The sequence below is a fragment of the Leptodactylus fuscus genome, chromosome 3 (genome assembly GCF_031893055.1).
Source record: "Leptodactylus fuscus isolate aLepFus1 chromosome 3, aLepFus1.hap2, whole genome shotgun sequence".
NCBI lineage: Eukaryota > Metazoa > Chordata > Amphibia > Anura > Leptodactylidae > Leptodactylus > Leptodactylus fuscus.
The window spans coordinates 84855539-84927627 of NC_134267.1; the positions used below are offsets into that span (position 1 = coordinate 84855539).

The 72089-nt window shown below is 42.9% G+C and overlaps 1 protein-coding gene across 2 annotated transcripts; it reads left to right on the plus strand.

Moving 5' to 3' along the window:
* The first annotated feature begins 17252 nt into the window (after positions 1 to 17252).
* Positions 17253 to 29872, plus strand: LTV1 (LTV1 ribosome biogenesis factor). Of its 2 annotated transcripts, none has more exons than XM_075267863.1 (11): positions 17253 to 17394; positions 19198 to 19329; positions 20924 to 21112; positions 21421 to 21505; positions 23277 to 23408; positions 23541 to 23779; positions 24575 to 24702; positions 25869 to 26002; positions 27659 to 27711; positions 27824 to 28024; positions 29407 to 29872. In XM_075267863.1, the coding sequence occupies exons 1-11, from the start codon at positions 17392 to 17394 to the stop codon at positions 29518 to 29520; spliced, it is 1410 nt and encodes a 469-aa protein (XP_075123964.1). In that variant the 5' UTR covers positions 17253 to 17391; the 3' UTR covers positions 29521 to 29872. The 2 variants fall into 2 exon arrangements, with proteins under 2 accessions (XP_075123964.1, XP_075123963.1); XM_075267862.1 differs by having other exon boundaries at positions 17254 to 17394; positions 23277 to 23403; positions 23533 to 23779.
* The last annotated feature ends 42217 nt before the right edge of the window (positions 29873 to 72089 follow it).

Here is a 72089-nt window from a genome sequence, read left to right on the forward strand (position 1 = left end):
CCACACTTTGGAGGATTAGATACATGCCTCTGCACACAGTACCACAAGCCAGAGAATTAGATACGCGTCTCAGCACACAGTATCACACGGGGGAGGATTAGATATGCGCGTCTGCACACAGTACCACACGGGGGAGGATTAGATACGCGCGTCTGCACACAGTACCACACGGGGGAGGATTAGATACGCGCGTCTACACACAGTACCACATGCCATAGGATTAGATACGCGCATCTGCACACAGTACCACATTACGGGGGATTGGATACGCGCATCTACACACAGTTCCACACGCCGTAGGATTAGATATGCGCCTCTTCACACAATACCATACAGGGGAGGATTAGATACACGTGTCTTCACACAGTTGTATACGCCATAGGATTAGATACACGGGTCTGCACACAGTCCCACACACCAGAGGATTAAATATGCACTTCTGCACACAGTACCACATGCCATAGGATTAAATACGTGCGCCTGCACACAGTTCCACACTCCAGAGGATTAGATACACAGATCAGCACACAGTATCACACGCCAGAGGATTAGATACACGGGTCTCCACACAGTCCCACACACCAGAGGATTAAATACGCATTTCTGCACACAGTTCCACACACTGAAGGATTTGATACATGCGTCTGCACACGGTTCCACATGCCGAAGGATTAGATACAGGCGTCTACACACAGTTCCACACTCCAGAGGATTAGATACGTGCATCTGCACACATTTGTACACGCCATAGGATTAGATACACGCGTCTGCACAGAGTACCACATGCCGTAGGATTAGCTACATGCGTCTACACACAGTTCCACATTCCAGAGGATTAGATACGCGCGTCTGCACACAGTTGTACACGCCATAGGATTAGATACACGCGTCTGCACACAGTATCACATGCAGTAGGATTAGATACGCGCGTCTACAAATATTTCCACACGCCAAAGGATTAGATACACGCCTCTTCACACAATACCACACAGGGGAGGATTAGATACGTGTGTGTGCACACAGTACCACACTTTGGAGGATTAGATACATGTCTCTGCACACAGCACCACAAGCCAGAGAATTAGATACGCGTGTCAGCACACAGTATCACATGGGGGAGGATTAGATATGCGTGTTTACACACAGTACCACACGGGGGAGGATTAGATACGCGTGTCTACACACAGTACCACATGCCATAGGATTAGATACGCGCATCTGCACACAGTACCACATGCCGGGGGATTGGATACACGCCTCTACACACAGTTCCACACGCCGTAGGATTAGATACGCGCCTCTTCACACAATACCACACAGGGGAGGATTAGATACACGTGTCTTCACACAGTTGTACACGCCATAGGATTAGATACACGCATCTGCACACAGTACCACATGCCGTAGGATTAGATACACGAGTCTACACACAGTACCACATGCCTTAGGATTAGATACACGCGTCTGCACACAGTACCAAATGCCGTAGGATTAGATACGCACATCTACACACAATACCACATGCCATAGGATTAGATACACGTGTCTGCACACAGTACCACATGCCGTAGGATTAGATACGTGCATCTACACACAGTTTCACATGCCGTAGGATTAGATACGCGCCTCTTCACACAATACCACACAGGGGAGGATTAAATACGTGCGTCTGCACACAGTACCACACGCCAGAGGATAAGATAAGCGCGTCTGCACACAGTACCAAATTTCCGTAGAATTAGATACGCACGTCTGCACACAGTTCCACATGCCGTAGGATTAGATATCCACGTCTACACACAGTTCCACATGCCGTAGGATTAGATACGCGCCTCTTCACACAATACCACACAGGGGAGGATTAGATACGTGTGTGTGCACACAGTACCACACTTTGAAGGATTAGATACATGTCTCTGCACACAGTACCACACGCCAGAGTATTAGATACGCGCATCTGCACACAGTACCGCACGCCAGTGTCATTAGATATGCGCGTCTGCACACAGTTTCACTTACTGGAGGATTAGATATGCGCCTCTTCACACAATACCACACGGGGAGGATTAGATATGTGCATCTGCACACAGTACCACACCAAAAAGGATTGGATACTTGCATCTAAACACAGTACTACATGGGGAAGGATTAGATACAGCTTTACTCCAGGTATCCATAACAACTGATCACAGGTTTTTCACTGACATCCAAAATGAGATACACATAATCACATGACGCTTATGGACATACACACAAACAACATACAAAATACACCAGTGCAAAATTGGACAATTCTTATGGGGCCACTACACAAACATAACATGTAATATACCCGTGCGAAGCCGGGTCCTCCCTCTAGTCTCCCTATATTATAAAAATGAATTTCTGTCTGTCTGTCTGTCTGTGCTCTAATGCGAACCAAACGACTGGACCGATCTTCACCAAATTTGGTACAGAGATACTTCAGATATCCGGGAAGGTTTAAGACGAGACTCCAACTCGCTCGGACGTACCGTTGCTGAGATACAGCATTCCAAACACAGTGCCCCCCCCCTTAGCCAATACAAACCTGCAAGACTTTCACTCATATTCCAACTGCAATACACACGGTCACTCCACATGCACAATACAACACTGATATCCAAACTGAGATACACGCATCAGAGGATTAGATACCCAGATCAGCACACAGTATCACACGCCAGAGGATTAGATACACAGGTCTGCACACAGTATCACACGCCAGAGGATTAGATACACGGGTCTGCACACAGTCCCACAAACCAGAGAATTAAATACGCACTTCTGCACACAGTTCCACACACTGAAGGATTTGATACACGTGTCTGCACACGGTTCCACATACCGAAGGATTAGATACAGGAGTCTACACACAGTTCCACACTCCAGAGGATTAGATACGCGCGTCTGCACACATTTGTACACGCCATAGGATTAGATACACGCGTCTTCACACAGTTCCACACTCCAGAGGATTAGATACGCGCGTCTGCACACATTTGTACACGCCATAGGATTAGATACACATGACTTCACACAGTACCACATGCAGTAGGATTAGATACGTGCGTCTACACACAGTTCCACACGCCGAAGGATTAGATACGCACCTCTTCACACAATACCACACAGGGAAAGATTAGATACGTGTGTGTGCACACAGTACCACACTTTGGAGGATGAGATACATGCCTCTGCACACAGTACCACAAGCCAGAGAATTAGATACGCGTCTCAGCACACAGTACCACATGGGGGAGGATTAGATACGTGCGTCTACACACAGTACCACATGCCATAGGATTATATACGCGCGTCTGCACACAGTACCACATGCTGGGGGATTGGATACGCACCTCTTCACACAATACCACACAGGGGAGGATTAGATACACGTGTCTTCACACAGTTGTACACGCCATAGGATTAGATACACGCGTCTTCACACAGTACCACATGCAGTAGGATTAGATACGCGCGTCTACACACAGTTCCACACGCCAAAGGATTAGATACGCGCCTCTTCACACAATACCACACAGGGGAGGATTAGATGTGTGTGTGCACACAGTACCACACTTTGGAGGATTAGATACATGCCTCTGCACACAGTACCACAAGCCAGAGAATTAGATACGCGTCTCAGCACACAGTATCACACGGGGGAGGATTAGATACGCTCATCTACACACAGTACCACATGCCATAGGATTATATACGCACGTCTGCACACAGTACCACATGCCGGGGGATTGGATACATGCTTCTACACACAGTTCCACACACTGTAGGATTAGATACGCACCTCTTCACATAATACCACACAGGGGAGGATTAGATACACGTGTCTTCACACAGTTGTACACGCCATAGGATTAGATACACGCGTCTTCACACAGTACCACATGCAGTAGGATTAGATACGCGCGTCTACACACAGTTCCACACGCCAAAGGATTAGATACGCGCCTCTTCACACAATACCACACAGGGGAGGATTAGATATGTGTGTGTGCACACAGTACCACACTTTGGAGGATTAGATACATGCCTCTGCACACAGTACCACAAGCCAGAGAATTAGATACGCGTCTCAGCACACAGTATCACACGGGGGAGGATTAGATACGCTCATCTACACACAGTACCACATGCCATAGGATTATATACGCACGTCTGCACACAGTACCACATGCCGGGGGATTGGATACATGCTTCTACACACAGTTCCACACACTGTAGTATTAGATACGTACCTCTTCACATAATACCACACAGGGGAGGATTAGATACACGTGTCTTCACACAGTTGTACACGCCATAGGATTAGATACACGCGTCTGCACACAGTACCACATGCCGTAGGATTAGATACGCGCGTCTACACACAGTACCACATGCCGTAGAATTAGATACGCGCGTCTACACACAGTTCCACACTCCAGAGGATTAGATATGCGCGTCTGCACACAGTTGTACACGCCATAGGATTAGATACACACATCTGCACAGAGTACCACATGCCGTAGGATTAGATACACACGTCTACACACAGTTCCACACTCCAGAGGATTAGATACGCGCGTCTGCACACAGTTGTACACGCCATAGAATTAGATACACGCGTCTGCACACAGTACCACATGCAGTAGGATTAGATACGCGACTCTTCACACAGTACCACACAGGGGAGGATTAGATACGTGTGTGCACATAGTATCACACTTTGGAGGATTAGATACATGCCTCTGCACACAGTACCACAAGCCAGAGAATTAGATACACGTCTCAGCACACAGTATCACACGGGGGAGGATTAGATATGCGCCTCTTCACACAATACCACACAGGGGAGGATTAGATACAGGCCTCTGCATACAGTACCACATGCCAGAGAATTAGATACGCGTCTCAGCACACATTTCCACATGGGGAGGATTAGATACGCGCATCTGCACACAGTACCACATGCCAGAGTCATTAGATATGCGCGTCTTCACACAGTTGTACACGCCATAGGATTAGATACACGCGTCTTCACACAGTACCACATGCAGTAGGATTAGATACGCGCGTCTACACACAGTTCCACACGCCAAAGGATTAGATACGCGCCTCTTCACACAATACCACACAGGGGAGGATTAGATGTGTGTGTGCACACAGTACCACACTTTGGAGGATTAGATACATGCCTCTGCACACAGTACCACAAGCCAGAGAATTAGATACGCGTCTCAGCACACAGTATCACACGGGGGAGGATTAGATACGCTCATCTACACACAGTACCACATGCCATAGGATTATATACGCACGTCTGCACACAGTACCACATGCCGGGGGATTGGATACATGCTTCTACACACAGTTCCACACACTGTAGGATTAGATACGCACCTCTTCACATAATACCACACAGGGGAGGATTAGATACACGTGTCTTCACACAGTTGTACACGCCATAGGATTAGATACACGCGTCTTCACACAGTACCACATGCAGTAGGATTAGATACGCGCGTCTACACACAGTTCCACACGCCAAAGGATTAGATACGCGCCTCTTCACACAATACCACACAGGGGAGGATTAGATATGTGTGTGTGCACACAGTACCACACTTTGGAGGATTAGATACATGCCTCTGCACACAGTACCACAAGCCAGAGAATTAGATACGCGTCTCAGCACACAGTATCACACGGGGGAGGATTAGATACGCTCATCTACACACAGTACCACATGCCATAGGATTATATACGCACGTCTGCACACAGTACCACATGCCGGGGGATTGGATACATGCTTCTACACACAGTTCCACACACTGTAGTATTAGATACGTACCTCTTCACATAATACCACACAGGGGAGGATTAGATACACGTGTCTTCACACAGTTGTACACGCCATAGGATTAGATACACGCGTCTGCACACAGTACCACATGCCGTAGGATTAGATACGCGCGTCTACACACAGTACCACATGCCGTAGAATTAGATACGCGCGTCTACACACAGTTCCACACTCCAGAGGATTAGATATGCGCGTCTGCACACAGTTGTACACGCCATAGGATTAGATACACACATCTGCACAGAGTACCACATGCCGTAGGATTAGATACACACGTCTACACACAGTTCCACACTCCAGAGGATTAGATACGCGCGTCTGCACACAGTTGTACACGCCATAGAATTAGATACACGCGTCTGCACACAGTACCACATGCAGTAGGATTAGATACGCGACTCTTCACACAGTACCACACAGGGGAGGATTAGATACGTGTGTGCACATAGTATCACACTTTGGAGGATTAGATACATGCCTCTGCACACAGTACCACAAGCCAGAGAATTAGATACACGTCTCAGCACACAGTATCACACGGGGGAGGATTAGATATGCGCCTCTTCACACAATACCACACAGGGGAGGATTAGATACAGGCCTCTGCATACAGTACCACATGCCAGAGAATTAGATACGCGTCTCAGCACACATTTCCACATGGGGAGGATTAGATACGCGCATCTGCACACAGTACCACATGCCAGAGTCATTAGATATGCGCGTCTGCACACAGTTTCACTTACTGGAGGATTAGATACGCGCCTCTTCACACAATATCACATGGGGAGGATTAGATACACACATCTGCACAAAGTACCACACCAACAAGAATTAGACACTTGCATCTAAACACAGTACTACACGGGGAAGGATTAGATACAGCTTTACTCCAGGTATCCATAACAACTGATCACAGGTTTTTCACTGACATCCAAAATGAGATACACATAATCACATGATGCTTATGGACATACACACAAACCACATACAAAATACACCAGTGCAAAATTGGACAATTCTTATGGGGCCACTACACAAACATAAAATGTAATATACCCGTGCGAAGCTGGGTCCTCCCTCTAGTATATATATATATCTCCCTATATTATAAAAATGAATTTCTGTCTGTCTGTCTGTCTGTGCTCTAATGCGAACCAAACGACTGGACTGATCTTCACCAAATTTGGTACAGAGATACTTCAGGTATCCGGGAAGGTTTAAGACGAGACTCCAACTCACTCGGACGTACCGTTGCTGAGATACAGCATTCCAAACACAGTGCCCCTCCTTCCCTTAGCCAATACAAACCTGCAAGTCTTTCACTCATATTCCAACTGCAATACACACGGTCACTCCACATGCACAATACAACACTGATATCCAAACTGAGATACACGCATCAGAGGATTAGATACACAGATCAGCACACAGTATCACACGCCACAGGATTAGATACACGGGTCTGCACACAGTCCCACACACCAGAGGATTAAATACGCACTTCTGCACACAGTTCCACACACTGAAGGATTTGATACGTACATCTGCACACGGTTCCACATGCCGTAGGATTAGATACACGCGTCTACACACAGTTACACATGCCGTAGGATTAGATACGCGCCTTTTCACACAATACCACACAAGGGAGCATTAGATACCCACATCTGCACACAGTTCCACACACCAGAGGATTAGATAAGCACGTCTGCACACAGTACCACATGCCGTAGGATTAGATACACGCGTCTGCTTACAGTTCCACATGCCAGACGATGAGATACGCACGTCTTCACACGCTATAGGATTAGATACATGCGTCTGCATACAGTACCACATGCTGTAGGATTAGATATGCGTGTCTACACAGTTCCACACGCCGTAGGATTAGATACGCGCCTCTTCACACAGTACCACACTTTGGAGTATTAGATACATGCCTCTGCACACAGTACCACATGCCAGATAATTAGATACGCGTCTCAGCACACAGTACCACACTGGGGAGGATTAGATACGTGCATCTGCACACAGTACCTCACGCCAGAGGATTAGATACACCTGTCTGCACACGGTACCACAACGCCAGAAGATTAGATACGCACATCTGCACATAGTACCACATGCCGTAAGATTCGATATGCACGTCTGCACACAGTTTCACTTACCGGAGGATTAGATACGCGCCTCTTCACACAATGCCACACAGGGGAGGATTAGATACACACATCTGCACACAGTACCACACGCCGGAGGATTAGATATGTGCATCTGCAAACAGTACCACACCAACAAGGATTAGATACTTGAGTCTAAACACAGTACTACATGGGGAAGGATTAGATACAGCTTTACTCCAAGTATCCATAACAACTATTCACAGGTTTTTCACTGATATCCAAAATGAGATACACGCAATCACATGACGCTTATGGACATACACACAAACAATATACAAAATACATCAGTGTAAAATTGGACATTTCTTATGGGGCCACTACACAAACATAAAATGTAATATACCCGTGCGAAGCCGGGTCCTCCCTCTAGTATATATATATATATCTCCCTATATTATAAAAATGAATTTCTGTCTGTCTGTCTGTCTGTCTGTGCTCTAATGCGAACCAAACGACTGGACCGATCTTCACCAAATTTGGTACAGAGATACTTCAGATATCCGGGAAGGTTTAAGACGGGACTCCAACTCGCTCGGACGTACCGTTGCTGAGATACAGCATTTCAAACACAGTGCCCCCCCCCCACCTTAGCCAATACAAACCTGCGAGACTTTCACTCATATTCCAACTGCAATACACACGGTCACTCCACATGCACAATACAACACTGATATCCAAACTGAGATACACGCATCAGAGGATTAGATACACAGATCAGCACACAGTATCACACACCAGAGGATTAGATACACGGGTCTGCACACAGTCCCACAAACCAGAGAATTAAATACGCACTTCTGCACACAGTTCCACACACTGAAGGATTTGATACACGCGTCTGCACACGGTTCCACATACCGAAGGATTAGATACAGGCGTCTACACACAGTTCCACACTCCAGAGGATTAGATACGCGCGTCTGCACACATTTGTACACGCCATAGGATTAGATACACGCGTCTTCACACAGTTCCACACTCCAGAGGATTAGATACGCGCGTCTGCACACAGTTGTACACGCCATAGAATTAGATACACGCGTCTTCACACAGTACCACATGCAGTAGGATTAGATACGTGCGTCTACACACAGTTCCACACGCCGAAGGATTAGATACGCGTCTCTTCACACAATACCACACAGGGGAGGATTAGATACACGTGTCTTCACACAGTTGTACACGCCATAGGATTAGATACACGCGTCTGCACACAGTACCACATGCAGTAGGATTAGATACGCGCGTCTACACACAGTTCCACACGCCAAAGGATTAGATACGCGCCTCTTCACACAATACCACACAGGGGAGGATTAGATATGTGTGTGTGCACACAGTACCACACTTTGGAGGATTAGATACATGCCTCTGCACACAGTACCACAAGCCAGAGAATTAGATACGCGTCTCAGCACACAGTATCACACGGGGGAGGATTAGATACGCTCATCTACACACAGTACCACATGCCATAGGATTATATACGCACGTCTGCACACAGTACCACATGCCGGGGGATTGGATACATGCTTCTACACACAGTTCCACACACTGTAGTATTAGATACGTACCTCTTCACATAATACCACACAGGGGAGGATTAGATACACGTGTCTTCACACAGTTGTACACGCCATAGGATTAGATACACGCGTCTGCACACAGTACCACATGCCGTAGGATTAGATACGTGCGTCTACACACAGTTCCACACGCCGAAGGATTAGATACGCGCCTCTTCACACAATACCACACAGGGGAGGATTAGATACACGTGTCTTCACACAGTTGTACACGCCATAGGATTAGATACACGCGTCTGCACACAGTACCACATGCAGTAGGATTAGATACGTGCGTCTACACACAGTTCCACACGCCAAAGGATTAGATACGCGCCTCTTCACACAATACCACACAGGGGAGGATTAGATATGTGTGTGTGCACATAGTACCACACTTTGGAGGATTAGATACATGCCTCTGCACACAGTACCACAAGCCAGAGAATTAGATACGCGTCTCAGCACACAGTATCACACGGGGGAGGATTAGATACGCTCATCTACACACAGTACCACATGCCATAGGATTATATACGCACATCTGCACACAGTACCACATGCCGGGGGATTGGATACATGCTTCTACACACAGTTCCACACACTGTAGTATTAGATACGTACCTCTTCACATAATACCACACAGGGAAGGATTAGATACACGTGTCTTCACACAGTTGTACACGCCATAGGATTAGATACACGCGTCTGCACACAGTACCACATGCCGTAGGATTAGATACGCGCGTCTACACACAGTACCACATGCCGTAGAATTAGATATGCGCGTCTACACACAGTTCCACACTCCAGAGGATTAGATATGCGCGTCTGCACACAGTTGTACACGCCATAGGATTAGATACACACGTCTGCACAGAGTACCACATGCCGTAGGATTAGATACACACGTCTACACACAGTTCCGCACTCCAGAGGATTAGATACGCGCGTCTGCACACAGTTGTACACGCCATAGAATTAGATACACGCGTCTGCACACAGTACCACATGCAGTAGGATTAGATACGTGACTCTTCACACAGTACCACACAGGGGAGGATTAGATACGTGTTTGCACACAGTATCACACTTTGGAGGATTAGATACATGCCTCTGCACACAGTACCACAAGCCAGAGAATTAGATACGCGTCTCAGCACACAGTATCACACGGGGGAGGATTAGTTACGCGCCTCTTCACACAATACCACACAGGGGAGGATTAGATACAGGCCTCTGCATACAGTACCACATGCCAGAGAATTAGATACGCGTCTCAGCACACAGTTCCACATGGGGGAGAATTAGATACGCGCATCTGCACACAGTACCACACGCCAGAGTCATTAGATACGCGCGTCTGCACACAGTTTCAATTCGTCTAGGGATACAGCAGACTTTGGTGGTGAAGTTAGGGTCCCAACCCGTATCAATCAATGTAAAGAGAAACTTCACGTCTTTTGCAGTGTCAAACAGGAACATTTTATTGATAAAGCTAGTAAAGCCAGTAAACGTTTTCGGTCTCTTGGACCTTCGTCAGACTCTACATAAAAAATATAAACAATAAACATAAAGTGACATTGGTATGCAGGTAATGATACAATATCAAAATTGAATAAGGAATAGACACATATATACATAAGGGAAACCATGATGTAGCGATATGCAGGGTTAACAGCAATGGTCATGAAGAGCTGCTGGTATTACATGTGCTAGTTAAGGGAAGCAAGTGAAAGTATCAGAACAACAGGGGATACAATAATAACAACAAAGTTTCACCTGATTCTTGGAGGGCAAAAGGTATTCCTTTATGAGCCAATATAATAAACAACGTGGCCACAGTCCAGCCTAGAATGAGCATAGTACAACTGTCAGATATTGATGGTAGGTATAGCCAATTCGTGCCCATAAATAAAACTGGGGGGAGTAGCGTAGAAGACTTACCTCCTGGAGACCAGACCAAGCCCACAGTGAGAAGATACAAACAGATGGAAGCCGTGTATTTGCGCAGGAGAAGTGCCTCCATTTTTGTGGAAAAACTACTAACACCGCATATTAAGAAAACCCGCTCTTTCTTACTGGATACCTCAGCCTTCTTACATGTTATTCGGGACATTGGTCCTTTAGAACCAGATACAATCCTGGCTACTTTTGACGTGGTCAGCCTCTACACTTGCATAGAACATCCAAAGGGATTAGCAGCAACCAGACACATTCTTGAGTCCAACATGGTGAACCCACGTATCATTGAGTTATCTATCGATCTTTTACACATTATTCTTGAGGAAAATTACTTCCTATTTCAGGATTCATTTTTTGTTCAACGCAGGGGTACCGCCATGGGCTCTAATGTTGCGCCCCTGTACGCAAATGCGTACATGTCTTATGTTGAGGAAACCTATATCTACACCAATCGGCTCTTCCAGGTGCACGCTCGCACCTGGAGGAGATACATTGATGACATTTTTTGTATTTGGGATGGACCTGTCTCTACTCTATTGGAATTCACCACCTACATTAATAATATCTGGCCCGAATTAAAATTCACCCTACACCATAGTGTTAACACAATTAGCTTCCTGGACACTCAAATCTCCAAAAAATCTGATGGTATGCTCTTCTCTGACTTGTACAGAAAGGATACTGATAAAAATAGTCTCCTGGATTTTTCCAGTTGTCACCCAAGAGCCACCCTGAAATCCTTACCTAAATCCCAATTTCACAGGATTAAAAATATTGTCCAGGACACCGACACTAGAAGGGTTAGATATGATGAAATGCAAATGCGTTTCAAAGCGAGAGGATATCCTGATAAGATTTTGAGGGAATGCCGTAATCAGATGGACAATCCGTCCGGTTCCACACGCAACACCAATGACAACTCTGGGGGGGGAGGATAGGATTGCATTTGTTCATCAATATCACCCATTTGCCTATAAGGTACACAGTATTATTCGTAAACATTGGCCACTACTATCTCAAGCTTACCCTGACATTTCAGCCTTCAAAAATTCTTTCCGTCCATGTTACAAACGCCCCCGCAATCTCAGAGACAGACTTGTGAAAGCAGACTTGGGCTCAGAATTAAAAATACCTCGACAAACCTTTCTAAATACTCCAAAAGCAGGTACATTTCCCTGTTTGAACTGCCAACAGTGTTCTAACATTTTAAAAGGTGATAAAATTTATCATCCACTAACTGGCCACACATACCCTATCAAAGATTTTTTCACATGCAACTCTAATTTTGTAGTCTACTTAATCAAGTGTCCGTGCGGTCTCGCATACGTTGGGGAGACCACCCAGCGTGTGCGAGACCGCATGAAACAACATAAGTCCAATATCCGCTGTAGAAATTTACTTCTTCCATTACCTGCACACTTCGAAAAATATGGACATAATGTCTCTCAATTGCGGTTCCAAGTTCTTGAACACGTGGCCATGCCCCGACGGGGTGGCAATAGAATCGCTTTGCTCAAAAAGAAAGAGGCGTTTTGGATTCATAGGCTCCAAACCTTGGAGCCTAGGGGTCTCAACCGCGAGTACGAAATCCAGTCATTTACCTGAAGGTATTCCGTTTGCTCTGTAATGTTAGTATATTTGTAATTTGCACTTTATTCATTCTGTTTTTTATTCACAGACACGCTAAAGATCACCTCCGGATGACCTCTCCTGGCCCGCTTCAAATATCCTTTTATTTTGCTCTTTTGACCGGCTTTTTTTCATTTTTTCATTTTATACTTTTATTTATTTTTATTTTTATTATTTTTATTTTTTATTTATTTTTTATTTCTTATTTCCTATTTTCTAATTTTTAATTTTTATTTCTCTTTTCTTATTTCTTTTTATTTCTTTTCTTATTTTCTTATTTCTCTGTTTTCATGCCTTGTTTCATTACTACCATCTGGTGTCTCCCTTTAGTTCAGCCTTACGTTTATAACCTAGTTATTACTCACTGGGGTCTCTTCTGGGCTCTGTTACCACCTAGCATAACATTGCCCATCACCATTATCGATTTCTTCTGCTCTGCTACATATACGGTGTTATTCTGCTACATACTGGTCATATGTGATGTTGGTGCGCATGCGCGCACAGCTCCGTACTCTTCACCACCCTCGACTGCTCTGCTACATATTTGACACATGCGGAGTTAGTGCGCATGCGCGCACATCTCCGTACTCCCTCTGCCTTCGGCTGTCCTTCGGGCTTCACCCGACGAGCGGTAATGTCTATGCGCATGCGCATAAGACATGACACGTCCGCTCAGTACTACGCATGCGAGGGGTGGACAAAACATCTCGATCCACCCTGTATTTATATCCGGTCGGAAGACCGTGTATTTTGCGCCATCCTACTGCCAGAGGCACTTCTCCTGCGCAAATACACGGCTTCCATCTGTTTGTATCTTCTCACTGCGGGCTTGGTCTGGTCTCCAGGAGGTAAGTCTTCTACGCTACTCCCCCCAGTTTTATTTATGGGCACGAATTGGCTATACCTACCATCAATATCTGACAGTTGTACTATGCTCATTCTAGGCTGGACTGTGGCCACGTTGTTTATTATATTGGCTCATAAAGGAATACCTTTTGCCCTCCAAGAATCAGGTGAAACTTTGTTGTTATTATTGTATCCCCTGTTGTTCTGATACTTTCACTTGCTTCCCTTAACTAGCACATGTAATACCAGCAGCTCTTCATGACCATTGCTGTTAACCCTGCATATCGCTACATCATGGTTTCCCTTATGTATATATGTATATATGTGTCTATTCCTTATTCAATTTTGATATTGTATCATTACCTGCATACCAATGTCACTTTATGTTTATTGTTTATATTTTTTATGTAGAGTCTGACGAAGGTCCAAGAGACCGAAAACGTTTACTGGCTTTACTAGCTTTATCAATAAAATTTTCCTGTTTGACACTGCAAAAGACGTGAAGTTTCTCTTTACATTGATGCACACAGTTTCACTTACTGGAGGATTAGATACGCGCCTCTTCACACAATATCACATGGGGAGGATTAGATATGTGCATCTGCACAAAGTACCACACCAACAAGAATTAGACACTTGCATCTAAACACAGTACTACACGGGGAAGGATTAGATACAGCTTTACTCCAGGTATCCATAACAACTGATCACAGGTTTTTCACTGACATCCAAAATGAGATACACATAATCACATGACGCTTATGGACATACACACAAACCACATTACAAAATACACCAGTGCAAAATTGGACAATTCTTATGGGGCCAGTACACAAACATAAAATGTAATATACCCGTGTGAAGCCGGGTCCTCCCTCTAGTATATATATATATATATATATACATACCTCCCAACCGTCCCGATTTCCGCGGGACAGTCACGATTTGGGTGACATGTCCCGCGGTCCCGGTTGGAGGGAGGTATGTCCCGATTTCAACTCAGATCTGCGTCCAGAGGACGCAGATCTGAGTTGAACACACATGCGGCTGAAGCAAGGAGCTGACACAGGTCAGCTCCTCGCTTCGCCGCTGCCCGCCTCTCTCCCTGACACATGCGGCTGAAGCTGCTCGCGTGCTCGCTTCGCCGCTGCGTCTCTCTCTCGCTGACACATGCGGCTGAAGCGAGGAGCTGACCTGTGTCAGCTCCTCGCTTCGCTGCTGCCGCCGGCTCCTGGCTTGTAGACGCGATGTACAAGCCAGGAGCCGGCGGCAGCAGCGAAGCGAGGAGCTGACACAGGTCAGCTCCTCGCTTCAGCCGCATGTGTCAGCGAGAGAGAGACGCAGCGGCGAAGCGAGCACGCGAGCAGCTTCAGCCGCATGTGTCAGGGAGAGAGGCGGGCAGCGGCGAAGCGAGGAGCTGACCTGTGTCAGCTCCTTCCTTCAGCCGCATGTGTCAGCGAGAGAGGCGGGCAGAGAGCGGCGAGGGAGCGGAGGAGAAGGTAAGTTTAATGTGGAGGTGGAACGTGAATCTGGGGGCAGATGAAGGAGAGGACGGCATGACATTGGGGCAGAGATGGGGGACATGAATCTGGGGGCAGAGATGGAGAGGACATGAATCTGAGGGCAGAGATGGGGGACATGAATCTGGGGGCAGAGATGGGGGACATGAATCTGGGGGCAGAGATGGAGAGGACATGAATTTGGGGGCAGAGATGGAGGGACATGAATCTGGGGGCAGAGATGGAGGGACATGAATCTGGGGGCAGAGATGTGGGACATGAATCTGGGGGCAGAGATGTGGGACATGAATCTGGGGGCAGAGATGTGGGGACATGAATCTGGGGGCAGAGATGGAGGGACAGGAATCTGGGGGCAGAGATGTGGGACATGAATCTGGGGGCAGAGATATGGGGACATGAATCTGGGGGCAGAGATGGAGGGACATGAATCTGGGGGCAGAGATGGAGGGACATGAATCTGGGGGCAGAGATGGAGGGACATGAATCTGGGGGCAGAGATGGAGAGGACATGAATCTGGGGGCAGAGATGGAGGGACATGAATCTGGGGGCAGAGATGGAGGGACATGAATCTGGGGGCAGAGATGTGGGACATGAATCTGGGGGCAGAGATGTGGGACATGAATCTGGGGGCAGAGATGTGGGGACATGAATCTGGGGGCAGAGATGGAGGGACAGGAATCTGGGGGCAGAGATGTGGGACATGAATCTGGGGGCAGAGATATGGGGACATGAATCTGGGGGCAGAGATGGAGGGACATGAATCTGGGGGCAGAGATGGAGGGACATGAATCTGGGGGCAGAGATGGAGGGACATGAATCTGGGGGCAGAGATGGAGAGGACATGAATCTGGGGGCAGAGATGGAGGGACATGAATCTGGGGGCAGAGATGGAGGGACATGAATCTGGGGGCAGAGATGTGGGACATGAATCTGGGGGCAGAGATGGAGGGGACATGAATTTGGGGGCAGAGATGGAGGGACATGAATCTGGGGGCAGAGATGTGGGACATGAATCTGGGGGCAGAGATGGAGGGGACATGAATTTGGGGGCAGAGATGGAGGGACATGAATCTGGGGGCAGAGATGGAGAGGGACATGAAACTGGGGGCAGATGAAGGGTGTATATGAAACTGGGGGAGAGATAGAGGGGGGACATATAATTTACGGGTGACTGTAGGAGGATTATACTGTGTGCGGGCACATGAAAAATTAACGCGTGGGCGGAGTCAACACAAAAGTGGGTGGGGCTAAATTTGCCGCACATTTTGTCCCTCTTCAGTTCTTCAAAAGTTGGGAGGTATGTATATATATATATATATATAACCAGTGCTGTATTTTTCCTCCCTTCCTACTGATAGTCATACGTATAATGTCCCTCTTGTCCCGTTCTGACCATACTCTAGAATCCTCCCTATAGAAACTCCAAGCTAGCTGATCCTGTCGTGAGGAGATTAGATTGGCGTTTCTGGCAGCAGCTCCATTCCCGTCACCTCAGTAAAGCACAGCCTGGAGGTGGTTCCAGCAGCTCCTCCCTGCAGTATCTCTACTCTAGTTACCTCCCTAGTCGCAACCCCTATACAACGTCACTGATCACATGGTCATAAATGACGTCATGAAAGGTCCTTCATCCCACGATGCTACATGGCCAATACAAGTATCCGGTCACGTGGCTATGACATCACCAAAGGTCCTTTTACTCACTGCAGAGGAAGCACGCTGTATTTGGTAACATTTTGTGGACACGTCCTGGTACTGGCAGTTGAAGGATTTTTATCTGGCGGCAGTTCCATAGAGCATAATGGTAAGAACTGTGTGTCGGGCAGATGAGCTCTGGTTGTAGTGTAACAGCTACAGTCCTGGGCCTGTTACTACAGCCTGACTACGCGCTCCTCCTGATATCAGTAGTGATGTTGTCGCTTTCTATGTTATACAGGCTGTGTGCCGGTCACGTGCAGTAGTTGTCACATATTACAGATATTGCTCTTATTTCCCAGCTGCTGTTGCTCTTCCTCATCAGACTACTTGGTAAAGTAGAAGAAAACGTGTGTGAATAGGTCACTCAGCTTAAAGGGGTTGTCCAGGCAATATTAGGCTGGGGGGGGAGAAATGTCCTCCACAGTGGACTTTTCTCTCTGGTGGTTTCATTATAAAAATGGTGGAAAACTGACGGACCCCATTATAATCTATGGTGTTTGTAGGTAACCACTGGGTTAGAGGCTCTCGGTTGTTCGGGTCCCCTGGCAGACCCAAACAATGGTGAGACTAGCACAAGTGTGACTCTAGCCTAAAACTAGTCCCATCACTCACTCCACAGTCCTGTGACCCAGCTTACAAAATGCAGAATCAAGAATCAAAGAAGATTGGCACATCCGAATAGATATTTTGCAGTGCCAAAGCAAGTAGAGTGGGGCGGGTGTAGGGTGGATGAATGGGTGGGTGGTTTGGGGTATAGTAGGCCTTGAGGTCTCTTCTTCCCTTCATTTTGTGGCAGCTGGACACGTATTGGGCAGCGATCTCCACAGTAGCCTCCTCTTCTCCCAGTAGGATGTTGAGTTTCCTCTTCTCGTCTGCAGATGTGAAGTCTGGGATGTGGGCAGAGAGTCTTTGGAAGTAGCCGGCCCTCACAGCTGAGTATTTAGTGCAGTGTAGAAGGAATTGGGCCTCATCTTCTAGCGCCCCCTGGTCACAGTGTTGGCACAGTCTGTTCTCCCGTGGCTTGTACGTCTGCCTGTGTCGCCCCCGTCTCCATCTCCAGGCTGTGGGTGCTCTGTCTGTACAGCCTCAGGGTCAGTCTGTGTTTGTTGGGTATTTTTTCCAGGTAGGTGGCCATGGTGTAGCCCCTTTGTAGTGACTGTGCACGGTGAGTTTCTTGGAGTTATTTATTGCGCTCCTCCATTCCTCGATGTACCGCTCTTTGTTGCTCTCCATGGCCCCTTTTATTTGAGCTTTGTACAGGGCATGTTGGGGGTTTTGGCTTGGCAGGCGGCCGATGTTTGGTTGGGGGGGCGTCGGGTTTGCTCAGGGCTCTGTGCCTTAGCCAGGCTTGGTGATTGTAAGTGTTGGGACTGCTGCCCTATATGTGTGTCCAGAATGATAGTGCCCTCTTCTGCATGGTGAGCCATAGGGGGAGTCTGCCTAGCTCTGCCCGGCATCCCATGTTGGAGGTGCTGCGATGGACATAGAGGAGGTACTTGCAGAACTCTAGATGGAAAGTCTCTGTTGGGCTGGAATCCCACTTTGACTGGTCTGGGTAGGTGGCTGGGCCCCAAACCTCACTGCCATAGAGAAGGATCGGAGTGATGACTTCATCAAATATCTTCAGCCAGACCCTTACCGGTGCTTTGAGGTGGTACAGTTGCCTTTTAATGGCATAGAAGGTTCTGCTGGTTTTCCTTTCAGGGTCTCTATTGCTGATTTGAAGCTCCTTGATTGGTTGAGGTCCAGCCCCATGTAGTTGCATGTTTTCTCCTCTTAACATATAACATGTCTGAGCTGAAAAGATGCCTAATTTGTATTTTCAGATGTAGTTTATATCATCGGTATATTATGTATGGAGCTGTTTATTGTCTATTTTTGTTTTTTAAATAACTCCTTTACATTACAGCCTCACAGAAAGAAGAAACCCTTCATAGAAAAGAAGAAAGCTGTAACCTTCCACCTGGTGCACAGAAGTCAGAGGGACCCGTTGGCTGCCGATGAAACTGCTCCGCAGAGAGTCTTGTTACCTGCTGATAAGGTCTTTTGTTCAGTAATTTGTTTAAAGAGATTTCTGCAAAACTTACACCCTTCCTCCTTTCTATGTAGCTGGCAGCCATGGTCATTGGGAATGCATAAATAATAATTTTATTTATACAACTTCAACATATTCCTAATTACTTTACAAATCGTCTCTCTCCTTGTTGTTCTGGTCGTCCGGTGGACCACAGCAAGGGAGAGGCGGCGCTACTGTGAATCTAGCATTACTAAATCAAAATACTACAAATAGATGCTCGCTCTTAAAAGGTGTCTAACTCCTTTGAAATCTGCTTTAGAAATCCCTGGCAGTAAACTGGTTAAGTTCACTAAAATGGACGTTACTGTTTTTACAATGGCTCTCAACTCTGGAAATTATGAAGGGTGCACTGCTGCAGTCTTTCATTCATAACACTAAGGCCGGTTGCAGATGACCGTGGCCGTGGTCAGTGTGCTATCTGTATATTTCACAGATAGCACACTGACCCATTCTTTTCTATGGCCCGTACACATGACCGAGAATTTCCCATGTGCAAGTCGTGATTCCGCGCCACATCAGATATAACAGGTTCTATTCTTATTTTGCAGCCCTTGCTTCCATGGCTCCTATTCATTTAATGAAAGGGGCAGCAAACTGGGACATCCCTGTGTCGCATGTGCTTTTATTTTACGGCCGGCCAGTTGCAGCACGGTCGTATGCAACTGGCCTAATAATGTATATTTACAGGGATTGTTCAAGAGGCTGTGCAGTTAAAAAGGACCTTTCACCGCCTCTTACGTGTTCAGTTCTTCACATCTTTTAATAGGTGCTGCTCCACTAATTCCAGTACAATTGGAACTTTTCTCTCTACCTCCACCATTCCCAAGAAATCAGCAATGTTCGTTTTGGTTCCCAATGTGCTATTTAGGTTCTATATGCTCAGGCAGGAGCAGACAGAGGCTGTGATTCTGATCTCTGCTACTGATTGAAGCTCTGAATCACACCCCCTGCTTGACAATGCCCTTCTGGCTTTGCAGAACTTAAATAGCACATCTGGTATCAAAACTACCTTGTTCCTCAGGAATGGTGGAGGCCAGAGAAAAAATTCCAGGTGCACTGGAATCAGATGGAGCAGCATCTAATAATGCTATGAACTTAAGTGGGATGTGGTGAAAGGTCCTCTTTAAAGGGGTTGTCCAGGATAAGTGTTTTTTTTGAAAGTGGATCGGGGAAGGTGGAAAAAAAAACCCCTGCAGGAATGGTGCTCTGTTGTCTCCTAACCTTTACCAGCCATCTTCACAAAAAAAAAACAAAAAAAACCCTCATCCTGGACAACCCCTTTAATGCTATATAAGAATTTACTTATACTTTAACTGGTTAAATTGCAATAATATGGAATTCATGCACATCCCAACTTCAGTAATCTTATTCCTAATGAATCCACTATTATTCCAACTAACTTCTTAGGAAGTCCTCTATACTGTACAACATATTTTAATCCTAGGGAATGTTTGTCCAATATAAAATTAACAACAAATTATTGAGGTAAACACATGGAGAGTGGCAAACTGCTATGTGTATGTGTATAGGTAATTTTAGTTTTGTGTATTTCTAACAGGTAGAGACAGAAAAGAGAAAAGAAGAGCAGCGGAAGTTTGGGGTATTTTTTGATGATGACTACAACTATTTGCAACATCTTAAAGAAAAAGGACCCGCTGAACTTGTGCCATCTGAAGTACATCAAGCATCAAGTCGGATCGTAGTGACGGAGCATGGGAAGATAGAGGAGGTGGATGAATATGTCCAGGTATGAGAATTGTTTTTATATTTTTATTTCCTGGTTTCTAGCAGTGCTGCTATATGCTCTACATAGACTGTTACACGTTGTTATAGTCTGGTATGGTGTTGCAGATTTAATTTTATTGCTCACATGCATAAAATCCCATTGAAGTGAAGACTGATATGGACACCACTTGTTCATTCAAAAATTTTAAAGGTGTCATGAAAATTTGATAGTTAAACATTTGTTTGCTTTTTTATTTGTGCATGTTGTACTTTTGACAGTGTTACTGGCATATTATGAAGTATATTCAGATTTATATGTCTTCTTTATAGGGTCCTTCTATAAACTTGCCATCTTCAGTCTTTGCATCAGAATTTGAGGAGGATGTAGGGCTTTTAAACAAAGCAGCTCCTCGAGGTAGGTCATTTCCTATTTTATTTTATTTTTCTTTCAGTCAAGTGTTTGTTTTTTTTTGGGGGGGGGGGTTCTCTCAAACGTTCTTTTTCATTCCTATGTTTCATGTTGCTTCTTTTCCTTAAAGAGGATCTTTCACCACCTCCAACAAGTCAAACGCTTTACATCAATTAATAGGTGCTACAATACTGATTTTGATACAGTTGGGATTTTTTCTCTAGCCCCACCTCAGTCCTGAGCAATCAGTGTTGTTTAGTTTTGGTGCTTCTTTAGGCTCATTTAGGCTGTAGTGTAAGGTGGGTGGTGTCAGCAGCAGGCAAGAGTTGTGATTCTGAGCTATGACTCCTGAATTCAGCACACTGTCAGTATTCCCAATATGCTTCCCGGTGCTGGAGATATTGGTGCTGTTATTTCCAGCATCGGGAAGCATAATTATGTTATAAGGGCTGGGCAACACTCCCATTTTACACGCCACGTAAGACATGCCCCACTGAATTTTGACTTTGGTTTTTCATGTATCATCAATTATGATTGGATAGCATACAGTGAGTGGCACATTCTGTAGCCAATGATGGTGTGAGACAGGATGGCATGGATGCAAAATAATTGAAATAATAAAGGTCATGTTGATTGATTGAGTCAACTTTCAATTTTGGTTATTTTTGATTAATTGTCCAGCCCTATTATAATATGTTATCTTATTTCTCTTACTGGTTTATGTTTATGGCCACACTAACAGCACTATTTAAATAAGAGTTTGACTACTTCATTAATATGGATTACTGACAGAACAGCCTTACTTAGGAAGATTGAGTTCCTTAACTGGAATCCTGACTGGATTGGTCACCTTTATCACCTAAATACCATGCATTTGTCAATAGAAAACATTACCAAAGAGGTTTTCTAGTACTTTTTAAAGGTATATTCATACTGTCTTATCCTCCACAAGGATTTGGAGCGTTGGGCTAAAATCTGCATAGAAAACCCTTGCAAGTCTCCCATTTATTAGCAGTGACTTCTGTTATTGTTTCTATTTAAATCTCTGCAAGGCTGAAATACCTTGTCAAAACCTCTTATTAAAAACCACCATAAAACTGTGTAGAAATTTGTGCCATTATAGATCCCTCACTCAAAAGCATTATGTAAAAGTCAAGGATTTTGGAAGCATTTTGGATTGGCCTACTTAAAAAAAAACAAAAAAAAAAACAACAACAATCTGTCAATATGCCTTAATATGAACCCCAAATTCTTTACATGTTGCAACACCTCCCAGTCAGTGCTCAAACAAGATGGGTGACCTTTTCCACTTCCAGGCACAGTGCCATACATTTTGTATTTTGACTCTGCTCGATGGTAAGGGCTTGTTCACACGGGGGGTGGTATAGTGGGTTTTGGCACCAAGAGTGGAGCGGTGAGCCACGTCACTCTCGGGTCAAAACCCGCCTGCCATGACGGTCACGGTTGCGCCCCCCCCCCGGGGGGGTGGGGGTGGAGTATGACGTGGATTACGCGCCACAATCCGCCCCTTCTGTGCCCATGTGAACGGGCCCTTATACTACACGCAGCGCTATTCCATTAAATAGAATGAGTTGTAAGCTTAGCCACTACAAAATGTGTGACGATATGTCTGGTAAACAGGGGTTACAAGGCTCCTCAAACTGCTGACTGGTGGTGACAACGAACCCTCACCATTTGATCTTGCTGACCTATAGGATAGTCCCATATTAAAGTCCTAGAAAATCATTTTATTTTATTTCATTTGTGTTTTTTAAAGGTCTGTGTCTTGACTTGGACCCTGACATTGTGGCTGCTTTGGATGATGACTTTGATTTTGATAACCCTGAAAACCAACTAGATGACGACTTCATATTGCAAGCCAATGATCATACTGCCATTGTCAGGTATAGTACACTGTCATTTTATTTTAAAATATTGCCCATAAACTAAAAAAAAAATCTTAAATGATTTACATGATTTGGTCTATTTTCTGTCGACAAGATAAATATTGTTTTCTAAATATACATCTATAGAAACGAAGATGGCGCAGATGATGAATGGGAAGATGTTGACAGTGGGGAAGATAGTGATGATGATAGCCAAGAGGGTGACTTCGACTCAGATGGTCCCTTTTCAGATGAAGAGGGTAAAGGTGGAGATGGTCCCATGTTCATGTTTATGGAAGAAGAGACAAAGAGCCGTTTCTCACAGTATTCTATGTCTTCCTCTGTCATGAGGAGAAATGAGCAGCTCACACTACTGGATGAACGCTTTGAAAAGGTATAAGATGTGTTGTGTTAAACTTGAATGTGAGAAATACACAAACTGCCCTTTCAGGGATGGCTCTATGGCATCTGCTTATTGAAGGTATTGTCTCCTCCAGTAAGCCAGTGACACCTTAATGTTGCAATGTATGGGGTAAACTGAGCTAGGGGTGGGCTCCAATACTGCTTTTCCAGGTTACCCATGTTGCCATGTTTAGGCTGGAGTGAGCTACCAGCTAAGTTTTACATCTTTCTCAAGTGGAGCCATCTATAGGCCCTAAATATTTGCATTCATTGGTTTCAAAATCTTGGGTTACATGAATTGGATGCTTCAGAATTTCTCTAGGCTGCCAAGGGAAAAATCTCCTGACTTGGTTGTTTGTCTGCTACTCCCCTTTGGGTCCTCCATGGCGTTCAGTCCATGCCTATGTTACCTTACCGATGTTACCTATGTTACCTAACTCAAATCGTACAAGCAAACATAGTTTGAATAAAAAAAAGTCTTGAGTCTAGGTCTACACTGCAACTTTTGCTATGCAAGCAGAAATTGTTGCAGAAGTTAACTGATGTAAATGAATGGAGAATCCACAGTCACAATGCAACTCCATTCACTTTTGTAAGTGCAGCATATTGATCTTTTGGTTATAAGATGAATGAATGAATGTATGAATACTTTTCAAAGTAAAAAAAATCCTCAAAGTATGTGCAAAAGTTACCTAAATAAACCATTGTTTGTTTAGTTCCATTGAGCTTGATGTGTGGACACAGGTTGAAGTGGTTTTATACGATTTCTAATTTTTTTTTTTTAAAGTTTTATGAGCAATTTGATGATGATGAAATTGGTGCCTTGGATAATGCAGAACTGGAAGGATTCATCCATGCTGATAGCAACCGTCTTCAGGATGTTGTAGACGACTACTTTAAGGAGAAGGCGAAAGAGTAAGTTACAGTTGTTGTTTTCATGTGACATTTGCATTATAACTATTTCTACAGCTACTGACTTATGCTAGTAAATTAATGTATTCAGTTAATTTTTACTAGAAAATTGATGCTAAATACAGTGTTAAAAACAGACTGCGTAAATGCCAGTTTAAAGGGGTATTCCCATAACTCTTGTTCTGCAGGCTCTGTGCTCATTTCACTTCCTGGTTTTCTCGGCACATTGGTGGGCAGGGTTTCACTTGCTCTGCTATGTTTGCCGTCCGTAATGAGGGATTGGTTGTAAATGCATTACCACATTATGAAGCTGAAGTAGAAGCTGATGTAGCAGAGCTGGATTTGAGTCAGCTTGCATTACATACAGAGGTTTCGGTCTCCTTATCTCAGCCCTTATCAGCCAAATTCAATAAAACCGGCTGATAAGTGGACGAGCAGGAGCTCTCACCTCCCCCCTCCCTTATCTGAGGAGCTCCATTGCTTGTCAGACATGCACAGGTCAGAGCTGCTTCCCATCCCCCCCCCCCCCCCCCCCCCCCCCCCCCCCCCGAGAGCAGGCAGCTACATCACTGAGAGACTGAGCAGATAAGTCCGTGGCCAAGGGCCTGTTGTCATAGAAACGCATGTAAATAATGAAGTGAATAAATTAAGATCGCAGACAAGCAAAGCAGTTTTGATAAAGTAATGTAGTTGGAAAAAGTCTTAAATCCACATAAACTAGCAGTATAGATAGAATCCTTGTGATGGGACAACCCCTTTAACATGAGCACAATTGTACTTCTTTTCTTAGAGTTTATTGAATTAAAAGGGTTATTCAACAAAGCAAGAACAGCAGGACCTTTCTCCCACTGTACATTCAGCTTGACTGCAGCCAGGCTGAATGTGGATGTGACTGGTGGTACTGTACTTTGACTATCTCTGGCACTTGCATGGAAGTGAATGGGAGCATCAAAGATAGCTGAGTGTTCACCTTTCACCGGTGCTCCCATTGAAGTGAATCTGAGCGCCATCCACCACCAGCTATGCCCACGTTCAGCCTGGTTGCAGTCAGGTCAGTGTGCAGTGGGAGAAACGTCCTGCCATTCTTGCTTGTCATAGTTTATAACGTCCAGTGATGTTGTTGGCTATAGTCATTTTAATTTGCGTTGTTTTCTTTGCTGCTGTTAAAGATGTGTGAAACTAAAAGACCTAGTACACAAACCCGAGTTGGATTTAATTGAGGAAGATGAAGAGGATAAGGAAGAAATGCAGACTCTCGTTATTGAAGAGCCAGGGGAGAAGTGGGACTGTGAATCTATCCTGAGTACGTATTGAATTCTGTCATGTTTAGTAATTTATTCCAAGATGTCATATTGAAAATACTAATGTACTATCTTAAAGGGAGTCTACTACTGCCAAAACCACGTATATTCTTTTGTTGGGGTGGATAATGATATTAACTTGCCTGTTTTGTGACCAAGTGAAGTCTTTTTGCCAAGAAGATGTACTTTTAATCTGTATGCAAAAAAGCAGTCCGGCGCACCCAGGGCATGGCTGCCAGAGCAACTGTTTTTGCTTGTTGGGATTTGTTAAAGGATGTTGTTGGGTGCATCCTGCATCAAGCAAAGAAATAATGATTTTTTTTTTTTTTGCCTTCTCACCTTATTAAAATGTTATAAAGAGTTATCAAAAAGTCATATGTACCATTAAAACAGTACCAAAAAAAAGCACAGATCTTCCCACAAAATATGCCCTCAACCAACTCTGTCAACCGAAAATTTTTTTTTTTTACTCCTCTCAGAAGATGGCTATGCAAAAATAATTGCTTTCTTTCCCCAAATTGTTTTTTGTTCTGCAAAACTAGTAATGCATAAAAAACAATATAAATGAGGTATCGCCATAATCATATTGACCCCCAGAATAAAGGTTATATGTTACTTTTACGCTACGCTGGGTGGAAAATAACATTAAATAAAGTTAAAAAGCAATACCAGAATTGCTGGGGAGGTTTGTAATCCACCAAGAAAGAGTTAATAAAATTTATTCAATAGTTTATAGGCTCCCAGAAATGTTGTCATTTCAAAATACATTTCATCCCGCAAAAAAACCCCAAACCCTTATATGGCCACATCACCAGTAAAAAAAAAAAAAAAAAAATTATATATATCTATCTATCTATCTATCTATCTATCTATCTATCTATCTATCTATCTATCTATCTATCTTGTTAAACGTGAAGACAAAGATCCCAAAAAAATCACAATCATTAGAACACAACTGGCTGCGGCAGGAAGGGAATGTATAAGCTGTGGGAGCGTATATCGGCAGACACCCCAGATTTGCTGTCATTCATTCTTTTTCTTATAGTGAAAAAAAAGTCTGACCATGGTCATGTGGTTTATGGTCCATGGTCATGTGATGAGCACACAGGTGCCACTCATTATAGTCACAGCACAGTAATCAGACATCTGCCTGGTAATCAGCTGTGCACCTGTGTGCTCATCACATGACCATGGACCGTAAATCACATGACCATGGTCAGAATTTTAGCCACTAAAAGTAAAACAAATGAATGACAGCAAGCAGAGATCTAGAAAACTGTGAGAAATGGGTACATAAAGTATATTGGAAAATTGTATATCTTTTTATTATACAAACCATAACATTTGTCTCTCAATATTGGTCTGAAAGTGGCCAACCCCTTTAAGGCACTTTTGGGCTTTGTCCTTAAGGGGTTAAAATGGATTAAAAGTTAATTTTCTTGGAAGTAAAATTCCCCATTGACACAAGAGACATATATTTGCTCTGCACCTCTGCAACAGCTTATGAGTGATTTACACGCAAATTTGGTGGTGATGATATTAATGTAGAGAAAATGACTGGACTTCTAACACTGGTAAAGCAGTACAGTTTTATCCTTGTATTTGATATAATTAATGCAAGTTTTATGGCATAAGTCTTTATTTTTACTTTTTAACAGGCACATATTCCAATTTGTATAATCATCCACAAATTATCAAGGATCCGCCAAAAGTAAGTTTAGATTCTCACAATGGTGTTTCATTACCTTTAAGATAGATAGACTATATTAACGGTTTTATTGTTAAAAAAATTATATTAAAATGCTAGTTTTTGTATTTATTAGGCAAAGCCAATAAAGGTATCTGCTAAAACTGGTATACCACTGGGGGTTCTTCCTGAAAGAGGGCTTACAGCAAAGCAGGTAGAGAGAATGGAAATGATTAATGGTGGAGACTTGCCCAAGGTATCAACCCAGCCACGATCCAAACATGAAACCACCGAAGAGAGAAAAAATAGGAAGCAAGCAATAAAGGATGAACGCAAGGTGAGCACCTCCTCCTTGGTGTTATCAGAATATACCAGGACAAGTCAACACCTAGTGGCCAGGCATATGACCAAGTCACGGACTGGACTGTGCATGGCGACTTTCCATCTTTTATTACCTTAAGTCTGAGAATTTTTATCGGTCTCTCTTCAATTTTCGTGTGTGGACAAGGATATACAGCACCTTCATTGTCTCTTCTAGGAGTGTTTTTTTTGTTTTTTTTTTTTCAGTAGAAGTTCTACGTTAAATCATATAAACCTATGTGTCAAAGAGCTTCTACTCTCTTCTATTTCACACTCTCCTCTTTCTTTCACAGTCTCTCCTCTTTCTTTCACACTCCTCTCTTTCACACTCTCTCCTCTTTCTTTCACACTCTCTCCTCTTTCTTTCACACTCTCTCCTCTTTCTTTCACACTCTCTCCTCTTTCTTTCACACTCTCTCCTCACTCTCATACTCTCTCCTCTCACACTCTCTCCTCTTTCTTTCACACTCTCTCCTCTCTTACACTCTCTCCTCTCTTACACTCTCTCCTCTCTTACACTCTCTCCTCTCTTACACTCTCTCCTCTCTTACACTCTCTCCTCTCTTACACTCTCTCCTCTCTTACACTCTCTCCTCTCTTACACTCTCTCCTCTCTTACACTCTCTCCTCTCTTACACTCTCTCCTCTCTTACACTCTCTCCTCTCTTACACTCTCTCCTCTCTTACACTCTCTCCTCTCTTACACTCTCTCCTCTCTTACACTCTCTCCTCTCTTACACTCTCTCCTCTCTTACACTCTCTCCTCTCTTACACTCTCTCCTCTCTTACACTCTCTCCTCTCTTACACTCTCTCCTCTCTTACACTCTCTCCTCTCTTACACTCTCTCCTCTCTTACACTCTCTCCTCTCTTACACTCTCTCCTCTCTTACACTCTCTCCTCTCTTACACTCTCTCCTCTCTTACACTCTCTCCTCTCTCTCACACTCCCTCCTCTCTTTCACACTTTCTCCTCTATTCTTTCACACTCTCCTCTCTTTCACATTATTTCTCCCGGTCTCTGTCACACTCTCATCAGACAGTGGTAATGTTATAGACGCAGGTACACAGCTTGTTACCAGGCAGATATGTGATTACTGTGCTATGACTGTAACAAGCCATACATCGATCACATGACCATGGACAATATATCATGTGATTATGCTGTGAGTTTTACTCACTGAAAATAATGACAGCAAACGGAGATTTAGAAAACCACTAGGTATCCATACAGAAAGTATATTGGAAAATTGTACAGCAGTTCATTACATAAACAGTACTTTTTTTGTGCTGGAACTGGACAACCCCTTTTAACCATAAAAACAAATAACAACATTATTTTTCTTTTTTTTTATCATCAGGAACGAAGAATGGAGAAGAAGGCCAATAAAATGGCCTTTAAAATGGAAAAGAGCAGACAGGAGAAGGAGCAATTGAATTTGACACAAAATCTTCAAGGACTCAAGTTATCATAAACTATTACGAAAAATGTCGCTGTTGCTAATTTGGACACAAACTGAAGTACTATGTGTAAGCACAGATATTGTGTATCGCTACACGATCCAGAGAATACTATCCACAACAGGATTTTCTAGAAGAGGGATAAACTGATATTACAAATTACTACAATTCACTGCGAAAAAACTTATAAATATTTTAAGTTGATGGCTTCTGGAAGTCGTACAGAAAATTATGGCTGCTATTACTATATCATCTGTACTGCGCCTGTATTGTAAATAAGGAGACAAATATATAGGCAGTGTGCTGTTCATAGACTGCTTGGATTTTCTTGATATCTTAACGTATTAAATACTATTTTGGATGGAATTTGGTGAACATCTATATTTGCAAACGTCCTATGCAAGAGAGTTAAACGTGCTTTTCCCCTGGCCTGCACAGCACCCTTGTGAGGAGGACTGTCCATCCTGGGACAGGGAACCTAAGAAGACCTAAATGTGTCCACACCTTAGGCTTCCTTTATCCCCTGTCAGGTGTCAAATTTAGTATCTCCATTTATTTATATTAAAACCTCCTCTACCTGTTGCAGATGTTCCTTCATATCACTGTGGTAAGGTGGGTGTTCCTGCCTGGTACCACAAAATGTGCCGCAAAATGGCTGGCACATGGCTGTCTTCTAGATGTGCATAGGCTTTTGTGATAGGACATTTCTTGCCATGATGCTATGCATCAATTCTGGTTCCAGCAATATCACACTCTGTGCTAACTTCCAGACCCCAGTTTAGGTGAGAAGCTATTATAGAGCCCAGCGACCACGTTTCTGTGGTTTTGTCAGGCATGATATTAAAAAACCACAGGCAGGTAGCCAGCCCTGACTGCCTCTACACTCTTAAGACCACTCCAGCACTGCTTCATCTCCTGACTCAGAAGCAGGAAGCAAAAGGATGCACTGACCCCCTAGCCCAACGCTGTCTTCATGGAAGATGAGTTGCAGTTTCGAGCCTTATTTTGACTGTGTGGTTGGTTGTTGCAGTAGACTAAAGTATTTAAAAAAATCCTGCCTAAAATATGTGGCATTTGCCTCTACCTCATACTCCTGTTCAAGATCTGTCTGAAAAGATCCTGTCTGAGGAATCTCCCTCCCTATTAGAAAACATTAAATACACTCACCGGCCACTTTATTAGGTACACCTGTCCAACTGCTCGTTAACACTTAATTTCTAATCAGCCAATCACATGGTGGCAACTCAGTGCATTTAGGCATGTAGACATGGTCACGACAATCTCCTGCAGTTCAAACCGAGCATCAGTATGGGGAAGAAAGGTGATTTGAGTGCCTTTGAACTTGGCATGGTTGTTGGTGCCAGAAGGGCTGGTCTGAGTATTTCAGAAACTGCTGATCTACTGGGATTTTCACACACAACCATCTCTAGGTTTTACAGAGAATGGTCCGAAAAAGAAAAAACATCAAGTGAGCGGCAGTTCTGTGGGCGGAAATGCGTTGTTGCCAGAGGTCAGAGGAGAATGGCCAGACTGGTTCGAGCTGATAGAAAGGCAACAGTGACTCAAATAGCCACCCGTTACAACCAAGGTAGCCAGAAGAGCATCTCTGAACGCACAGTACGTCGAACTTTGAGGCAGATGGGCTACAGCAGCAGAAGACCACACCGGGTGCCACTCCTTTCAGCTAAGAACAGGAAACTGAGGCTAGAATTTGCACAAGCTCATCGAAATTGGACAATTGAAGATTGGAAAAACGTTGCCTGGTCTGATGAGTCTCGATTTCTGCTGCGACATTCGGATGGTAGGGTCAGAATTTGGTGTCAACAACATGAAAGCATGGATCCATCCTGCCTTGTATCAACGGTTCAGGCTGGTGGTGGTGGTGTCATGGTGTGAGGAATATTTTCTTGGCACTCTTTGGGCCTCTTGGTACCAATTGAGCATCGTTGCAACGCCAAAGCCTACCTGAGTATTGTTGCTGACCATGTCCATCCCTTTATGACCACAATGTACCCAACATCTGATGGCTACTTTCAGCAGGATAATGCGCCATGTCATAAAGCTGGAATCATCTCAGACTGGTTTCTTGAACATGACAATGAGTTCACTGTACTCCAATGGCCTCCACAGTCACCAGATCTCAATCCAATAGAGCATCTTTGGGATGTGGTGGAACGGGAGATTCACATCATGGATGTGCAGCCGACAAATCTGCGGCAACTGTGTGATGCCATCATGTCAATATGGACCAAAATCTCTGAGGAATGCTTCCAGCACCTTGTTGAATCTATGCCACGAAGAATTGAGGCAGTTCTGAAGGCAAAAGGGGGTCCAACCCGTTACTAGCATGGTGTACCTAATAAAGTGGCCGGTGAGTGTAGATTATGATCAGTAATAACCCTCTTGAATTATGCTACAGCCTAATAATTCCTCAGCCCCCCAAGTTATTGAAGAAGCTCAGGAGGAGGGTGAAATAGGTTCAGACTCTAATCTAATGAGGATTTTTATGGCCTTATTCCCTGCTGAAGATGCTAAATTACTACTGAAGACTGTAGTGATCCGTTCACACGGACACAGAGGGGGAGGATTATGGCACGGAATCCACGTCGTCATCTGCCCCCTCACAATGGTGGTTTATGGAGACCGCTAGTGTTTTGGTTTTTTTCCGCCAGCGGCAACATGCAAAAGAAGCGACATAACCTTTCTTGAGGCGGATTCCGGCTCAGGAAGTCAATAGAAGTGAATGGGAGGCGGAAACCTGTCACCTTCAACCTTCTCCCCCATTCTGCTGATCTAGCTGGATTGGCAGATCCCCCAAACTGGATCTAAGGCTTTCCAATTTTGTAGGCCTCAGGCTACATTAGGCCTGCAGCCTATAGGCTTTCCTCAGTATTGGTGTAGCATGTCTCCACATGTTTTTGCTCTAATGTAGCATGACTCCACATTCGAAAAATGCGTTTTACTTAAAAAAATATCGGATGATTTTGCTAAAAAAAACCTCATAATAAAGGGAACTGACGAGCAATTTCAGCAATGATGTTGCGAAACGGAGTCTCTCGATGCTGCAGTCTCCACCGATATTCGTAAATATTTGGATCCAAAGCCATGTATCGCGTTTACTAAGTCTGATATTTATACCTACGTTGCACTTTCACGATGTGGAGAATGACAAGGGACTCCCCCAAAGCAGGCTTGCTTGGGGGGCACATAGCGGCATGGTACCCCAAAATGTGTGGTAAATTAATAAAATATACTTTTTCTCCTCAGGTTCACTCAGGGAAGTGGTTCACTTACCTCACCTGATGTGTAGTTCAGGGTCAAAGGTCATCACTAGGCAGATTTCACTGGTTCTTCTGGAAGATGTGGAGACATACTGCACTACGGTACACATCATGTGGAAACGCATCTAATCATTTCTGCACGCTTTCGTGATGTGGAGACGCGTCTAATGTGGAGACATGCTACATTAATACCCCTTTCCTCACTGCTCCCCAGCATCTCTCGCTCTCTCTTGTTCTGGGTACACTGCCATGTCATATGTGCACCCGGAATAGAGGCAGAGAGCTTGCCACTGTTGAGGTTATTTAACAATAAATTTGCATTGTATATAATCTGAAGGAATGTGGCCCATCAACGTTGAATTATTTTCTATGTGCAGCCCATTTGCATGGCCAAGTTTGGAACCCCTTATGAGAATGCTTACTGACATGTCAATATACAAGCAAGCATTTTGGAGCAAGAAGAGCATTGCTGTTGCTCCAAAGAGGTCATCGGCTTGGTTCTAGTAACGGACATCAGTCAAAGGAGCGAAAACATAATTGTCATATATGACCCGCAGGGTTAAAGGGGCTCTAGCATTAGGAAAAGTCATTTTTAGCTAAGCACATCCTTGCGTAGCCTTTAGAAAGGCTATTCCACAAGTACCTTTTGTATATAAATCACCTCAGTAGTTTTTGAATGAGCCCGTTTTTATTAATATGCTAATTAGCCTTCTCCTTCTGGAAGTGTCTGTGATCACCCTCTGCTATTCTCTGTGGATGAGAGCAGAGGCTGCTGTGCTGATGGCTCATCTCTCTGTTCTTATACACATAGAGCAGACCGTGCACACAGACACTTCTATAGTGCACAAAGAAGTATAATTAGCATATGAATAAAAACTGACTTATTCAAAAACTACTGAGGTAATTTACATACAAAAGGTACATGTGAAAAAGACTTTCTAAAGGCTATGCAAGTACCGTATTTTTCGGACTATAAGACGCACTTTTTTTCCTCCCAATATGGGAGGAAAATGTGTGTGCGTCTTATAGTCCGAATGCAGCGTGCGCAGCGTCTGTGTCCCGTCTGTGCGAATGAAAAGAAGAGCAGCACGGTGCCTGCCTGCTCTGCCCCTCCTTCCCTGTCTGTGTCGCATGTTTGCAGGAGCGAGATATGAGAGGCAGGGAAGTAGGGGCGGGCCAGACAGGTGAAGGAAGCGTGGTTTCAAGCTTGCAGAGAAAACCACGCCTCTTTCACCCGTCTGGCTCGTCCCTCCTTCACTGCCTCTCAGATCTGGCTCCGGCAATGAAACCACACAGACAGGGAAGGAGGGGCGGGCCAAACGGGAGGAGGAGGCGTGGTTTTCTCGGCAAGCTTGAAACCACGCCTCCTTCACCCGTCTGGCCCGCCCCTACTTCCCTGCCTGTGTGGCATCATTGCAGAAGCGACATCTGAGAGGCAGTGAAGGAGGGACGAGCCAGATGGGTGAAAGAGGTGTGTTTTCAAGTTTGCTTAGAAAACCACACCTCCTTCACCCGTCTGGCCCGCCCCTTTTTCTCTTCTTACATAGTTTCACTGCAGGGTGTCTCTTTCCATCCATGGATGAGATTAGATAGAATAGATAGATAGACAGACAGACAGATAGACAGACAGACAGACAGACAGATAGATAGATAGGATAGATTAGATAGATAGATAGATATGTTCAAATCACCCCCATAGCTCTACAATACATATAAAACAAAAACATTACTGTGAAACACATACACATTTGGTATCCCTGTGTCCGAAAGCCCCCGGTTCTATTTACATTGGTGAAATATTATATTATTAGGTTATTAAATATTTCACCAATTTTTTTTCCTTAATTTTTTTTTCCCTATTTTCCTCCTCTAAAACCTTAGTGCGTCTTATGGTCCGGTGCGTCTTATAGTCCGAAAAATACGGTATGTGCTTAGCTAAAAATGACTTTTCCCAATGCTAGAACCCCTTTAACCCTGCGGGTCATATACGACAATTATGTTTTCGCTCCTTTGACTGGATACACTCCCACAATACTCCACATACCCAGATTTTCAAATAACTTTAGATTAGGCATGTGCCATCCAAACCGTTCTCTACTCCTATTCCATGTATAGGAGTATAAATTTAAGACTCTGGGCCCATGTCTGTGCTTCTCATCGCCTGTTAGTTCCACTCACATAAGCCTGCCTCGAGGGAAGTCATCAAGTTCTAGTGTGTTGGTAGTGGACCTGGGGGACTCCCTAGTTACTGGATCTGGTCACGTCTGCAACTACTGCTACCTTTTTGGTTATGCCAGTAATGACCTTAATGTGGTCTCTTGGCTCACATGATCTTGTTTGTCTTATATTCTCACTTGATCCTTCCCAGAATGTTGCAGTCAGGTCTGTTTGGCGTATGAAGAGGCCTGATGGCACCATTTACAGATCATCTTCTAGGAGTAGTTCTTTCTAGGCAGAAAAGCAATAGCGAAGACCTGTACTGAATGTCTCTGGCTATGTAGAAAACACTGGTGAATTGGATTCTTCTGTATGACCATATATTATATAAGGGGCTGGGTTGTCCTGAATAGTTTTTCACAAAGTGTGGGGGCTTTGGTACGATTCCCCAATGACTTTTTATTCCAGCTACTGTTACTTTCTCTCTCAAAAATTACTGATTGGTGGGAGTTAACCATTGAGACCCCCATTAATTTTCTGGGTGCTGGTGGGTTGGATGATTTACCCTTTTTGTGGATGCAAAATGCACAGTCCTGCTCCTGCTCACTTCAAAGGGAGCATTAGGAATAGTCAAAGTTTAGGGCTCTCCCATTGAAGTGAATGTAGTGGGGGAATGCATACTGTATGCAGCCAGAGGACGTGTATGATTTACAGCCTACTGTAGTTGTATGCACTGTGGATCTAAACATTTATTGACTAAGTTTTATCGGATAGCATTAAGTGATTGGACAACCACTAAGGCGCTGCTGCAGTCAAAGTATTTCTTTATAATAGCTCTATGGGTTCCTACTAGTTGTGACGGACGATCTGAATATCTAAAAAATGGATAATATAATGAGCATTCCAGACCTATCTCTGCAAAGCCGTAAGAAACTCAGAATACTACATCATTTTGTGATGACAATCTAGGGATCAATATTTTATGACCCCTGAACTGGAAAAATGATTCCTATATAGCAGCTGAACGGTTTGTTTTATGAAAACTCCTGAAACCGCAGATTTTGTACATTGCCTTATCCTAAAAATTAATAGTAAGCTGATTTGGGCATTATCTTTCTCGGCCAGTAGATGGCACTATGACACAAATCTTGGACATAGTAGAATGATGTCATAGTGAATCGGATATAATGTTATCTTATGAGTCATGTTTTCCTACTTGTGTTGGACCATTAGCGTAATGACATTAACTATTTACAGGTACTTGGTAATGATTCAGTATATTAAATATATTAAGAATGCTGCCTAGCTTGATATTTAAAGAGGCAGAGCTTTTTTATTGTTTTCATTCTCAGATCATTGTCACGATTTTGAGGGCTATCTCTTATTGATTACATTTTATGAACTCTTTCTTGGAGTGATTAAAAAATAGCAAATGTGCCATTGTTTTATTTTCTTATCAACTTTGCACTGTGCAAAACTATGCATAGCTATATTCTGTGGGTCAGTACAATTAGAGCAAAACTAAATTTTATTAGCCTTAATGCCGGTTTTCGACGGTATGTTAATGAGTTCTCTTGCAGCACTGGGGGCGGGCCCCAGCGCTCAGACAGCACTGGGGGCATTCCCAATGCTGCCAGAGAACTCTTCAGCGCCGCCTCCATCTTCTTCAGGAACGTCATCTTCCTGTGTCTTCTTCTAGCGGAGGCGGTGAAACTTGTAGGACTTGGGCAGAGCCAACTGCGCATGCCCACAGGCCACAAGAAAATGGCCGCTTACTTACTGTGTAAGCGGCCATTTTTCTTGTGGCCGCGGGCATGCGCAGTAGGCTCTGCTCAAGGCCTAAAAGTTTCACTGCCTCCGCCGGAAGAAGACAAAGGAGGACGACGTTCCTGAAGAAGATGGCGGCGGCGCTGGAGAGTTCTCTGGCAGCATTGAGAATGCCCCCAGTGCTGTCTGAGCGCTGGGGCCCGCCCCCAGTGCTGCAAGAGAACTCATTTACATACCGTCGAAAACCAGCATTTCTACGGAACGGCGGCACGGAGAGGACATCTAAAGGTAGGAGACGAATAGCCTTTCTTAAGGCTATTCTGACATGTTAGGCACAAAAATTGCCATCTGATTGATAGGATCCCTTTAAGGGATGATTTGCAGTTTTATTGGTATGATTTTGGGGTATATTCAACTAATAGTTGAACTCAACTCTTATCTCTGCACGTCACCTATACTAACCCACCCCATAGTACATAAATGTCTTCCGGTCCAGTCATTCAGGGCACGAGACATCACTTCTTCCCCCATGCCTGCGCAACAGAGCCAGAGTGCTGGCATGTGCAGTAGGGTGTTGGTAGCTGGCCCCAGAAGAAGTGACATCCCGTGCCCACAAGGTAAGTATGATGGTGTGGGGGGTGGGGTTCAGTTAGCTAGGAAGGGCTAGTAGTGGGCAGGATAGCTAGGGTAAGGGAGGGTGGTGGTGTGAGTCAGCTCTGAGTGAAGCCCAAGGCATCATATTAGTTGTAGGAAAATGCAGAACAGGAAGATGCCCATGCAAACAAATGCAGAAGATGCCTGGAGCTCACATCGAAACCCAGAAATCACTCAAAACACAATTTAAGGTATTTGGGTGCACTTATTAACCTATTAATAACACAGACAGACAGAAGTGTATACACCTATAAAATGGCTATAATTGTATACAGTATTCGGTATACGATAGGATTGGAAAATCACTACACACAGCACAGCAAACGTTGCATCACTCTCAAGCAAGGGATCAGAAAGAGAGAAGTGTTTAATTAGAAGTGTTTAATTTTTTACTCCCCCACACCCCCCACACCCCGCCTTGGTTTTAAAAATCCTTTAGGCAAAGGATGCAGAAATTATTCTTATTCCCCATACTAATTTTTTAGGGACCCCTTCAGTTCTGACAGAGATTATAAAGGCCTGTATAATAGAAACCCCCATAAATCACCCCATTTTCAAAACTGCACATCTCAAATAATGCAAAACAGCATTTGTGAAGTTTGTTAACACTTTAAGCATGTCACAGAAATTAAAACAATATGGAGATGAAATTTAAACATTTCATTTTTTTCAATCAAACATTCATTTAGCCCTAAAATAAACACATTCACAAAGGCTTAAAGGAGAAAATCTGACAGTTTGTTGTGAAATTTCTCCCGAGCACATAAGTACCCCACATGTGGGTGTAAACTGATTTTTGGGCACACAGCAGTGCATGGAAGGAAAGGTGCGACACTGAGGGTTTGAACAGCAGATTTTACTGGAATAGTTTTTGGTGCCATGTCTCATTTGCAGAGCCCCTAAAGTACCAAAACAATAGAAACCCCCTAAAAGGGACCCCATTTTGAAAACTAAACCCCTCACAGAATTCATCAAGGTGTATAGTGAGCATTTTCACCCAGCAGCCTTTTCACAGATTTTTATTAACATTGGGATGTGAAAATGAAAAATGAATAGAATGGCACTTTTTCACCAAATTTTTCCATTTCACAAGGGGTTAAAGGAGAGAAAGCACCCCAGATTTTGTTAAACAATTGGTCATGAACATGGCATTACCCTATATGTGATTATAATGTACTCTATGGGTACATGGTGGGGCTTGGAATGGAAAGAGCGCTATTTGGCTTTTGGAGGGCAGATTTCACTGGATTAGATTTCCGGTGCCATGTCGCGTTAGCAGAGTCCCTAGAGTACCAATACAATGGGAACCTTCAAAAGTAACCCCGTGTTGAAAACTACACCCCTCACAGAACATATCAAGGGCTATAATGAGCAGTGTGACCCTACAGCTTTTTCACAAATTTTATTAACATTGGGACGTGAAAATGAAACATTTGTTTTTTTTTTCAATAAACCATCAATTTAGTCCCAATTTTTTATTTTTACAAGAGGATAAATGAGAAAAAGCCCCTCAAAGTTTGTTACACAATTTCTCCTGAACACTGCATTACCCCATATGTAGTCATAATCTGCTCTATGGGAACATGGCGGAGCTCAAAATGGGAAGAGTGCGTTTTGGATTTGGAGGCTAGATTTTGCTGGCATAGTTTTCAGGTGCCATGTCGCATTTGCAAAGCCCCCTAAAGAACCAATACAATGGAAACCCCCAAAAGTGACTCCATTTTAGAAACTAGACCCCTTAAAGAGGACCTTTCACCACTTTTGGGCACATGCAGTGTTATATACTGCCAGAAAGCCGACAGTGCGCTGAGTTCAGCACACTGTCGGCTTTCCCGATCTGTGCCCGGTGTAAAGAGCTTACGGTGCCGTTACCGTAGTGCTCTATGGTCAGAAGGGCGTTTCTGACCATTAGCCAGAGACGTCCTTCTGCCTCGCGGCGCCTATCGCGCTGTGCTGTGGAGCGGGGAGGAACGCCCCCTCCCTCTGCTCACACAGCTCATCCATAGACGAACATTATCAGGAGCGGGAGGGGGGAGTTCCTCCCCGCTCCACAGCACAGCGCGATTGGCGCCGCGAGGCAGAAGGACGTCTCTGGCTAATGGTCAGAAACGCCCTTCTGACCATAGAGCACTACGGTACCGGCACCGTAAGCTCTTTACACCGGGCACAGATCGGGAAAGCCGACAGTGTGCTGAACTCAGCGCACTGTCGGCTTTCTGGCAGTATATGACACTGCATGTGCCCAAAAGTGGTGAAAGGTCCTCTTTAAGGAATTTATCAAGGGGTATTATCATTTTGAGCCTAAGAGTGCTTCCCAAAAATTAATGTACAATGTGAAAATTTAAATTTTGAACGAAATATGCCATATCGGTGCCCAATGCGTTGCACCCACTTTGTGTCATCAGAGACTTGCACTCCTAAAACTATTAAGGGGCCATTCCGGGTAGAAAGAAGTTATATATGTGGGTGTACACTGCTGCTTGGGCACACAGCAGGGCTCAGAAGGGAAGGAGCAGTGGGCTTTTTAGCTTTCGGGGTACAGATTTGGAGGGGTTTCCTGACGCCATGTTGTTTTTTTTGCAGAGCCCTGGAGGTGCCAGTAATTTGGAATTCCCCAACAAGTGACCTCATTTTGTAGGGGAAATTTTAGAGTCTCTACAAATGTGACATGGTGTCCAAAAACCAACAATCTAAATCAGCTGTCCAAAAGCACATCGCGCTCCTTCCCTTCTGCGCCCTGCTGTGTACCCAAGCAGCAGTTTATGCCCACATGTATGACACTAGTGTACCCAGGATAATGTACTTAATGCCATATGTGGGTAGAAACGGCTGTTTGGGCACAGTTGGCCACAGAAGGGAAGGAGCGCTATTTTGTTTTTTGGATTGCAGATTCAGATGTTTGGTATCTGGTTGCCCATGTCAGTTTTGTAGAGCCTCTATAGTATCAGTAAAGTGAACTCCCTTAGAGAATGACCCCATTTTAAAAACTGCACCCCTCAAAGAACTTATTAGGGGGTGTAGTGGGCAATAGTATCCTAAACGTGACTGCACAGCGGATGGTGAATAGTAGATATGTAAGCTGTGCGAAGTACATTGGGAACACCAAATTCCCTACTATATCCCCAGTAGCTCCTATGTTTGAGGGGGGGGGGTCACTCTGGGGGGGCAGTTCTGGTTTATTTTCCCTCGTAAGCTCTAAATCTGGTTTGTACCCCAATATTTGCTCGCACAGCTTATACATTCCCTTCCTACCGCAGCCAGTTGTGTTCTTATGATTTGGTGATTTTGTCTTCACATTATACAAGCTATAATGTTTTTAAAATTTTTCTGGTGATGTGGCCGCATCAGGGCTTGATGTTTGCGGTATGAGATGTATTTTGTAATAACATTTTTGGGTGTTTTTAACATATTGACTAACTTTTATTAACTCTTTCTTGGTGGATTAAAAAAAATCCCTATCAAATCTGGTATTGTGTTTTACCTTTAAATTTTTTTCCTGCAAGGCCTATAGCATGAGTAACATGTGTCCTTTATTCTGCGGGTCGGTACGATTACGGCGATACCTCATTTATATTGTTTTTTATGTGTTACTAGTTTTGCAGAACAAAAAATCAATTTGGGGACAAAAATCAATTCCTTTTGCATCACCAACTTCTGAGAGGTGTAACATTTTTATTTTTCGGTTGACAGAATTGGTTTATGGCTTATTTTTTGCGGGACAACCTGTGCTTTGTATTGGTACTGTTTTGGGGTACATGTGACTTTTTGATCACTTTTTATAGCATATTTTGTAAGGTGAGATGGCGAAAAAACATTACTTTTGCCATGTTTTGGTTTTTTTTTTTCCGGTATTCACCGTGTAGTTTAAAATATTGTTTCAGTTTTATTGTACAGGGTTGTGACGGACGCGTTGATACCAAATATGTATTGTTTTTATTAATATTTTGGGTTTTTTATATCATTAATTTTATATAAGAAAAGGGAGTTTTGGGGGTTTTACAAAACTTTTTGTATAAAATTTTTTTACACACTTTATTTTTTTTACTTTTTATTTAAATTTTTTATTTGTCCTATAAGGACACTAGAACCATCGATCAGAGAGGATCCCTGGCTCTATGCTATAAACTTGCAGTATAGTGTATTGCAGTCTATGGAGCAAGCCAGCCGATACAGACGCATCGGCTGGCTTCCTCAATACCCCGCAGAATCAACCAGGTACTGGGGCTCTTAGCAGCCTGGGGTCACTGGTCAGACCTCAGGCTGCAGAAGATACTTATGGGCACAGCCCCGATCTCGCCGCAGCGGGTGCCCAGGGGGCACATTTAACTTACCTAAGCCCCTTGGATGCGGCGGTAATGTTTCTTGCTCTTGTAGTTCAATACAGGAGCGGCCTCCCAAAAAATGGCCACCGGCCGGCATGCGCACTCGGCTCTGCTGGTGTCTCACTGGCAGAGCCAACTACGCAGGCGTCGCAGTTTGACCCAGACAGAAGAGGCGGTTGCAGCTGAAGATGGAGTCGTCGCTGAAGACTGTTCTCTGGCAGCAATGGGGACGCCCCCATTGCCATTTGAGCGCTGGGGCCCGCTCCCATTGCTGCAAGAGAACTCATTTGCATACCGGTAAAAAACAGTATTTCTACGGGACGGCGGGACGGAGACGACTGAGCAAGGTAGGAGATGAATAGCCTTTCTTAAGGCTATTCCGACGTGGTAAATAGAAAAAATGTTGGTTTAGTGGTAGAATCCCTTTGAAAGATAAAGCATCCTGACATTAAAAATAAGCAGGGAAAAGAAAGGGAATAAGAGAGGAAAGAAATAGGATGGAGAGAACCAAAGAACAAAAGAGAGTGGAAGCTGTGAATTAGAAAAGAGGGATTTTTCAATTTTTTTTTTTTGTTTTATACTGTCAAACATTTTTATTTTAATTTTTACATTTTTAGTTACTGTGTTACCTAAATTACCTAAAGGAACCCCAACCCCATTTGCGTCACCTCTTGTCAGATCATTCACTAGTTGTGAAAAGAAATTGTCTTCTCCCCGCAGGAATTATTTGATTTTCATTTTTGACTTCAGAGCCCCAAAACCTTTTTTATACATACGAGGGCCTAATGTTTGCAGGACAAATGGTATAATTTAATATTCCATAAGATGTACTGCGAATCTGGAGAAATAATTCAAAATGGAGTGGAATTGGAAAAAAACTGTGTGTCACTTTCTTACGGGCTTTGTTTTTAAGGTGTTCGCTGTGCATCCAAAATGTACAATTTCAGGGATACCCAATTTCCACTGCAGACTTCCTGCTTCCATTGTAACTATAGGGAAACTGACAGCGTTTTTCGTAGGTATAATTGATATTCTGCGATTTCCAAAACCAGTTTTGGAAATTGCAACATGTCTGCTGTGCATATCCTATTAATATTATAAATGTGAAAGTTTGTGTGTTTGTGTGTTTGGATGTTTGTTCCTCAATCACGCAAAACCCGCTCGACCGATTTGGCTGAAATTTTCCACAAACATAGTCACTACACCCGATTGCGCAATAGGCTACTTTTCGTCACAATAGCGCACATACGTTTGTGCCAGGACCCCCACAAAACCCAAACTCACACCACCATCTCTGCAATCTCGCACACTTTGGACCATAGCAAGCCCCAAAATTCATATTGCCCTCTGCTGCCTCGCTCCTAACCCCACACAATCACATATACATATACTTTACCACTTTGCCCCTCACCTTAACGATACTCCAGGAGGCTCTCTTTAACGCTCTGGAGCAGCCATGTTTGCCGACCCCCACCGCTCTGACAATCCGCGACACCGCCCACCCATGTCAATACCCCTAGGGGGTCTAATAAATGCAAAAAAAAAAAAGTTTAAAAAAAGTAAAAAAATATATAAAAACAAATAAAAAGGATAAAAAATTCAAATCACCCCCCTTTCCCTAGAACACATATAAAAGTAGTTAAAAACTGTGAAACTCATACATGTTAGGTATCCCCACGTCCGAAATCGCCCGCTCTACAAAGCTATACAAATATTTTTCCTGTTCGGTAAACGCCGTAGCGGGAAAAATGGTCAAAAGTGCCAAACCGCCGTTTTTTCACTGTTTTGATTCTGATAAAAATTTGAATAAAAAGTGATCAAAGCAATAACATTTCCCGAAAATGGTAGAACTACAAAGTACACCCGGTCCCTCAAAAAAAGAGGCCCTATACATCCCTGTACACGCACGTATAAAAAAGTTACGGCTGTCGGAATATGGCGACTTTTCAAAAAAAAAAATTTTTAACACAGTTTTGGATTTTTTTTAAGGGGTCAAAATGTAAATAAAACCATATAAATTTGGTATCCCCGGAATCGTAACGAAACACAGAATACAGGGGACATGTCATTTTGGTTGCACAGTAAGAATGTCGCAGAAATGCATTTTTTCTTCAAATCCACCCCATTCTGAATTTTTTCCCTGCTTCCCAGTACATTATATAGACTAAATAATGGCGGCATCATGAAGAAAAATTTGTCCCGCAAAAATTAAGACCTCATATGGCTCTGGGAGCAGAGAAATAAAAAAGTTATGGGGTTTAAAAAGAGAGGAGTCAAGAATGAAAAACGAAAATCAAAAAATGCCATCGGCGGGAAAGGGTTAACTTCAAATACTTCTGTCCCAAAGTCACTATGTAAAGTTTCTCACAACACCGTATAGCAGCTCTAATACAAATTAACTTCAACACAAAAGTCTCACGTATTCTCTGAATTACAAGATACAAAGTTACATTTCATATCCCATACCTTATACACAGTACGAAAACCTTACCCATGCCTGTATATACCCACTTCTACAATCACTGCAGACGAAGTCGCGGGTACCAACTAGTTTTTCTATATGGTGTGGATGGGATTTGCTAGAATCCTATCCACTTTGGAGTATCTGTAAACACCGTGTTTTTTTCTTTTTTATGCCACGTAGAGCCCCGGCCTAACTGTTTTTTTTGTCTTAAATCCTTAAAGAGAATCCAATAAAGCATTGGGGCCAGAAGTACTTTTTAATTGTACCATTTTAGAGAATGTCTGATGTTTTGACATTGCTTTTTATTCAAATATTTCTGGGAGATGAAACAGCAAGAAACCTCTGCTTTGGGTCTTTTGATTTTTTTTTTTTCTTCCCGCAACATTGTTTGCCATACGGCAAAAATATTTGTATACGATTATAGACTGGGCATTTTCGAACATGGGAATGTATAATAGGTTTGGTTTTATTTCAAACCTAGGGAAAGGGGGAGTGATTTAGAATTTTTATTTTTTATTGTTTGTTATTAAAAATATAACAATTTTTAAAAAAAGTGTCTATTTTATTAGCCCTCTAGTGGGCTTGAACCTGCAATCTTTATATACATGGCCCATACTCTTCAATCAATTGTATTGCAGTCTATGGGACTTTCACTACTCAGCTATTGAGGTTGGTCATAGACCGGCCTCAGTATAGCTGTATTGCAAAGAGCATCGATAAGGCTTCCGGCTGTCATAGAAACAAGACAGCTCCCATATTCTCATCATGAGGAAACTGTCCAACACCGGAAGAAAGAGAAATTTTTTAACTTCGTAATGCTCACTTAATACAGTGCATGCGATCAGCTACCAGCTTTGGCAACCGCTCTACTTCACAACAGCTGCCATCTTTAAAGGTCCGGCATTCTGCCGTACAGCGGATATCAGGAAGTGGCTAATACTGATGAAAACCTGTTCCCTTTGTTGGACCTGCAGGTTTCTGCCTCACAGTTTATATCTGGGTAGTTGAAATCACCCATAATAAGAACTTCATATTTTGCACCCTTATCTATTTTATTAGTAGCTTTTCTGCCTCTTCCATTATATTTGCGGACTTGTAGTAAACGCTTAGGGCTCGTTCACATCTGTGCCCCGGGATCCGTTCTGCAGGTTTCCGTTTCCGGCCGTGAGTGTTTTATACTCTCTGCGGCGAAACCATTTTTTTTAAACCAAACTCAGTCGGACATGCAGTACTCTGTGTCCAGTTTAAAAAAAAACTCGCTCACGGCCGGACTCAGCATGACAGGTTTCCGTCTTCTGCATGCAGAAGGCGGAAACCTGATCACAGAGACCAGACGCTGGTGTGAACCCAGCGTTAACAGTATTTTATTACTCTGTATCCCTCCCCTTATTTCTACACGTGTAGACTTCATGTATTAATTTTCCACATGTCATCATGTAAGACTGGCTTAAGGCAGGATTTTAAAAGCAGACCCCTCCTTCCACTTGCAAACTCTTTTCTAAACTGACTGCACCCCTGTATATATATAGCCCAGTCATAGCTAGAGTCATGATGGATTTACAGAAGCTCTGAGGTATCAGAGTAATGGAAACCCGAACAAATTATCCCATTTTGGAAACAATACCGCTGAAGGAATTTATCAAGAGGTTGAACATTTCCCACATTTATCATCTGTAGGAGAAGTTTGAGTTATAAAAACAAGCAGTTTGTTACATAGTTCTTCTTGAACACAGAAATACCCCATATGTGCTTGTAAGCTGTTGTCTGGATACAAGGCGTGGCTTAGAATTGAAAGGGCACTATTTCACTTTTAGACTAAGGCCCCATGTAGTGAGCCACAGCCAAAAGACACTGAGAGAAAAACTGTGACAGAAATGCGATGTAGTTTTTCCAGCAGTGCTTTTCACAGAAAGTCCACCAAGACAGTCTACCAAATTTGGCTAGAATAGTTTTTGGGTTCTATATCTCATTTGCAGAGCCCATAGGACACCAGCACAATGGAAAACCCCAAAAAGTGACCCAACTTTGATCCCTCAGGCGTTTCATAGATTTATTAACATTGGACAGTGAAAATGTACAATAATATTTTGAAATAAAATGTTGTTAGCCACAGAGTCATTTTCTGGGGCCAGGATGTATTTGCTCAGCCTCTAAGGTGCCAGTGCATTGGAGAGTACCATGACATGACTTCATTTTTGAAACTGTACCACTCCCTTCTCAAAAACTTTATCAAGGCGTATAGTGATCATTTTGTCCCCAGAGATGCTTTCCAAGAAGAATCACGTAACTGATGTTGCAAAATGAAACTTACATTTTTTCCAGTTATCTGCTATTTCAGTGGCCAATATGCCATGCTCAGGTTATGGTACTGTAAAATTTCAACTCTCTAGATTTTTTTAAACACCCTACGTGCAACCCTAATCTTTTGCATAAAAATTCTACAAGGTGAAGTGACGGAGCACCATGAGCATTTAACTAATTTTATTTATATATTTTGTAATTTAAACAACTTTTATTTACATATTACCATATAATAAATAATACAAGATAAAATATAACACCCACCATCCAACAATAGAGCGGGAAAGACAACCCGGCTTTACTTCCAGGTTATACCTAAGAGACTTTACTACAGAGCTTGCCTAAAGTCAATGACTTAAAGGGGCTCTATCACTGGGAAAAGTCATTTTTAACTAATCACATCCTTGCATAGGCTTTAGAAAGTCTATTACACACCTACCTTTAGTATATAGATTGCCTCAGTGGTTTCTGAATATGTCCGTTTTTATTCATATGCTAATTAGACTGTTGCATGATACATTGTGCACTCCTCTCCTGTTGTTTCCTATGGGAGGCTGCTGCTGCTGCTGATGATGACGACTCAGCTTCCTGTTTGCCTCACACACATAGGAGATAATAGAAGAGAGGAGGCTGCTGAGAACTTCCTGTGCTGGCTGGAAGCTCATTAGCATATGAATAAAAACAGATTTATTCAGACACCACTGAGGCAATTTACATACTAAAGGTAAGTGTGAAGTAGCGTTTCTAAAGGCTATGCAAGGATGTGTTTAGATAAAAATGACTTTTCCCAGTGTTAGAGCCCCTTTAAAGGAATTCTATCATTAGAATCCGTTCTTTAACTAAGTACATGTCGGAATAGCCTTAAGAAAGGCTATTCTTCTCTTACCTGTATTATTCTGATCCGTGTCGCTGTTCCTGAGAATTTTCTTATCTCTTCCATATGTAAATGAGCTTTCAGACAGCACAGGGGCATTTCCCTTTGCTCAAACAGCACAGGGCGCATCCCCTATGCTGTCCGAAAACTCTCCAGTGACGCATCTGTCTTCTTCTCCAGATTGCCTCTTTGCCAGGTCATCGGCCGCATCTTCATCCAAAAGGGCCTACTGCACTGTCCGTCGGCCATTTTCCTGTGGCCTATTACATGAGCGCCTGCTCAGCCACAGGAAAATGGCCGACGGACATGCGCAGTTGGCTCTTATGGATGAAGATGTGGCCGATGACTCTGTGATGAGGCGGTCCGAGGAAGAAGACAGTTTGTGGACAGCACAGGGGACACCCCCTTTCTGTCTGAAAGCTCATTTACATATGAAAAAAAAATAAAAAAAAAATATATATATATATATATATATATATATATATATATATATATATATATATGTGTGTATTTACTATCTAGAAGAAGAATATTCTTGTTATATAACAAAGTTGAGAGTATGTCTTTTGGCCTACAATATATCCAGCTATATTACAAATTTGCCGTTAGCTGCAGCTACATGCGAGACAGTGAGTGAGGGTCTCACAATATCTCAAATGATCAGAAGGCAAGGATGGTGGCCTCATGTATGGAATCTGGCAGAGAATTCACCCTGCTTGAGAATAACAATACAAAGGATGAAAAGGCAAAGCAGATAATGAATACAAACACAAATGTGAAAGACGTTTGTGCGAGGAAAATATAACTGTCTCTTCCAATAAACATGAGGCCTCCCTAATTGACTGCAGGTTGTAGATACAGTGTGTGGAGTTCAGCACGTAGCCCTTCTCCAAGTACTGGAAACCTCATTAAATCTTTTTATTAAGATGTCGGTTTCCCAAAGGTCTAGCAGACTTTATGTATCACAACTACTTAGTAAGTTTCATCAGAATTTATCTACTGTACAAAATAGCACTTAAAGGAAAACTGCAACTAAGTTCAAGTTGTAGCTTAAAGATCTTGCCATGTTTCTTGTAGCTTGGCTATAAAAATAAATCTATGTGTCTGGCTTGACAAACAAGCTATACACCTTTTATTTAACATGGAAAGACATTTTGTAACTCTCCAGACTGATGCTTAGACATTTTCGGGTCACGTTACATGTTGTCACCTTTCTTGTTATCAAAGACTTTCACACAGCGAGACACCAATTACGGGAATCGTATAGTCTGACTTCTGACTGGATTGGGTTTAAATTAATGTCAGTTCAAGGGGAAAAGTTTTCATCAAGACAACACATTGTAGCTTAATTGGAAGAATTAGTCCGGATACAATGAAGACAGTGAACAGTATGAGGGATGCCAGACAGTGCAGGAGAAATACACCTATAATAATACCGACATGTCAGCCTGTTTGGGGAATTCACTTGCAATCTGAAATATTTCCTGAAACAGATGAATCATTTTTATTATAAATAAACAGGTAAAAGTTAGGGGAATATGTTGGTTCATGAAACCAGTGAGGCTTCTGAATTCTGCCAGAATATGGGAAATCAAGCAGTTCATCTTTAATCTCGACATTTATGACTATATCCATAGTATAAGAAAGCCTCTCTTATTCGCACAGCTGTAAATGGGGCTTGGTTCTCAAGAAAGATGGATGTAAGACCAGAATTTATCCTATGGATATAGTCATACATGCCAAGATGGGAATACTCCTATAAGTGACTCAGGTTAGATGTTTCTTCTTTAAACCATCCATATCTCTGCAACCTCTGACTTAGGCGCCTAGGGTGCTTGTTCCACCCCAGCTTAAACAGGCGTATATGTTTCCATAGTAAAAGAATACAAACCATGTATAGTCTGATCTTGCAGTCATATTGTCTTCTATTGCTATCCAAACTCTTACTAGGTTACATTTCCTAGGTAAACAAGATGTAAGGGTAAGGTTTCTCTAGGCACACAACTGAAAGGGGTTTTCAGGGCAAAAATATTTTGTTTTTTTTGTTTTTTTTTTTAAGAAAAAAGGTCTGTTAGTGTTATTAATGGGTTAATAAGTGCACCCATCTAACTTTTGCAGTGTTTTGATTGATTTCTGGGTTTCTCTGAGAAGGCCTAGCATTTTCTGTATTTGTTTACTTGGTATGAAGCTTCTTGCTGCAATTCATTCTGGTAGTTGTAGGCTCTCACATTACCTCTTGCTCACTCCCCCCCCCCAATACCCCCTTCCTGTCTCCCTAGCTATTCCTCCAACTGCAAGCCTTTTCTAACTCACTTAGCCCACTCCCTACTTCATACTCTCCCCTTTCTACTCCTTCCTCCCTACTCCCCACTTTATTATACTTTACCTGTCTTTTCATGTTGCCAGGAAAGCACAGCGCTGTGTCCGTAGCCTTCAATATTTCTCTATTACACATGCTCTCAGCTTGCGCAATAGAGATGTATTGTCTGCCTCAGTGATTCTATTGCGCAACATGTTGCACAAAAGTTCTTGTTACTTAACTGGAAGAGGAACACTTATTGGAAGCTGAAATCAAACAGGCTAATCTTATAATACAATGTGAAACCTCTCCAAAAGACTTCCACTTTGAGAAGAACACTACCACCCTTACCCTAAACATACTTTCTTTTATGGATTTTCAGTTTTCCTTATTAAACATTTTCTATGAGAAGACTACTCCACCAGACGACCATTTTTTATCGGCAATACAGTAGTTCACCAAGTTTTGGAAACAGATTCTAATAGCAGGAAAAATTGTCACTGTGATATTTCGGCAATGCCAAGCAAGTAAGATGTGGCGTACTTGTAGTGATTATCGTTTGGATTCTGCTGAAAAAAACACCCCATTGCAGGTGGCCAAGAGAAATCAGCAGCGGACAGGTGTGGATGTTCCCTTAAAGGGGTTGGCCACTTTAAGACCAATATTGACAAACAAATATACAGTAAAAAGATATACAATTTTCCAATATACCCCTTCCCATTTGAAAAAGTAAAGTTGCATCCAAGATGGTGGATTTCAAGATGGCCGCCAACTCGGTAACATAGCCTAAAAGTTTTTTCCCCCACTGCCAAACCATATATCATGACATTTGGTTACTAAATTTCATGCGGTTCTCATTTTATAGGGGTGGTGCGGGACTTATGGCCCACCCTGTACTTTCTGTATCAATTCCTCACAGTTTTCTAGATCTCTGCTTGCTGTCATTCATTCTGTTACTTCTAGAGGATAAAACTCTGACCATGGTCATGTGATTTACGGTCCATGGTCATGTGATGAGCACACAGGTGCACAGCTGATTACCAGGCAGATGTCTGATTACTGGGCTGTGACTGTAACGAGCGGCACCTGTGTGCTCATCACATGACCATGGACCGCAAATCACATGACCATGGTCAGAGTTTTATCCTCTAGAACAGCGGTTCTCAACCTGTGGGTCGTGATCTCGGCGGTGGTCGAACGACCAAAACACAGGGGTCGCCTAAAGCATACCTCCCAACTGTCCCGGTCGGTGGGAGGTATGTCCCGGTTTCAACTCATCGGCGCCCGGAGGATGCTGATGAGTTCAACACACAAGTGACTAAAGCAGGAGCTGTCACAGCCAGCTCCTGCTTTAACGCTGCGCTGCGGCTTCTTCATGTGTAGCTGCGATGTGATGACGTCACATCGCACCTACAACTACTGTATATGAGTGAGCGAGACTGCGGAGAGAGCAGCGGGGGAGCGTTGGAAGGTGAGAATAAGTGGGGGTTTTTTTGTTTTAAACATTAAGGTGGAACATAATGAAGGGGCCCATGAAACTGGGGGCAGATGAAGGGGGGGACGGGCATGACACTGGGGACAGAGATGGAGTGACATAAAACTCTGGACAGAGATGGGGGAACAAAAAACTGGGGAACAGATGGGGGACATGAAACTGTGGGCATATGAAGGGGGGACATGACACTGGGGGCAGAGATGGAGGGACATGAAACTGGGGGCAGAGATGGAGGGGGGACACGAGACTGGGGGCAGATGAAGGGGTTATATGAAACTGGGGGAGAGATGGCAGGGGGACATATAATGTACGGGTGACTGTAGGAGGATTATACTGTGTGGGAGCACATGAAAAATTAATGGGAATGGGCGGAGTCAACATAAAAGTGGGCAGAGCTAAATTCACCGCAGCGCGCTGCGCATTTTATTCCTCTTTCTGATCTTCAAAAGTTGGGAGGTATGCCTAAAGCCAACAAAAAATACATATTTCCGATGGCTTTAGCCGCTGAGAAGCCACGCTACTGTCTGCAGCAGCGCTATTCAGCTGGAACGCACGCCGTTATGGACGCGTGTTCCAAACTGAATGGGGTCACCGCAACATGAGGAACTGTATTGCGGGGTCACGGCATTAGAAAGGTTGAGAACCACTGCTCTAGAAGTAACAGAATGAATGACAGCAGTTAGAGATCTAGAAAAGCGTGAGGAATTGATACAGAAAGTATATTGGACAAATGTATATCTTTTTATTGTACATTTGTTTGTCAATATTGGTCTGAAAGTGGACAACCCCTTTAATGTATTTTCTAATGTATTATCATCTAGATATATGTATGGTAGTATGGTCTGTTTTGGAATTGATCAGATTGGTAGGTGATTGTAGCAATGGATATTGAAATTCATGTTTAGTAATGCTGGACTGCACCATACACTTTAGTTATTAATATGGAAAACTGTATAATAATTGACTCCCTAAGGCTAAGGCCCTAAGGGCCATAAATGCAGTGATAAAGTGCTGCGGGAAGAACCGCTGCGTGATCGCATTGCAGTTCTTTCCACAGTGCTTTCAAGAGAAAGTTCACAGAGTTTTCCTCCGCGGACTTTCTCTTAATATTATATCTATGGGAAAGCCGCCAGCGTTTCTGTAGATATAATTGACATGCCGCAATTTACAAAACTGCAACGGTTTTGAAAATCGCAGCGTGTCCGCACTGTTTTTTTTCTGCAAAGTGGGGATGGGATTCACATGAATCCCATCCCCTTTGCTTGCACTGTACAATTCCATGATTTTTCCTGCAGCGTCTCTGCTGCGGGCAAATCGCGGCGTTTCCGGTCCGTGGAGTCCCGGCCTAAGAAGCAGCAAAGAGTTAACATTCATCTGGTAAATGGATATACTCGCATTTTTATATGGCAAGCTGTACTGTGTCCTCACTTGCCCTCTATTCATCAGACAGCACAAAGTTGTTTGTCATGCAGACATTAATCCAGATATGTGGACACAACAATGGACAGAATGCATGGCTAAATGAGATAATGAGGGGAGATGTAAAAGATGGAGAACAAAGTCTGCAATATTAACCCCTTAATGACAGCTAATACACCTTTAGCCATTAGGAAGTATCTTATTTTTACAGCGCTCTAGAATAATAAATGCACAAAAAATTGTGGTTTAAAGGTTCAGCAGAAGACCATCACATATGGACAAAAGAAGATTGGCAATTAGCTCTATGGGAAGGGTCAGCCCATGAAGACCACCAATGGGTGGGACCCAGCCAGTTTTTCTGAGCCAACTGTCAGATTCGGGAGCTAGGATGCTGCTAAGTGCTGGTGGTTACATGTGAGTCCGAGGCTCCCTTCTCCACACAATACGTAAGCAATGTATTACACTGGCTTCATCTTTCCTGCCTTATTCCACACAAATTGCCCTACTTTCTCCAGCCCTAGTAGTAACAATGTCCCTTTTGATGATTCATTGACCTTTTATTATAAGTGTTGGCAGCCACAGTGCCCAGGACCTAACAAGGTAGAGCTCCCAAATCAGTGGCAGTAGCCTCATTCATCCCTTTAACTGTGCTCGCAGCAGTAGTGTCTCACACTGAAGGCCTATCACTATATCCTAATCCACTAATATCTGCCTCACTAACCCAACTTAACACCTAGCCTATATACCCACACTAAGCGCTTACTGCAATATGCCCTACCATGGCAGATTGTCTCTGATGTGTGAAGATAATTGTTGGACCCATACAAAATGTTGCATGCTGTCACACACTATGTTGCTCTATGGCACCTGTGCAGTGCTGTCATTTTGTGAGTGCATGATTTTTGGAATACTGATTTTTTTTCTTTCTTTTTTTTTTTGGAGGAGGGCACACAATTTGTGACACTGTTTATATTTCGGGAACAGTGTGTGGCGCTATTACATTCAGGAGATCTATGGCATTACTAGTTTCCTGGTAAATTTGTGACTTTCTGTCTATTTCATAAAATGCTATAAAGCTTAATACACAGTGGTTTGGGGTTTTTTTTTGCCATTCTTCAGCTTCTTGCAGGATTGTTTTATGGTCCAACTTGTAGGAGATCCAACTAGAGAGGATGTTCTGCCGGATCTGATCATTTCTAGTAATGTGGGACTTCTTGGAAATGTCACTGTTTGTGAAAAGTTTAGTAAGGGAGCGTTCACACTATCGTCGGTGTCCGACAGGTAGTGTCCGCTGCTAATGTCCATTCAAAATCTTGTGCGGACATTAGTAGCAGACACTAGCTATTTCCGTGACATTTTGTATTGATTTAAATGGAGATCGGGTGCATTCTTTTACTGTCCGTGGGTGTCCTTAATTGTCCATTCCCAAAGATGTCCGACTTTTCAAGCGGACAGCAAAAACCTACATGTCGGGTTTTGCTGTCCGCTTGAAAAGTCGGACATCTTTGGGGACGGACAGTTAAGGACAGACACGGACTGTAAAAGAACGCACCCGATCTCCATTTAAATCAATACAAAATGTCACGGACACAGCTAGTGTCCGCTGCTAATGTCCGTGCAAGATTTTAAACGGACATTAGCAGCAGACACTACCTGTCGGACACCGACGGTAGTGTGAACGCCCCCTAATAATGACAATAATCTGATCAGATTCCATCTACATTGAGAGGGCAAAATCTCTTAAAGGTTAATGGATGCACTTCAGGACATAGACTGGGAGCAGATACAGTGGTACAGAGGTTAAGGACATTTAAATCTATATTGAGCAAGGATATAGCAAAATGTATACCCATAGGGGACAAGTATACACATCTTAACCCCCATGACTTAAAACTATGGTTAAAAGTGTAATAAACAGTAAAAAAAATGGGCATTTAAAAAAATGTAATGCGAAAAATCAGCTGTAGCTTGTTAGAATTATAAAGCGCTTAATACAATCTGTAAAAGGGAAATAAAATCAGTTAAAATACATAATAAAAGGCAGGTGGGTGTGGAAAGCAAAAATTACCCCCCAAAATTCTTTAAATATATAAATGCAAAAAAAAAAGTTAGAACAGGTAGGTCCCCTAAATAATAGTAATAGAGAGTTGGTCACTGGGGATCAAGAAAAAGCAGAACTGCTAAATGGGTTTTTTAACCTAACTATATGTATGGCTTACTACCAGCCACATGAAAAACACAAGCACAATTTGGTCTCACCGGACTCTGAGTTACAGGACAGACCCAGGGACTTCCTCCCCTCCCAGGATCTGCCCTGAAGTGAGCCTCAGGACCCACACATGGGGCTGAAACCTATTACAGACCTTTTGTGTGGTAATTCCCGGTTATGAGTATGCTATCTGGGCAAAAAACGGATAGCACACTGACCATTTGTATGGTTGCCTGCAAGGGGTTTTAAAGGGGCTCTATCAGCAAAATCATGCTTTTAGAGCCCCACATATGCGTGAATAGCCTTCAAAAAGGCTATTCAGGCACCGTAAAAGTTATCTTAAACGACCCTCCCCCCCCAGTTTAAAAATAAAACCCTAAAACAGAATGTGATAAACTTACCGAACGTGCACGGTGGGCGGGCATTCAGAGTGCGCATTCTTCTTCATCCACACCTCCTCTTCCTCCGTTGTCCTCGGATCCCGTCTTCCTCCGGCGCTTGCGAACTGACATTGCTTTAAAAAAAATGGCCTGGGCGCATGCGCAGTAGCCTTAGTAGAAGCAGCATGTGCCCAGGCCATTTTTTTTACGCAATGTCAGTTCGCGAGCACCGGAGGAGGACGGGACCGAAGGACATCGGAGGAAGAGGAGGCGTGGATGAACAAGATGGCGCACCCTGAATTCCCGCCCACCGTGCACGTTCGGTAAGTTTATCACATTCTGTTTTAGGGTTTTATTTTAAAACGGGGGGAGGGGGGGGGGTGTAGTTTAATATAACTTTTACGGTGCCTGAATAGCCTTTTTAAAGGCTATTCACGCATATGTGGGGCTCTATCAGCATGATTTTGCTGATAGAGCCCCTTTAAGTTGAGAATCTCAGTTGACTGCACATCAATGCGGCTCATTGTAATATATTATAATATGCTCTTTAAGTTTTATGAAAATAAACATATTTTGTCACCTGTGCTGAGAATGGTATAATATTCTATTTGGTCTACTCTGTTTGTTTTACTGTTTTTATAGTTCTAAAACCAACAAGAAAGAAAAATAAGAAATGTGTCTGTAAGCAAAACTTTCAACTCTAAAGACACATGACATTTCCGTTGCATTATAAGGAATGTAAACTAAAAAAGGTTAAACTCGTATAGAATTGTTGCAATAATAACCATGTATTCTCTTGAATAAGCAAGCACATAGGTATAATAGCTGCCATATGACTGATAGAATATTCATGAACTTTTTGCTCTATTATTGTCATGAAATCAGCACTTCAACATAAGCCCATGACAATTTAATTCATGAGAACTTTTTCAGGCTTCATTCAGATCACATTTTATTTACAACCGTAAATAAATATTAGACCAAGTCTAATATTTTTGGCTCATTTGTTTCACTTACTTCTCTTTAAATGTAGTTTATATTAATTACTAGCAGGAGGACCCGGCTTCGCACGGGTATATTACATTTTATGTTTGTGTAGTGGCCCCATAAGAATTGTCCAATTTTGCACTGGTGTATTTTGTATGTGGTTTGTGTATATGTCCATAAGTGTCATGTGATTATGTGTATCTCATTTTGGATATCAGTGAAAAACCTGTGATCAGTTGTTATGGATACCTGGAGTAAAGCTGTATCTAATCCTTCCCTGTGTAGTACTGTGTTTAAACGCAAGTATCTAATCCTTCTTGGTGTGGTACTGTGTGCAGATGCACATATCTAATCCTCCGGCGTGTGGTACTGTGTGCAGATGCGCGTATCTAATCCTCCCCATGTGGTATTGTGTGAAGAGGTGCGTATCTAATCCTCCAGCAAGTGAAACTGTGTGCATACGTGCGTATCTAATCTTATGGCATGTGGTATTGAGTGCAGACGTGCATATCTAATCCTCTGGCGTGTGGTACTGTGTGCTGAGATGCGTATGTAATTCTCTGGCGTATGGTATTGTGTGCAGAGGCATGTATCTAATCCTCCCCTGTGTGGTATTATGTGCAGTGGCGTGTATCTAATCCTCCGGTGTGTGGTATTGTGTGAAGACGCATGTATCTAATCCTCTGGCGTGTAGAACTGTGTTCAGATGCGCGAATCTAATCCTCTGGCGCGTGGTACTGTGTACAGATGCATGTATCTAATCCTCCCCGTGTGGTACTGTGTGCTGAGACATGTATCTAATTCTCTGGCGTGTGGTACTGTGTGCAGAGGCATGTATCTAATCCTCCAAAGAGTGGTACTGTGTGCAGACACATGTATCTAATCCTCCCCTGTGTGGTATTGTGTGAAGAGGCGCATATCTAATCCTACGGCATGTGGTACTGTGTGCAGGCGCGTGTATCTAATACTATGGCATGTACAACTGTGTGCAGACGCGTATCTAATCGTCTGGCGTGTGGAACTGTAAGCAGACACGTGTATCTAATCCTACGGCATGTGGTACTGTGTGCAGACGTGCTTATCTAATCCTCTGGTGTGTAGAAATGTGTGCAGATGCGCATATCCAATCCTTTGGCATGTGGTACTGTGTGCAGACGCATGTATCTAATCCTTCGGCATGTGGAACCGTGTGCAGACGAGCGTATCTAATCCTTCAGTGTGTGGAACTGTATGCAGAAGCGCATATTTAATCCTCTGGTGTGTGGGACTGTGTGCAGATGCATGTATCTAATCCTCTGGCGTGTGATACTGTGTGCTGATCTGTGTATCTAATACTCTGATGCGTGTATCTCAGTTTGGATATCAGTGTTGTATTGTGCATGTGGAGTGACCTCCACATGCTCCACAGTGTTGTATTGTAGTTGGAATATGAGTGAAAGACTTGCAGTTTTGTATTGGCTAGGGGGGGAATGTGTTTGGAATGCTGTATCTCAGCAACGGTATGTCTGAGCGAGTTGGAGTCTCATCTTAAACCTTCCCGGATACCAGAAGTATCTCTGTACCAAATTTGGTGAAGATCAGTACAGTCGTTTGGTTTGCAATAGAGAACAGACAGACAGACAGAAATTCATTTTTATAATATAGAGAGATATTATATCCCAACTATGTACACTGTAAAACTACATATCCTGCAAAAAGAAAAAATATCTACATATTCCAATAAATGAATAGATAGAATACATTTATAAATAGCTAGTTGGCCCTAGAACATGGTCCACAAATCATCTCCCATATAGGGCTCACAGTCTACATTCCCCATCAGTATGTCTTTTGAGTGTGGGAGGAAATTGCATAGATTAGTATATAATCATATTCATGTACGGTATAATACAAAATTCATGTACAGTATGTGCAAGGTATTTCATACATACATGTCAAGATGATTGAATAAGGGCATAAAAAATTTTAGACAGCAAACCTTGTTCCCATGACACCCTTACAATATCCAAACCCAATCCAACCCCCAGACAGGCAGGGAAAAAAGAGAGGGAGAAAAAAAGCAAACAAAAAACAAGTCAAGAGAAAAAACAAAACAGATGTAGTTTTAGGTCAAATTTATGCAGAAATATAGAAAATTCTGAAAGGTTCACAAACTCTCAGTCACCATTCTGTGTATTAACAGCCACTTCCTGTGACTAGATCTACGTGTATGCATTAGCCGGTGGCAGTGTCTGCATTTTGTGTGCAATCACCTTAACATTCATGTACGGTGTGTAATAAGTGGAAGGTATTTCAAGATGATTGAATAAGTGCAGAAACAATGTGTAACTGGATTGTGTACTGAAAAAGTTCAGGATGCAGCTGTTTAAACTTTAAAGGGATCCTATCATTGGATATCCTTTTTTTTCTGACTAACACGTAGAAATAGCCTCCTACTTTTAGATGTCTTCTCTGTGCCGCCGTTCAGTAGAAATCCCGTTTTTAGTCAGTATGCAAATGAGTTATCTTGCAGCACTGGGGGCGTCCCCAATGCTGCGAGAGAAATCTCCAGTGACACCTTCATCTTCTTCTGGAACGCCCTCTCCCTGCGTCTTCTTGCGTCCTCGGTTCCAATCTTCTAGGCCTCGGCCAGAGTCGACTGCGGATGTCTGGGCCACAAGAAAATGGCTGCTTACGCAGTAAGCTGGTGTAAGCCGCCATTTTCTTGTGGCCCGGGTATGCGCAGTCAACCCTGCCTCAGGCCTGAGGCCTGAGGCCTAGAAGATTGAAACGCAGGATGGAAGAAGACGCAGGGAGAGGGCGTTCCAGAAGAAGATGGAGGCGTCGCTGGAGATTTCTCTCACAGCATTGGAAATGCCCCTAGTGCTGCGAGAGAACTCATTTGTATACCGAAGCAAACCGGGATTTCTACCGAACAGCAGCGTGGAGAGGACATCTAAAGGTAGGAGAAGAATAGAATAGAATTCTTAAGGCTATTCCTACGTGTTAGTCAGAAAAAGAGGGTGTCCAATGATAGGATCCCTTTAAAGCATTGTGATTTATGCCCCTTTTTTTTATATCAGTTTAGTTTTACTTCATCTAACTGAAGAGCATATCTAAAGGCACGTTTACAGAACACGAGTGGTGGTTTGATAAATCAGACCAAGAATTCAATTGATATCTATATTAGAAAGATCAACAAAAAGAAGATTCCTTCCGTTTCATAGTTCACAAGCGACTCCTCATGTGAGATCTGTGTACTACTCAGGCAAATCTATTGTAAATGTCAAATTGGTATCAGCGCAAGAAAATCCTTTGGAGAAATCATTGGAGGCCGCAATAGGACAGGCAATGAGATGTCAAGCATATCCAGTCACAAAGTACAATATACCTATGCCATATAGTTCAGCAGGCCAACAAAAATTATCTCTGTCATTGACGAATCTGTACATGGCCTTATGGGAAGAGCAAAATTTGTACTTACCGGTAAGTGATAATCCTTTTTTTTATTATATTGCCTGATACAGTAGATATATAGATGATTGTCTATTGATTTGTTGGGGACCCATTACACAAATTGAATTGTTTGTAAATTACATTAAAGGGGTTTTACCATCTTCCTGTTTCAACAGTTTACCTGCTGTCTCTTCTTCTCACTTTCTGTATCCCCCTCCCCCCATCCCCAGCTTGCTGAATGGGACACTGTGAAATATCACAATACTTATGCAAGTCAGATAATATGCACATGCTTGTTGAGAAGGGACTGAGTATTATGAGTGTTTACACAGAGAGATAACAGGCTCAGCTTTATCAGCAAACTGCAATTAACTGAACTGATTGTCCGGTCAGCAGAGTAGCGAGTGATGTCACTTGTCCTATCTCACAGGTCGGTGATTATGGAAACACTGTGTAAACAATGGGAGGAATAGGTTCACGTAGCAGGGAAACAAAAGCATTTCTAAAGCAAAATATTTAGGAAAGTCTTCAGTTTACATAAATTACCAGTATAAATAAGAAGTAAGAATATGCCCTTATTACATTGTGAACTCATTTTACATGCGATTTTGAATAAGGGATGTACTTTTGCATTAAGGAGATGCCAGACCATAGGGGACCTGATTGCTCTCAATGTGTTTTCATCGAGACCACCATATCAGAATTGGCTAAGGTATAAAGGCAATGTAGGATGTGGATAAAGATAGGACCTTTCCTGTTAAGAGATATATAATCTGTGAAAGTAAATATATGGTTTATATTGTTGACTGCATTTCCTGTAATGTCCAATAGGTGGGATAGACATATAGTAGTTAGGGTTGAGCGATCGTGTTTGGAAAAGATCGGATTCCGATCGGCAATTGAGAAAATTTCACGATTGGAATTCCGAACACGATCTTTTTAGGTGGAATTTAGATCGGTACTATTTCCACAATGCTTTGCTTAGCCTTCACACTGAGTATATGCTCCGCTCATTCTGAGTGGAGTGTATACTCAGTGTGAAGGCTCTGCTGCGGTTCCATAGGAATGAATGGAAGCAGCCGACACACAGCCTTAACCGCCTTGCGCGCCGGCTGCCTCCATTCATTCTAATGGGAGACTTAACTAACATCTCTAGTAGCTACTTACCTCCAGAGATGGCTGCTCCGGTGCCCGGTGTTCTCCTTCTTCTCGCCTCGCTGCCGCCGCCTCCCAGGTTAGTGTTTAAAGAGCTAGGAAGGCGGGGCTTGTGGCTTAGGAGAGTGTGGGCGGGTACAGGGCGGGGAGACGTGACGTCTCCCCTCCCAGTACCCGCCCACACTCTCCTAATCTGGGAGGCAGGGGGCAGCGAGGCTGAAGAGCAGCGTGGAGTGGCAGTGAGGCGAAGAAGAACACCGGACACCAGAGCAGCCATCTCTGCAGGTAAGTGGACACCAGGGGGGACTAAGTAGCCAGAGGATTAAATAAAAAATCCTCTGGCTACTTAGTGATTCACTACACAGCGTGGATTCTAACAATTACAGCGTTCAATTGTTAGATTCCATGCTGTATAGTGAATAGGATTGCTTTTAAAATCCGATCTCCGATTAATAAAAAAAATCCCATTGACTTGCATTGGGATCGGAATTGGGATCAAGATCAGGTCCGAATGAAAAATGATCGGAAATCAGATTTTAAAATCGATCCTGAAAAGTCAACATTGGGTCAACCCTAGTAGTAGTTTGAAGGTATTTATTGGAAAACACCCTGCAGGAACTGCAGCTAACATTACACTGAATAAGGGCTTTGCACTCCAAAACGCATGAACAGGGTTCCACTAATGTACATTATCTTAAAGTACATGGATTGTTTTTTTATACTGTCATGGAAATGTGGATTTAAAAAGGCAATAAATAAATCTTGTTTTATATTTTTACCAAACTGGATCATTCTAAAATGAATCCGCGGTCCTTTGGCTAGGCAATGAATACAGAGTCTTCGCAATTCTGTTAAATATATTCTTATACAGCAATAAACCATAATACCCTTTTACATCATATATAGGGCTTTACATGCCATAGGTGCAGAATCATGGTCCTGCTTCATTTACAACAATTGGACTTAACACAGAATGGTCCCATTTGTTTTGCTACTGGTTTGTAAAAACCTGAGCAGTACAGTCTTCTCTATTGTTAGCAAAAAGGGTGGTTGATTGACTTAATAGTATTTTCACTCATTATTTTATATTTACAAGGAATACAAATAACACGAGCAGGATGACATCACAGCAATATGCCCTAAGGGTCATGAAAGAGTGTGAAGGGGACGCAAACTCCAAACATTTATGTCCTGATGAGGGCCTAACTTACTCTTTGCTATGGTGTCCTTATCTATGTATTCTGATCTTGTTCAATGTGTGTTTTATCCTAGGTATAATATCTAAATGTATTGTCTTTTCATCCATTTGTTTTTTTAGACCATTTAATTTGCATGCATTTAGATGTGCTGTCTGGTAATTATAAGTTGTTCAATGTTTAACTACTACAAATGTCACCTCCTTAAAGGGTTTATCAGCTTCCAAAAATGATCTGCAAATACATCCCCAGCAGTGCTATATACTCTTTCTTCCCTTGTGTACCCTTTGCTCAGCTTTATTTTCCTTGCTGTTCCTTGTATAACTGTAATTTGGGCAATAAATCAGATAAATTGTGCTAAATTTAAACAGGATATATATTAGGAAGTGTTTCATATTTATACATTTTATTTGGCCCATTTTTTTTTGTTTAAACTGGATGACTCCTTTAAGTTTAAGTGTAGGTCAAGTCTATCTGCAGTAACCTACTCTTAACAGCACACAATAAAAGAACATTATATAATTATGATGAATTTGCAGCATGAAATGTCTATGATGGACACTTTGGCTTATAATCTTAACTGATCAAAGCAGATGGTTGACTTACCACAGAAATGAAATTCACATAATTGAATATTAAAGAGCTATAAATAGCAACCTAAGCCGAGTCTCCTGCTTAACACCTTCTCATGGACACAGAGAAGAACATAACAGACAGTAAACATTATGTACTATGTAAACATTCCATCAATGGCTCCTAAACATAATCTTTAAGAAATGAAATAAACAAAACAAAATTAATTCAAATTTTTTAAATAAATTCATCATAAACAAATGTTTTCTTCCAGTAATAGATGCTGTTATTTTGGTTACATCCAAGGGCATGTATACAGCCCTACTGTAGTTTGCTATAAATTATACTTACCTGTAAGCATATAAACATGTCACTAGACACAGCCATGTTGAACAGAATAAAATTATCTAATATAATTTATAATAACTAGAGATGAGCGAGTAGTATTCGATCAAGTAGGTATTCGATCGAATACTACGGTGTTCGAAATACTCGTACTCGATCGAATACTACTAGCTATTCACAGTAAAGATTCGATTCAGAACCAGCGTTGATTACCCAAATGCTATAGCATTCGGCCAATCAACGCTGGTTCTGCAGCAGGCTCTTCTTTGCTAGTCGGGAGAGCTGGCAGCTTGAATTATGCGGGAGTTAACTTTTTCTCATAGGAATGCATTGACCAGCGTTGATTGGCCGAATGCTATACAGTGTACAGCATTCGGCCAATCACCGCTGGTTCAGCCGGAGGCTAGTTTGTGACGAGGTGGAGTCTAAGATCGGACCACAGTAGTCTTCATTGTGGTCCGATACACTGTATAGCATTCAGCCAATCAACGCTGGTTTTGCAGGAGGGATGCTGCAATACTATCCTGCGGGTCTATCATTCTCCCCGCGCCGTGTCCTACTCCTTCCACTTTGCTTTTAGGGCCGGATCACATTAGCACTTGCCTCCCGTCCGGAAGGAGTCCGCAGGAGTACCCCCCTGAACGGAATATCAGCGCAACTGCAAGTGCTGTGCAGTTAAAGCGCACGGACCCCATAGACTATTAAGGGGTCTGTGTACTTGCCGCGCACTGCCCGCACTAATCATTTGTGTGGGCAGTGCACTGCAAGCACACAGACCCTGTTATAGTCTATGGGGTCTGTGCGCTTTAACTGCACAGCGCTCCTCCTCAACACTCCTCAACTGCACAGCGCTCCTCCTAAACACTTTCCTCCTGCTACTCGTGGACTTGGTGACTCTCCTTTAGTTGAATAGCAGTTTCTCTTGAAACGAGCATTTTTTCCCATAGACTATAATGGGATTCGATATTCGATTGAGTAGTCGAATATTGAGGCTCTACTCGAAACGAATATCGAATATTTCACTACTCGCTCATCTATAATAATAACCCATCACTTTTCACATTACTTACTCCAGAAAACTGGTGCAACACTAGAAATCTACTCCTGTTCACCTAGATGAGCCACATTTTTTATTGAGCCTGTGAGTCCTAATTTTGTAATGAATCTGATGTCGGCAGGCCATAAAACATCAGTCTTATCAAATGACCCCAAATAATCTAAACTATAGTTAGTATGTTAGAGAACAGGAGGAGCTGATATATAGTTCTCTGGGGAAATAAATCAGTGCAACTTGCAGGAGACTGACCTATATTACCAGAAAGTATAAAATAACTGTGTACACTGTTTATTAGCCAGTTCAAAACACCAAATAGGATCCGTATATGAAATGTATGCCAAATGGCTTTCAAGGTTAAATGTCAACCAAATTAAAAATGAATAATAAAAAGTATGTTTAAATATACATAAAGCTATATAGACTATAACAGAATCTATAGACGGATACACATTTACCTCAGTTAATGTAATATGCTGTATTTAATTACATTTATGCAGAAATTAAGTCAAGAGAGCATAGTATATATAACTTACAGTAGATATACAGTGCACCTGTAAAATACTGTCATAGCGAGACTGTCATGCACCATCAGTACATTATTACATGTATTGACCTCCATACTCCATAGTATGGCACAGTGCATAATGGAAAAAAAACACCATCAGATGAAGTACATCACTTTAATTATTTCCAAAAAATTAAACCAGATAAGGAAATTCAGACTATTAAAATAAATCTGTCGTCTCTTGAAATAGTTACTGGCATTAGCTTTCTTTTTTGTCTTTTCTGAAAACTAATTAACAGTTGCAAAATCCAAATTATAATGCTACATTGGTCTTGAGATCTTGGATTACCCTCAGCCAATTACTCACAAGACTCTACCCCGATTTCCAATATGAAGAATATGTTACAAAGACATAAAATATACAATCACTCTTAACTCATTAAGGCTAGATTCAAATGTAGGAATATTATTATTATTATTGTTTATTTATATATATAGCACCATTAATTCCATGGAGCATTACATTTGGGGGTTTACATACAGTAAACAAAATATACAAACAGATATAATACTAACAATGACCGACTGGCACAGTGGGGTAGAGGGCCCTGCCCGCAAGGGCTTATAATCTAAGAGGGAAGGGGGATAGAGACAGAATGTGAGGAGAGAGACTGTTCAGATGGTGATGTGGTAAAAGTAGTGTTATTGGGGGTTGTAGGCCTTCCTGAATAGGTGAGTCTTCAGGGCCTTCTTGTAGCCTGTGATTGTGGGGGTCAGTGTTATGTGTCTTGGTAAGGAGTTCCAGAGTATGGGGAGACACATGGAAGAAATCTAGGAGACAGTTGTAAGAAGAGCAGATGAGAGCAGAGCGGAGTAGGAGGTCTTTGGAGGATCTAAGGTTACGTGTAGGCAGGTAGCGGGAGATTAGGTCAGAGATATATGGATGGGACAGGTTGTGGATGGCTTTGTATGTTATCGTTAGTAACTAGAACTCAATTTGCTGGGCAATGGGTAGCCAGTGAAGGGATTGGCGGATGGGAGCACCCAATGACAAACGGGGGAGGGGGGGGGTGAGGAGAATTAAGCCAGCAGCACAATTTAAGGTGGACTGGAGGGGGGGCGAGGGTGTTTGCTGGGAGTCCATGGAGAAGGGTGTAACAGTAATCTAAGTGGGAGGTTATGAGGACATGGACTAGCGTCTTAGCAGTTTCTGGGATGAGGAAGGAGTGGATTTGATGGATTTTCTTGACTTGGAGACAGCAGGAAGTGTTGAGGGTTTGAACATGTGACTTGAAGAATAGGTCACTCACAGTCCAGGGTTATCCCAAGGCATCAGACCCGTGGGACAGGGGTAAGCGTGGTTCCGTTAACTTTGATAGATGGGTCAAGTAGAGGGGCCATGCAGGGTGGGGCAAAGATGATGAACTCTTTTCTCCATGTTGAGTTTGAGAAAGCGGGAGGAGAGAAAGAAGGCTACGGACGCTAAACAATCTGGAACTCTGGCCAACAGAGAGGTTATGTCTGGTCCAGAGAGGTATATTTGGGTGTCATCAGCATAGCAATGGTATTGAAAACCATGAGATTCTACAGTCCTCGACTTGGCTGCAAATTGATGGCCACAGAAATCAATGTTACGTAGCGATCACTGTTAAAAAAGTATTGATCCGGGGCAAAACGGTGGCTCGGTGGTTAGCACTGCAGCCTTGCAGCGCTGGGGTCCTGGGTTCGAATCCCGCCAGGAACAACATTTGCAAGGAGTTTGTATGTTCTCCCCGTGTTTGCGTGGATTTCCTCCCATACTTCAAAGACATACTGATAGGGAAAAATGTACATTGTGATCAATATATGGAGCTCACAATCTACAAAAAAATAGAGATGTCAGGGGCCACAGTGGACCCTGCAACCTCTAAAAAAAAAAAAAAAAGTATTGATCCTTTTCTGTATGTACCACATAGCATATCATACGTCTGTGGACAGAAATGGATTCATTTTGTTTTAAGAATTATTCTCTATTCTCTTTGACTACTGAAACCTTCTTATCCCCCAGACCTTCAACCTGTATTTGGCTCTGAATTATATCTGCCTGTCCAAGAGCTCGACCCATGATAGACTACTCTCTTGCCTGACATTGGTGCTATACACTGGCATCTTTCTGGCCTATGACCAGTGGCTACCTATACCTGGACCACTCTGAGAAGTACTTGGTAGTGTCCCATCTCTGTATGCTAAAGGTTGAATGCTAGGGAAGATACTTTGATAATGCCCTTGAGAATGTCCCCATGTTAAACTGGTTAGGTGGCATGGTGTGTCCATAAGCCATGGTTGAGTACAACAACATACAGGAAATGGAAGTATGATATAGATAATATTACAATCTATAGAAAGATATTCTCAAACACAGAAGATAGTGAAGTGTTTATCTCCTTTACAGCATATAAAGGACACCAATATTTCTTTTTAGAAATAACTTCTCTGTGAGATGTCAATTCAGGGGAGCTGAGCTGATCCATTTAATGTGGAATTGCCCCATCTAAGAAATGACTGGACAGTAATAGAGATGTACGAATGGTATTTAGATTGAATACTACTATTCGATCAAATATTCGTATTGGTCGAATACCACGCAGGAAAATTCCATTGAATTCAATTCAAAAACCTCCTCGTGCTCCTCGTCCTGCTACTTCCTGAACTTGGAGGATCCAATGTGTCGAACGTTGGATTCCATGGAAACCGGAACAATATTCCGTTTTTTTCCCATATAATATAATGGTATTCGATATTCAATCAAATACTACTCGCTCATCTCTAGACATTAAATTCTACACCATTGAATTGTCTATTGGGATTTTTTCCCTAGGTTCCTGTCACAGAGAGTTTGTACATAGCCTTTTTAGTGGAAAAATCCCAATGCCATACAATGAATTGGGTGAATCTATATCTTCAACTGGAGAAATTTGCCTAATAGTTTTATTGTTTTGTGGTTTGACCCTCTTCTTCTATCCTTCAGCAGAATATTTTCCATTTGTACATAATTGTGCCACAAACCACGGGTTACTGTACAAACATAGACACATGCCAAAGTGATGTGATCTACAAAATGCATTTGTCAATCCAGAGTTCCCGTGGAGTCATTACAACATGTATTCAACTGTAGTAGGCTGAGTTTCCTCTTATGGTACAATAGTCACTTGGTATACAGGGCAAGTCCTTAATATATATGCTGGATTTTCCACTCCAGTACAAGTTTTTGAGGTTGGTGCTAGCAATGAATGATGGTTCCCACACCACGTCAAGTACTTAGCTCCCTGTGCCTGTTTTTAAACAAACCTGCTGCATACACCAAGTATCTCTCATAGCTCCTTATACTATCCCAAAATTTGCACCATTTGACTCTAATATGTACATGATGCTAGCCAACCCAGCCATTGGGGCCAAAGTGACACCATAAGTTGACACATTTAGTTATGATTGCATGATTTCCTCAAAACAAGGGCAAGCTGTTGACTTAGAGGCTCCAAACCTGATGACAGGATCCCTATAATATACTTGTATACTTTAGATATATCCAACAACAATACTGTTATATACATTTCTTTTTTTTTTTCTTTCTATTTTTTAATTTCCTGTTCAATACATTGTCAGGGCTAGGTGAAGATCCCACTGAATTTGTATAGCACCGTATTTAAGTTCTATGGTGAAAACACAGAGTTTCTATTAATTTCAGTTCTGACTATGTTTATAAGAGTAACTATTGATCCAGCATACTTCAACTTGTCTGAACAATTAGATTCCTCTAGTTGGAATGACTAGTTCTTTGTGTAAGTTGTCACCAACAGGTCTAGGTAACATATTTATTGGATAATAGTTGATGATCAGCTCAGTTTTCATAGTTAATTTTTCAGCTCTTGATAAGTTCTTCTAAATTTCCATTGAGGTTGCAAATGAAATCAATGAGGTCCCGTTACATGTTAGGCACCCAAAGCTTAGTTTGAACAAAAGCCCATCACTATAATCTTAAAGATATTTTCCTATCCTATGTCAGTTTTTCATGTTGATGAACAATATACTGTATAGATCATCAGCATGTGAGCTATGGGGGTCTGGACCCCTCTCAGATCAGCTGTGCCAGCAGCATCTGGGTTCCCGATATTATAGCAGTGGACTGGAAGTGTCTGTTGGCTCTCCTATTCAAGCAATAGGAGCGATACAGCAGCCCTCTCCACTGTGTAGCAGTGCTGCGAGGAAGAAGTGCAATGCTGCTCCTATTATCTGAATCTGCATGTGCTCCCCATTTACTGATTTAGGCTAAGGCCCCACAGGCCGTAATCGCAGCACTAAAGCGCTGCGTAAAGAACCGCGGTGTGAATACAGAACAGAAAGTTTGCAGAGTTTTCCTATGCGGACTTTCTCTTAACATTATATCTACGGGAAAGCCGCCGGAGATTTCTTCCGCAAAGTGGGGATGGGATTCGCATGAATCCCATTCCCTTTGCTTTGCTTGTGTCTCCGCTGTGGGCAAATCGCGGCGTTTATGTCCTGTGGGGCCCTGGCCTTTAGATTCCACACACAGCACCAGATCTGAGGATGTGCAGAGTCTGGGTGTCGGACTTTCACAGATCACAGGGTGATGACCTATCCTGTGGGAAAATTGGTCGGGGGCCAGAAAACCTCTTTAAGTTCTTCATCTTGAGGAAAGTACTGAAGCATTAGCAGATGATCCTAAATACTTCTCAAATAACACCAGATATCAGATTCCAAACTTTATGGGAACTAATAAGATTAGAAACACGGTATTTGGATGATGGAAATAAGGCTCAAATAAAATCGATAAGGAATTAAAAAACATCGAAAAGCCAAGTAGAATAATGGTACAATTGGTGCAGTTAAATATTGTATAATCTTCAATCAATTAAAAAAAGAGTTTTTACTCATCTGCAGGACTGAATCCTTATCAGTTACAGTATATTTTTGAAGATTATTGCAACCTATCTATATTTTTATTCTTAGGATAGGCCATAAATATATGATTGGGGAAGAGAGATGGATCCTACAGTGATCCGCTGTACAGAGCCGCTTCGTAGGTCCTTACCAGAAGCAATTAGCTCCATGACCTGTGTAGTTACGCTTATATGCATTAATGTAAAGGGGTACGGGGCCCATGGTCATCTGGAAATAGCCAGAGTCCTGGACCACCATGATAAGAGTTTGTGGAAAGCCTGGTTCCCCGACCGCTATACATATTGTTAATGGAAAGGAGCCTGGCTCCCTTCCAATAGATGTCAGCCCAGGGGAGGTGACTAAAAATAAAAAAATACTTATACTCACCTGTCCTTTGCTCAGCATTCTCTCCGGGGGTTTTCCGGCCAGTGATTGAGGTCATGCACTCCAGACATTACTGCTGGGGTCTGTGACTGGGTCCCAGCGGTCACATGGGTGCTCCAGCGTAATGACGACATTGTGCCCCATGTGACCACTGAGGCCCAATCACAGGCCCCAGCAGTGAGGTCTGAGGCACGTGACCTCAGTTGCCTGGCAGAAGAGGACCAAGGTAGGTGTTGAAGATAACTGGATGGAACGAGGATGCCTGGGAGAGGTGAGGTAAGGTGAGTAGAAGTGTTTGTTAATTTTAATCACTTCCCCTGACCTCTACTTATTATACTCTGGGGTCTGAGGAGACCCCAGAGTATAATAATAGCATCAGCTCTAGGGGAGCTCTTTAGCGCATATAATACTGTATGGGGGCCACTGTGGAGCATATAATACTACTAGCTGGTACCCGCGACTTCGTCTGCGGTGATTGTAGCAGTGGGTATATACAGGCGCGGGTAAGGTTTTCGTACTGTGTATGAGGTATGGGATATGAAATGTAACTTTGTATCTTGTTTTTACTGTAATTCAGAGAATACGTGAGACTTTTGTGTTGAAGGTAATTTGTATTTGAGCTGCTATACGGTGTTGGTATAAACTTTACATAGTGTCTTTGGGACAGAAGTATTTGAAGTTAACCCTTTCCCGCCGATGGCATTTTTTGATTTTGGTTTTTCGTTTTTCACTCCCCTCCTTCTAAACCCCATAACTTTTTTATTTCTCCGCTCCCAGAGTCATATGAGGTCTTAATTTTTTTGGGACAAATTTTTCTTCATGATGCCACCATTATTTATTGTATATAATGTACTGGGAATCAGGGAAAAAATTCAGAATGGGGTGGATTTGAAGAAAAAATGCATTTCTGCCACTTTCTTACGGGCTTTGGTTTTACGGCGTTCACTGTGCAACCAAAATTACATGTCCCCTGTATTCTGTGTTTCGTTACGATTCCGGGGATACCAAAGTTATATGGTTTTATTTACATTTTGACCCCTTAAAAAAATCCAAAACTATGTTAATACATTTTTTTTGAAAAGTCGCCATATTCCGACAGCCGTAACTTTTTTATACGTAAGTGTACGGGGATGCATAGGGTTTCTTTTTTTGCGGGACCGGGTGTACTTTGTAGTTCTACCATTTTCGGGAAATGTTATTGCTTTGATCACTTTTTATTCAAATTTTTATCAGAATCAAAACAGTGAAAAAACGGTGGTTTGGCACTTTTGACCATTTTTCCCGCTACGGCATTTACCAAACAGGAAAAATATTTGTATAGCTTTGTAGAGCGGGCGATTTCGGACGCGGGGATACCTAACATGTATGTGTTTCACAGTTTTTAACTACTTTTATATGTGTTCTAGGGAAAGGGGGGTGATTTGAATTTTTAATCCTTTTTATTTGTTTTTATATATATATATATTTTTTTTTTAAACTTTTTTTTTTGCATTTATTAGACCACCTAGGGGTATTGACATGGGTGGGCGGTGTCGCGGATTGTCAGAGCGGTGGGGGTCGGCAAACATGGCTGCTCCGGAGCGTTATAGAGCGCCTCCTGGAGTATCGTTAAGGTGAGGGGCAAAGTGGTAAAGTATATGTGTATGAGATTGTGTGGGGTTAGGGGCGAGACTGTAGAGGGCAATATGAATTTTGCGGCTTGCTATGGTCCAAAGTGTGTGAGATAGCAGAGATGGTGGTGTGAGTTTGGGTTTTGTGGGGTTCCTGGCACAAACGTATGTGCGCTATGGTGACGAAAAGTAGCCTATTGCGCAATCGGGTGTAGTGACTATGTTTGTGGAAACTTTCAGCCAAATCGGTCGAGCGGGTTTTGCGTGATTGAGGAACAAACATCCGAACATCCAAACTCACAAACCCACAAACTTTCACATTTATAATATTAATTAGAGATGAGCGAACAGTGTTCTATCGAACTCATGTTCGATCGGATATTAGGCTGTTCGGCATGTTCGAATCGAATCGAACACCGCGTGGTAAAGTGCGCCATTACTCGATTCCCCTCCCACCTTCCCTGGCGCCTTTTTTGCTCCAATAACAGCGCTGGGTAGGTGGGACAGGAACTACGACACCGGTGACGTTGAAAAAAGTAGGCAAAACCCATTGGCTGCCGAAAACATGTGACCTCTAATTTAAAAGAACAGCGACGCCCAGCTTCGCGTCATTCTGAGCTTGCAATTCACCGAGGACGGAGGTTTCCGTCCAGCTAGCTAGGGCTTAGATTCTGGGTAGGCAGGGACAGGCTAGGATAGGAAGGAGAAGACAACCAACAGCTCTTGTAAGAGCTAAATTCCAGGGAGAAGCTTGTCAGTGTAACGTGGCACTGACG

Excerpts from the sequence above, each read along its gene's own strand:
- LTV1 (XM_075267862.1), top strand. Across the intron at positions 21,113-21,420 it reads AGGTGGATGAATATGTCCAG|GGTCCTTCTATAAACTTGCC; the intron begins GTATGAGAATTG and ends TCTTCTTTATAG. Across the intron at positions 23,404-23,532 it reads GATCATACTGCCATTGTCAG|AAACGAAGATGGCGCAGATG; the intron begins GTATAGTACACT and ends ATACATCTATAG.